The sequence below is a fragment of the Leptonychotes weddellii genome, chromosome 2 (genome assembly GCF_054177405.1).
Source record: "Leptonychotes weddellii isolate Sample4059 chromosome 2, ASM5417740v2, whole genome shotgun sequence".
In the NCBI taxonomy this organism is placed as follows: Eukaryota; Metazoa; Chordata; class Mammalia; order Carnivora; family Phocidae; genus Leptonychotes; species Leptonychotes weddellii.
In genome coordinates this window covers 42,437,028-42,508,861 of record NC_138370.1, presented here as the reverse complement: position 1 = coordinate 42,508,861, position 71,834 = coordinate 42,437,028, and the positions used below count along the sequence as shown (strand labels likewise).

Here is a 71,834-nt window from a genome sequence, read left to right as displayed (position 1 = left end):
CTCTCTTTATGATATATGCAGCCTTTGATAGATTATTGGCTAGATCTTTATTTAATTAGGGGTCATTCTTAGTGTAGAATTAATTAATTGTATATAGAACTCTAGATTGTCTTTTTTTTTTTTTCCCAACATTTTGATGATTATGTTCTTCTGGCTCTTTATTCATCTCAAACTTATTTCTGTTTGTTTGTTTTGTTTTTCTCTTTCCTACTTTTGCCTTGTAAATTAATTGACTTTTTTGAACTCAGTTTTAACATATCTCTTGGCATTTAGAGTTATCTCTTTGCTTTATGTTTTTAATGATTGCTCTCATGATTATAAAAATCCTTACCTTTTCACAGTCTACTTAGAGTTACTATTGTACTACTTTATGTAAAATATACAAGCCTTGGAACTGTATGGGTCCATGTACCAACTGTATTACCAATGAACTTGGAGTCATTTCAGGGGTCAGTGTGGGGTAGAGGCATGTGGGTGGTTGTGTGTTTCTGTTCATACAGTATCACACACAAATTCTCAGGTTGACTTGCTTGTTCTTTTTAAAGTGTTATGTGGATACAGTGTTTTATCATTTATGAGTTTTAGATTACATTTCCCTAGAAATTTAGTTTTATTCACTAATAGGAAAGAAATCTTCTATCATAGGCATTGTCTGCATGTCTGATCCCAGCCTTTGGTAATTTAGAGCAGGTTGGTTCAGGGCATCAATCCCTTTCTTGTGAAAACAACCCAAACATCACCCTTTTTCTAAAAGGTCCATTTCATCATCTTTATTCAATAAGTAGATATGAAAAACTAAAGTTGTAGAAGACATAGTCCCTGACTTCAAAGAGGTTAAAGTCTAGATAGAGAGCTATACATGTGTGTCATCAGCTATGTGATTTAAAAATGAAAAACCCCATCTTATTCTAGGGCAGAAGTTAGTATGTGAACCAATTAGTGACGAGGACTGGGGTTGGATTACCCTTCTGATACTAATAGGAACATTGGATATTAGAATGTTTTAGAAATACCCTAATTGCTGTTATTTAATTAGAAAAAGGAAACAACATTGTGTTTGAGGGTAGCTATGATAATACTATGTTTTTCTAACATTTTTTAAGGGTACTTTTTAAGAATTTATATTATTAGGGGTGCCTGGGTGGCTCAGTCGGTTGGGCGGCTGCCTTCAGCTCAGGTCATGATCCCAGGGTCCTGGGATCGAGCCCCACATTGGGCTCCCTGCTCGGCGGAGAGCCTGCTTCTCCCTTTCCCTCTGCCTGCCGCTCTGCCTACTTGTGCTATCTCTCTGTCAAATAAATAAATTTTTAAAAATCTTTAAAAAAAAAGAATTTATATTATTAGATTCACTACAAATGAAATTTGGCAAATTTATGGGAGAGAAAATGTCTACATTGTCATTTCCATTTGATCTCTTTTCCTTTCAATATTGTTGACAGGACTTAGTAGCCTCGCGGCCTCCTACTTGAATCCAGTAAAATCCTTTGTGCCACAAATGCCAAAGCTCTTGAAGTCTCTTTTCCCTGTCCGCGATGAGAAAAGGGGCAAACAGCCTTCTCCCCTCGCGCATCAGGTAAGAGCATCAGGAAAGCAACAGTGAACAGTTTCTGATTCCTGGCGGAATGATGCTCTGTGTTGCAATGACACTGGAGGGAGAGGGGTACCAGGGGTGGGGGGCCTTGGATCTGGGCTTTTAGGTCCACTGAAAGCTTGTGATCATTTCTCCTCCACCCTCTTCAGAGGTAACAGAGCTGTTGAAACTTATTGACGGTCTCAATCCTTTTTGCTTTTAAAAAATGCCGAGTACACTGCTAATGTGATTTATGGTAATATTACTTAGAGCAACAATAGTAAAATTTATGAAGTGCACTTAGCGTTGTTTGTGTATTGCCAAACAGAAAATGTAATTCTATTTTTAATTCTTGATTTCGTTTCTTATTTCAAACAATTTTATATCATCACTGTCCTTCCCTCTCCACCTCTTTTTCCTCTCCTGTGGTTTACCTGTTCCTTCATTTAAAATATTAAACGTGATCACTTGTCTTATTTCCCCCTTTTCATGAAACTCTCTGCCCAGCCTTCAAATAAGTTTTTAGAGAAAATCTTAAAGGGTTTTCCACATAATCAGGAAACTGCTCTTGTGCAATGGTGAATGGGAAGCCTCTTGGAAATGTAATTTCCAGCCTTATGTAGGTGTGAATTCAGCAGAAAATGATAAATGAGGATTTATTTATACTCCTTAAAAAACACATACAGTGCAAGTTCAGTTGTTGAAATAGGTCTTTTGACATCAGCTTATCCACATTCATTGAAAACATTCAAGTTGCAGAAATGCAGGTGAGTCCTTGTCCGAGACCTTAACTATTTAAAAGAATTTTCTGAGTTTATGAATGCATATTCAAGGGTGGTGGTATTAGTTTTGTAAGGCTGCTCTACAGATATATAATATTTTAAATCTAGCATTGTATAAACATGTACTTAAGCAGACATGGACACATACTGTATGAGAAAAATAAAGATCACGATTTTGGATGTTTGAACTAAATTTGACTAAGCACATAAAGGGTACTTGGCAGTTACCAAAGAATCTAGGACCACGAGAGCTACAAGAAATAGCAAGTCTAATACTTGGTTGGGGCTTAGGCAAAAATGATTTTTCCCAAGGATTTGCTGTTGCATATGTTATTCTGTCCTAAACTTACACGTCATTATTTTGTAATGTACGACGCATGGACTCTCTGTCAGAATTTCCATGGTGGCTTTTTAAGAAGGTAACTTTAAAAACAATAACAGCCTGACCTCCTAACCCAGACCCCATCTGGGGGTGCCTTTACAACCTGTGTTTATAAGCACCCAAGGTGATTTTATCAAAATGTATAGTTGGATAACCACCCTTTTTCAGTCGCTATTTGGTGAAGACAGAGTTCTAGAAGTTAAAGGAAATTGGCATGGCATTAGAAGTTACTGAATTGGGCGCCTGGGTGGCTCAGTTGGTTAAACGACTGCCTTCGGCTCAGGTCATGATCCTGGAGTCCCGGGATCGAGTCCCACATCGGGCTCCCTGCTTGGCGGGGGGGTCTGCTTCCCCCTCTGCCCTCTTCCCTCTCGTGCTCTCTGTCTCTCATTCTCTCTCTCTCAAATAAATAAATAAAATCTTAAAAAAAAAAAAAAAAGAAGTTACTGAATCAGACTGCTATAGTTAGAGTTAGTTTTTAAAAACTACTTTGAGTTTTTGATATGGCAAGTCAGATCACCTGCTACAATAAATTGTTTTTACTGTTTTGCTGGTAAATGACTGGTTCTTCTGGATATGAGAGGAATAATCATGTGTTAGAAAGAAATGTAGTGATGGCAGATAACTGCATTTTGTAATGTCCAGTTTAAGAAAGGCGATCTTGCGATATTTTGAAGATCTTTTGTGCAATATTTGTCCATTTGGTTTACTTCTTTTGAGCATATATAAGCAAAGATATTGGAGAAAGTGGCCCCAGATAGTTCATATTTCATGAATAAATGAAAATATAAATACAAAGCTGGTCTTAATGAAGATGCCCAGTGGTGGAGCTAAATGGTCCAATTGGTTTGTAACCCCTACTCCACCGAAGGGCCTTCCCTGAAGGTCACCAGGGAGCTGCATCTTGCCTGCACCCATTCCAGGGTCCTCTTCTGACTTGACATCATACTTGAAACACTTCCATCTCTAGGCTTCAGTGTGGTGACATTTGCATGGTTTCTCTCCTGCTGACCGCTCAGTCTTTCTCAGTTGCCTTTTCTGGGACTGTTTATTCCATCAGGCTGCTAACATTCAGGTGCCCCAGAGCTCCATCCTGGGCCTTCTCTCCATGGGTCATCTCATTCAGTTCCATGGCTTTAACTATTTCTGCATTGACAATGTTCATATTTCAATCTCTAGCCCAGACTTTGCCCCTGAGCTCTGGCCTCATGGAGCTAAATGCCCATTAAGCTTTTCTACTTGTAAATCAATTAAGCATTCACATTTTACCAGTCCAGAACATTACTGTTGGTTTCAGCTCATAAGTCTGTTTACCCCCAACACACAAAATACTTAAAAATACATGCCCATCAGGCGCCTGGGTGGCTCAGTCTGTTAGGCCTCTGCCTTTAGCTCAGATCATGATCTCAGAGTCCTGGGATCCAGTCCCACATCCGGCTCCCTGCTCAGTGGGGAGTCTGCTTCTCCCTTTCCCTTTGCCCCTCCCCCTGCTTGTGCTCTCTCTGTTTCTCTCTTTCTCTCTCAAATAAATAAATAAAATATTTTAAAATAATACATGCCCATCTCAGTATGTAGCACAAATATCCACCCAGTTGCTCATACCTCACAAAGACTCCACCAGTAAGATTTCATAGGTACCACTTCTAATCCAGTGACTCCCGGTCATCTACATTTCTCATCATTCATTCTTGCCACCCTGGTCTCTTGCCCAGATGATTACAGCAGCCTACATACAGGTCTGTCTGACACTTTTTGCCACATAAAAGTCTTTTATTCACGAAGTAGCCAGAGTGACCGTCCAGAGTCTTACTTTAGTTCATGGCTTGAAATCTTCACTGCTTCTCACTGAATAAAATCTAAATTCCTTACTGTGCCTTACAGTGTCCTATATGACCTGGACCCCTGACCTTTAATCTTTATGCCTTTTATTTCCTCTTCGTTCACCAAACTAAGCCATGTTGGCCTTTTCCTTCTTTCCTTCCTTCCTTCCTTCCTTCCTTCCTTCCTTCCTTCCTTCCTTCCTTCCTTCCTCCCTTCCTTCCTTATTTGAGAGAGATCAAGAGAGAGCACACTAGGAGGGGGCAGGGAGGGGCAGAGGGAGAAGGAGAGGCAGGCTCCCCACTGAGCGGGGAGCCTGATGCGGGACTCTTGAGGGGCTCTTGATCCCAGGACTCTGGGATCATGACCTGAGCCGAAAGCAAACGCTCAACTGACTGAGCCACCCAGGCACCCTTTTTCATTCTTATCTCACGAACACATGAAGTTCATTTTGGTCTCAAGAATTTTTTGCCTTTGCCTTTCCTTCTACTTGGAATACTCTTTCATGAAGTCTTTGCATGGCTACCAGGTCTCTAGTAGAGTGGTCTGCTATTTCGAATGGTCAAGACAGGCCAGTCTAAGGAAGTACGTTTGCGTATAGAATGGCCTCAACCAATTAAACTAAAACAACAGCTTCCACCACATCAGTACTATTCCCATATTTAATCTTTTCATTGGATGTTATTGTTATGTTTATATGTTTATTGATTAGCTCCTCTTTAGAATGTAATCCTTGAGGGCAGGGGCATAGTTGATATGAAATGTGTATTGGTTGACCATTGACATATATTCAGATCATAATATTAGGTAGTTTGTATCAGTGTCACCCAGTGGTATAAAGCACTATGTTTACAGTTTACAGGTGAGAGTATCAGATCTGAGTGGGTACTTGTGATATCAAGACATAATTATGAACTTCCTTTCCTAGATTGATGCAAGTTCCACTAAAGAACTATTCCTAAATGGGGGGACAACTTAAGCTTACCATTAGGATTTAGTTGGTCAAAGACACTTGTGTTCATCTCATTTTTATTGACTATTTCTGAGAAAACTCTAAGAGCAGTAAATTATAATTTTAAATGACATTGTCAAATAGAGGTTCCCTTACTAGGGCCACTTTAAATATGCTTTAAGTTGTTGCCATCTGAGTGGTGTTTCATAGGAGCATGGTAATGCCAATGGGATTTCAAAATAACAGCAATAAGAACAATCCTGTATTCGTTAGATTTTTTTTTAGTACCCCCAATTTTTAAATTTTTATTTATTTATTTATTCATTTATTTTTTAAGATTTTATTTATTTATTTGACAGAGACACAGCGAGAGAGGGAACACAGCAGGGGGAGTGGGAGAGGGAGAAGCAGGCTTCCCGCCGAGCAGGGAGCCCGATGCGGGCTCGATCCCAGGACCCTGGGATCATGACCTGAGCCGAAGGCAGACGCTTAACAATTGAGCTACCCAGGTGTCCCGCCCCCAATTTTTTAAAATAGTAGTCTTTACGTAATATAATGCCATCTGATTCACTTGGAAATCAGATTTGATACCTAAAGTTGAGGGTCTTACTTTTTTTTGATGATCTGCCCTGCCCCTCCTTGTGGCACCTCCAAGTCCTCCAGGAAAAAGATCAGTTTATTTCCAACCAGTCTTTGCCTCAGAGTTTCCTCTGCTATTACCCAGGAGTTAGAGGGAGGGGAAGAGGAGGTTTTCTCCAGACTTAACAGCTATAGATTAGCCCACTGTATCTCAGATAATAAGTGCTTCATCATTCTTCAGTTGTCTTGTCCAGGTCTTGCTTCGAGTGGGGAGCCCAGAAGTATTTTCAAGCCCATGCTTGAAAATGGTACAATTATCATCTCCCTCTTCTAAACAACGTACTTCTACCAAAGTAGCATATGATTGGACTTTTTTTTTAAAGGCCAGTATTAGCTTGTTGTGCCTCTGGTCAGTTAGCATTCCCTTTTGTGTTTGCTTGTTTATTTGTTTACACTCTTGGCAATGCAGTTCTTCTCTTTTATTATTATGTTGTCTAATCGATGTGTAAAAATACTTAAATAAGGAACTTTAGCTTGATTTCTAAAATTTTTCATCTTAGTTTTGTTTTAATGCTCCTAGAATGTCAAGATATTTCTTGAGTAATTATGTAAAAAAATACATGTGTTTTAGCTATCACCTGCAAACTTTTTAAGGGCATAGTCTCTCTGTACTTGAGTCATAAACAAAATATTGAACATTGGAGGGCCTGAGAGAGGACCCTTTCGTAGGCAGCTCAAGATTACTCCTCAAGTCACAGGGTGACAGATCAGCGTTTCAGCTCTGCATATTCAGTAACTGCCACCTCCGGTCCACATTTCTTGCTCTTTCTACCAAAGAGCTCATGGGAGACTTTGTTAGATACATTATGGAAATAAAGGGACACCCTGTCTGTGGCCTTTCTTTGTGTACCCAATCTTGTAAGCCTAAAACAGATTCATGCTGACCAGCGTTCCTAGACCACTCTGTTCACTGCCTGGCTTTGCCATAGCTCTGTGTGAGGTATCTAATGGTATGACTTAACCAGTAGCGTAAAGAAATGCACAAGTACTGTGAAGCTTGCTCTCTATTTTGATTCTATGTTTTGTTTGCTGCTGGTGCTTTGTTAGTGCACTCATTTCAATGGCCTGTATAAATAGTCATTAAATAATCAATACCAGACTAAAAAACTGTGTTATAGAATAACATCAAAAAGAGAACCCAGAAAAAACAGAAATCAGTGCCTATGCCTAAAAGGAATCTGGACCAATTCTACAGTATAGGAAAGAATAAATATGATATTAATATTGCATAAGACTTAGAGATAATAGATAGTAACCTTGCTGAAGACATATAATGTGTAACAGCACAAAAAGACCCAAAAACCCCCAAATGGTTTGAGGATCAACAGAAACAGTACATGGTAACCAAATAGACCATGTATGATAGCACATTTTCTTTCTACCCTGCCCCAACTTAATCTTTTTATCATTTGTAAAGCTATTTCTCTCTCCATTTCCCACCGAACTGTGATGAAAGATATTAAAACTTCTTCCTTTTTTATATTTCTGTCCCTCTTTAGTTTGGAGGCTTAAAGTCCTTCTCTGAAGTAGTCACAGTATCGAAGACACCCCCACGGACTCACCTGAATGCCACCCTTGGTGTTATTAGACCACACTTAGATTACTGCACTTGGTTCTGGGTATGTTACTATGGGAAATCCATTGACCAATTGGATTTATTTCAGGGGATAACGTCAGAAATGATTTATGAGGAAGGATTAGAGGAGTGATTTATAGCTTGACCAAACAATGACTAAGAGAGCTGACTCTGAGCATTCAAGGGATGGCAGCACCAACGTGGGGAGAACGGCATGAGGGCGGCTTGCTAAGGCAGGGGGTGGAAGGCACCGAGAATGACAGAGATGAAATTAACAAAGAGAATGGTAGCAGCTGTGAATAAGTAGGATGATTTAGAGATAGCGGGGTGCTCTCTTAAGAAAAAGAACACCGTGGAATTTTTGCCACTTCTGTTTTCAGAAAATAAGATTTGAGAATATAAAAATAGTCCAGGTTAAGAACTGAGGAATGGGATAGGTCCTGTTCCTCCCAGTCCTTGCTGTGTTTTCACTGTTAGGTGGAAGAGAGGCAGAAGTTGTGTAATGAAGGAAGGATTATTAAAAGTACTTTTAATCAGTGTGTCCTTGACCTTTTCAAACAAGAGTGTTCAATACCCTCCCTCATGGAGAGATGCAAACGTATAACCGTGGTGAGACTCTAACGAAAAAATTAATGTCTATTAACTTGTTCTTTGGAGTCAGCAGGTTTTCAGATAAGCTGCTGTTACTTTTTGGCATTCTATTTCAATATTTGGAAAGATCTCTGTGGATCTTTCCTTGTAGGGTAGAAGTTAGCAGTTTATTCTGAAGATTTAAAAACGAAGATTTTTATATCTTACAGAATGTTTTGGTTTGAAGATATTCATAAAGATTTATGTTTCTCATTTTTATGGAGATTTGTTTTTGTTTGTAACCAATTTCTGAGTTCCAGAAATGCAAAGATACTGCACCGGGAAGAGGTGGCAGCTGACAGAATTGCTGTCTTTGACCTTCTGATGCGAGTTTAGTAACTAATCTGGAAAATAATGAACTGCAATTAATGAAATCTGTACTCATATTCAAGTGTGTTTCTCAGACAGCACATAAAATAATTGAAAGAACTTCCTGCTCTCTTATTAGTTAGATTGAATTAATTTGGCATAATAGCGTTTTTCATGTATCTAGAAGTTTGTGTTCAGATGAAGCTGTTTATGTCCTTCAAACTTTGGGACTCCAAATGGCGTTGTTGGTTCATCTGGAGAATTAAAGAGTTAATACTCAGCTTTAATTTCTGCCATCAAAAGCACAGTCACATTTCTGGCCTGTCCTTGTTGTACGGCCTGTCCTTTTTCAGTGTCCCGCACTTTGCTTGGGACTGTCTTGTCAACCACAGGGATATTTTTCTCCATTTTCAACACTGCTTCCACTGTGGAGGAAGGACAAAGCCTTGAGGAGAGAGCGCAGCACCCTGCACATCTCGGATGCTGATTGAAAAGATGCCTGTGTGGCCAGCGATTCCATCTTTCATGTCAGTGATCCTTCCATATATAAAATGGGAAAAAACAAACCAACTACTAGTTCTTCCTTTGTGTGCAAAGATGCTGTTGTAGGGCTTCTCAGGCTTGGATTCCCTTGGTAAAGTGAACATATAAATGCTTATCCTTGTGTCATCATCACCAAGGGTTCGTCACCATAACTAACCAAAATAAGAAAAAAGGGTTTATGTCTTGTCTTCCAGCCTTCAGTGTTCCTTAATTGTTCAGGTTCTTTTTTTTTTTTTTTTTTAAAGATTTTATTTATTTATTTGAGAGAGAGAGAACACATGAGAGGGGATAGGGTCAGAGGACGAAGCAGACTCCCCGCCGAGCAGGGAGCCCGATGCGGGACTCGATCTAGGGACTCCAGGATCATGACCTGAGCTGAAGGCAGTCGCTTAACCAACTGAGTCACCCAGGCGCCCAGTTGTTCAGGTTCTTTAAAGGATAATGATATGAGCATTTCCACCTTGTAATTTAGTAAGTAGCACACATAATAAATATACTTGGATATGTTATGCTACATTCACTTGTTCCTGAGTTAACAAAGGCAAGTTTGCACAGGGTTTCTGGAGTACAGACTTCAAAAAAAAATTTTTTTTTAATTCAAGGCAAATGATTTCCATTCAGTTGCTTTAGGAATGAATTCTTAGGCACTTTTACTACTGTTAGTTTTCCAAAATCATAATGTTTTGCCATCTCTCTTTGCCCCAGAAATGTGTGGGTACTGTATTGACAGATACTGAGTTGACAAGGTTGTCTTCACAATCAGGCATGGTAGTTGATCTGAAAAATAGTGAAAATGAGAGTTTCTGAGGCAGTACAGAAGTTGATTGAAGAGACATTTTTCAGTCATTTTTCAGAAATTGTCATTGTACACTTTTGTATGAGTCTCTAGACCAGAGATGGGCCAACTTTTTTTGTTAAGAGCCATATAGTATTATTTTAGGATTTGCAGGCCTGTCAAAACTAGCTGTAGACAATACTTACAGTAAGTGAGTCTGGATGTGTTTTAAGAAAATTTTACTTATAACCCTCCAAATTTGAATTTTTTATCATTTTTTCATGTAACAAAGTATTCTTTTATTTTAGTAATTTGAAAATGTAAAAACCATTCTTAGCTTACCTGATATACCAAACAGGTGACAGTCTAGATTTAGACCCTATTTTATTTTATTCTATCTATCTATCTATCTATCTATTTATTTATTTATTTATTTTTAAGATTTTATTTATTTATTTACTCGAGAGAGATAGCGAGAGAGATCACAAGCAGGAGGAGAGGGAGAAGCAGGCTTCCCGTGGAGCAGGGAGCCCGATGCGAGTCTCAATCCCAGGACCCTGGCATCATGACCTGAGCCGAAGGCAGATGCTTAACCGACTGAGCCACCCAGGCGCCCTTACTCTATTTGTTTTTAAAGATTTTATCCATCTATTTGACAGAGAGAGAGCACAAGCAGGGGGAGCAGCAGGGAGAGGCGGAAGCAGGCTTCCCGCAGAGCAGGGAGCTTGATGCAGGGCTTGATCCTAGGACCCCAGGATCATGATCCAAGCTGAAGGCAGACACGCAACTGACTGAGCCACCCAGGCGCCCCAGACCCTATTAAAAAAAATTTTTTTTAAGAGAGAGTGTGCAAGTGGGGGGAGGGTGGGGAGAGGGAGAGAGAGAATCCCAAGCAGGCTTCATGCTCAGCATGGAGCCCGACTTGGGGCTCGATCTCAGGACCCTGAGATCATGACCTCAGCCAAAACCAAGGGTTGGATTGAGTCACTCAGGTGCTCCTAAAATTTTTAAGATTAACAAATATTTTGTCTTTTAATAACCTTGAAAAACTAATAACCATTATTTCGAATGAAGTGAAATTACATCCTTTTAAAAAAAAAACACCATAAGTTTTTTGGGCCACCTGCGTGGCTCACTCAGTTAAGCATCTGCCTTTGGCTTAGATCATGATCTCGAGGTCCTGAGATCGAGCCCCGAGTTGGGCTCCCTGCTCCATGGGGAGTCTGCTTCTCCCTGTCCACTCTCTCAAATAAATAAATAAAATATTAAAAATAAAATAAAAATTAAAAAACATGTTTTTTAAAAGATTTTATTAATTTACTTGAGAAAGAGCAAGCAAGGGAGAGAGCATGAGCATGGGGGGGGTGCAGAGGGAGAAGGAGAAGCAGACTCCCCACTGAGCAGGGATCCCAATGAGGGGCTCCATCCCAGGACCCCAGGATCATGACCTGAGCCAAAGGCATACGCTTAACCAACTGAGCCACCCAGGCGCCCCATAAGTTGTTTTTTCCATGTAAATATTTAAGTAAGTGTTAACAATTATCATGTGGAAGTTTAAAAAGTAAACTAGATTCTATAAAAATAAGAAACTATTTTTTCTGACAACTCCAGAAGTACTAGTATTTGAAATTTTCTATATGTACTACCTCAAATAAGTTGAATTAACACATATATAAATAATATGATGAAATAAGTCTGTTTTGATGGTCTTACTCACTTTTACCCACTGATAAAACAGTTTACTTATTGATTGAAGGAGTGGACCTTTTAGTTGTTTTTTATAATTAGTTAAATAGGAATATCAGATATTAGACCCCGAGTGCCTATTTCTGAGGAGCATAGGAACCCTATGTGTGGTTTTGCTCACACTGTATTCCCAGATCCTGGTACAGTCTTCGAAATATAGCAGGCGCCTGATACATGTTTGTAAATGAGTAAATTAATAATACCTAGGGTTGTTTATTTGAAAGAAAATGGAATTAATATCATATCCTTGAATGGCTTTGGGGCTGATAAACACAAGGAGAATCTTTCGATTTATATTTTACATCAGATATAATTGTTGATTGTTTAAAAGTGGGTTTATATAGTACACCAAGCTAAAAGTATCTTGGAAGACACCAAACATTCCAGTGATCAGGAAGAGCATGGGATTTTACAAATGTGCTGAGTGCTTACTGTGTGTCAGGCACTTTACATGCATTAGCTCAGCAGTGGTGCTGAGTTAGATCAGCGCTGTCCAGTAGAAATATGTGAGCCACACACGACATTTTAAATTTTCTGGTAGGCACATTTAAAAAAGTAAAAAGATCGCTTCTCGGCCTTTTGGCTAATATCAAGTGTAGTATCTGTTCTTATCAGTTTAAAAAAGTAAAAAGAAATAGGTCAAATTAATTTTAGTAATACAATTTACTTAGTATAGTCATAATATTGTCATTTCAATCTGTAATCAATATAAAAAAATTACTGAGGTATTCCCTTCCTTTTTTTCCTGTAAAGTTCTTGAAATCAGGTGTGTCGTTTACACTTCTAGCACATCTCAATTTGGATGCTAAATTTTTGTCAGAAATCCTTGATCTGCATTTGGAGTCATAAAGTTGAAACAATAGATCCCTGTGCCCAAGGTATTCCAAACATACTTAAAGGCACTTTAATTCTTAAATTTACACATTATTCATTAAAATTAAGTAAAATTAAAAGTTAACTTCCTCAGCCACGCTAGCTGCACTTCAAGTGCTCAGTAGTTACACGGGGCTGGTGGCCACCATGTTGGACAGCACGGAGAGGGTGGTACTAGATACTCTGATACTGAGGAAAATGAGGCTCAGGTAGATAAAGCACCTCGTCTAAGGATACAGAGCCTAGTGAATGGCATACTGAGATTTGTATTCAAGAAGCAAAGTTGGATGCACAATTGTGATATTAAGAGATTTCACTGGATCTGATTAAAATATTGCAAGTGATTATATTTGTAGAATGAATGAATCTAAAGTATTTGAAGGAGGGACTGGACTGGTCAAGACATGGAAATACACTGAGTAGGACCTATTTGTATTTTCTTTTCTTTCCCATTCCTTTCTTAAAAAAATGATCTATGGGGCCACCTGGGTGGCCCAGTCGGTTGAGCATCTGACTTCCACTTGGGTCACAATCTTGGGGTCCTGGGACCTGGCCCATGTTGGGCTCCGTGCTTGGCCGGGGGAGGTCTGCTTCCCCTCGTGCTGCACTCTCCTTCTGCCCCTCCCCCTGCTTGACCTCTCTCTCTCTCTCTCAAATAAATAAATAAAATCTTTTAAGAAAAATTATCTATGGGCAATGGGGAATCATTGCTTTATAGCAGGAGAATGACATGGTCAAATTTGCATTTCAGAAAGCTCTTGTGACTGCAATTTCAAGGGTAGATTTGAAGAGGATAAAACCAAAAGAATCTATTCGAGTGTATATACAAACCTCATGAGGCATTGTAATATTGGGCAGAAAAATTAAGTCCCCTTTCCATGCCTGCATTGATACTTTGAGGTCACTGATCGAAAGGGGCAGGTGACAGGTAGGATAAAAGTGTGTCTGGTAGGGACCAGCTGGTGGCCACCTGTCATCCTCTCTGGGTGACACTGCTTAGCGAATGCACATGTGCTGGATTACCACCTTCCTGATGTGCAGCCCCCAAGGTGATAAGGTCTACACGGACAAACGACTGATGGGTCAGGTAGAATGCTGTGTTACTCATTTAAAATAAGAAATATAATTGCCAGATGGACAAAAGTGCTGGCGTCATCATGGCTAACACACTCTTCGCCAGATCACCCTGGAAAACCAGAGTGTAAATCCTGAGCCTCCTCCGTGAGTGGGGACCGCCTGCGGAGACCAGATCCTGCAGGCAGCTGCTGTGTGTGTCTGGACCAGTGCTTGGGTGCTTCCTCCAGCTTTCGTCCTGTGACTTCGCAGTGCCCCTTGCAGCCTAACCGCCCTGCCTCTGATTAACATAACCTTTAAAAAGTATGTTTATATTGATTAGGGTATTGCTGAGTCTTGATCTTTAGGTAATTGTACGTGTCTGTTTTTGTCCATTGTTTATTACTTTTATCAGAATATATTTGAAAATTGGGAAGTATTTTGAGTGTATATACTCCCCCTGCTTGGTTTTGTTTATTTATTTTTCTCACTTTAGCATCATGAAAACCAAAGGTTGTCTACTGGTTATTTATAACAAAGGTAAATCGTACATCTCATGTTCTTATGCTTGGTTAGAATTTTTAAAAAAGGGGGCGCCTGGCTGGCTCAGTTGGTAGAATGTGACTCTTGATCTCGAGGTTGTAAGTTCGTGCCCCACATTGGGTATAGAGATGACTTAAAAAAAATAAAATCTTAAAAAAAAAGATCTAGAGGATCATACTTGCTTAGGAACCATTGGAAGATGACATTTGAGAGTTTATCAAATTCAGGGTGAGGGGTGATTATTAGGAAAGGTTCATTTTCCAAACAAAAAAATGCATCAGAAAATTCAGTGTTTTGAAATGAAGTGAATATTTTTTGCTTTAAAATATTTATTCTCCCCTCTACCTACGCCAATGCCCAAATTTCAAAATGTCTATTCTTTTCCAAATTCTCTGTAACTGTACAATGTGGCCTTGTGGCCTTTGTCATGTCACTTAAGTAATTAATTTGTTCATTTACGTATTTTTATTCATTCAACAAACATGAAGTTATTCTTTTATGTACGGGAATACAGAGATGAATGAGCCATAATCCCTGCCCTTCGGAGAGCTAAACAGGGTGACGTTACGGATGCTGTAATATGTATGTCTGGGGCTGGCGCGGTGAAGGCAGTTTCGGGAAGAGTAGATCATGCTCAAGCTGAGACAGATGTGAGTCGGCACTCACCAGGTAGAACATGATTCCCTAGGGAAAAGGAAGAGCTCGAGGAAGGCTCCGGCAGAGGAGTGTGGTCAGTTCAGAGTGGGGTTAGCTTCACAACGAGGAAAGGGTGCAGCCTCACGGAGAGGTGAGGGCCTTTACATGTTGCCAAAGTGTTAAAACTTTATGCTTTGAGGCAGAGGGGTCTCCCAGTGACTCCGATGCCTGGTTGAAATTCTGAGCTGATCTGCCCTGTTTTCTTCATTCATGTGGCATTAAAAAATGACGGGCTGTGATACGAGATGTGACCCTCATCTTTTCTCTGAAATACTTCTGAGCAGCTCTCTTGCTTGGAACCCACTCATCTGCTAAGCTTCAGTGATGCTCAGCAGACGGCATGATTGCACATTCAGCGGGTGCTTGGAAGTCGGTCCTTTGCCGTCTCTGTCACCGGCTCACTGGGCAGCCTGGATGCATGTAACCATTAGGTGAATGTCTCCGAGCCTTGGTGTCTGTAGTGTGAGATGTAGATAATTATACTTATATTCGCCTGCCTTGTGGGACTTCTCCTTAATATTTATAGCTGCAAAAGACTTCGCAGTCATTTTTATTAATAGTTGCCAGATGTGTCGTAAGGATTAATGAACTTATGATCTGAAATGTTTTGAGCTCCTGAAATAGGAGGCAACTGCCTGCACTGGGGATGTGTAAAACAGCATTAAAATGCAAACAATACACATTTGGAAATCTGAGCTCTTAGGTGTGAAGGACAAATGGCACACTTAAGATTTCAGTACACTTTGTAGGTATTTTTGGTATCCTTAATGAAGCTCCTGAATTCATCACAGGCCATTGCCCAACACACAAGCCTGGGTCCCCTTGCACAAGGGCCCATGCACAGGGGCACACACACGCATGGACACGGGTTCTGCTAACACCACCGTGACCCCCCTCCTGGTCATCCATCCTTCCTGGGCATCATCTTTGACTCTATTTCCCCAGCCTCCCCAGCCAGTTCTTTCCACGTGGTCAGGACTCTCCCTCCTATCTCTAGCTTTTCAGTTCCTTTTCCTCTTTCCATCCAAGTTCAGGCTCTCAATAGCTCTCCACCAAACCGTTGAAGCAACTTCTTCATTGATCTCTCCAAGTTTCATATCTCCCCTGTTTAAGGGTTAATCGTCTCCAAGTGTAGCTCTTATCACCGCTCATTCATTTACCTTTGATAGCTCATCACTGTGGGTGAAAATCAACCATAAGCTCACGGCCCTAACCTGCTTTCCTCTGCCCGGTGCGGGTCACTCTAGATCATTCTGTCTTCCCCAAGCCCTCCTGGCAGATTGAGTAGCTTTTCTGGGGACAGAGGTGGCAGTAGAGGGAACACATCAGGCGCAAAGAGCACCGTGCCTTTGCCATGTCGTTCTTCATGTTGGAAATGTCCCTCTGCCCTGGGAAAAGCCGCTCAGTCTTCAAGTCCTGTCTCAAAGTGCGATCGCCTCCGGCAGGGTATTCTAAGCCTATTTCATTTATCATCCCTTCCTCTGAATCTTCTCTGCGTTTGAAGCTTTCATTCTAGTATCTATCATTTTCCTTGCTGTTTCAGTTATTTGCATACATGTCCTTGCTGGTCTGCCGAGAGCAAAGCCTGTGACTTTGTGAACTTTGTGTTCTTCCCAGCACCTGTTGCGATGCCTTGTACACTGTGAGACCCAAGTCTTTGTTGAACTGAATTTGTACATTGAATGAGTCCCGGTTATCTTCTTCACGTAGGACGGTATTATGGAAAAATTTGAAATACATAAAAGTAGAGAGAATACGACCGTGAATCCTGTGTGCTTGTCACCTCGCTTCAGTGACAATCAATACAGAGCCGGTGTTGTATGCCTACACCCCATCCTCTTTAGCCTGCACCTTTCAGAGTCCTCGGAGACATATCTACCTGATGCTCACTTGGCCAGGGTTGGTTTCTGGCAGCCGCCACCACCTGGCTTCCCAAGGAGGGAGCCCCACAAAGTTACGAGCACATGAGCAGTAGGTGTGCTCCAAGTACTTGACAGTACACTCAGGACCCACTCAGACCCGATCCCATCTTATTTTCGACACTGTGTTTAGCCGTTTCAGATGTGTGTCATCATCCAGTGTCCTGCTTCCCCCTTCCTCTGAATGGTGGCCTTGGGGTGGGCCTGTTCACGAGGCAGGTATGTTGCTGGTGAAGAAGTGGTCATGGGAGTGACTGACGGTGGCGGGAAGCCTGTGAGGAGAGACGTGAGGTCTCAGTGTGACGGCCCGGAGCCGTGACGTGGGGCCCTGGGTACCAGGAAGCCCGTGGGTTCGCTGATGCCACCGTGTCACAGGCTCGTCCCTTCACTCATGGCAGCAGGTATTTTTTTAAGCATTTACTGGAGTTTTCTCATTCCCCTGAGTCCGAGAGGAGAGTGTAAGTTGTGTTTCCATGTTCTGTTAAGGAGGGCAAGAGTCCTCTCATCTTAGAGAGGCTTCATCCTGGCTGGTTATGTTCCACCCTTGGTGGGATTTTACCTGTTTATGCTTTACGGGGGAATGTTTCACCCCCATCTTGTCTGCTTTAAAGAAGATCTAACTGAAGAATAGAAGTATTTTGGGGTTTGAGCTTAAGAGACCTTTTTTCTGCCTTTACGAAGGAAATATGCTGCAAACACCTTTCCGTTTGTGGGGGACTTCAGATACTATGGAAGAAAGTAAATACCAAAAGGAAGATGGCAGCCCCTGTATTCAAGGACTGTAAGGTGGAGTGGAGGATACTTGCTTGAGTAACTCCCCTGTCACTGTCTACCGGGTCGCCAGCAGAGCGGAGTTATTTGGTGCTGTGAACTCAGGTTAACCTCCTGAGTGCACCATCTTGTTCCAGGTGGGCTCTTGTCCCTTCAGTAAGAGTTGGGGCTGCTCAGTAGGAAGCCAGTCTTCGGCCATCCAGCCTTAGTGCCTGCCAATTGTCCGGAGCATCCTGATGGCGTAGAAGCCATTGTGGGAACGGGGAGGACCTGGAGCATGTAGGGTCAGAGGAAGGGAAGTGGAAAGATAGGAAATCTGCCTCTCTATGCAATTTAGATTAGGTAAGAGATGAGTGGTCAGCGACTTTTCCTTTTGGATCCAACAAGACAAAGAACACTGCTACTGCATCGAAACCAACTGCGACACCCAATTTTGACCCTCCTGTGAGGTTGTGCTGTCAGGATCCTCTGGGAGCTGGGCATCCTGAGGCGAGGTCCAGACTCTGGTGCTGGAACGGGAGGACCTGAGAAGGAGCCAGAGGTTGGTTGATGGAAGAAAGGCAGAAGTGGTGGATTCGTGGTTTCTTGGAGAGAATCCCGTCTGTCTCTGTATCTCACTGCCATTGTAAACCCAGCAGCTGCTAAAAGGATGCCTGATTTCTTCTCCTTCGCAGTTACCAGCTACTTCTTCTGACCTCCCTTTTCCTTATCCTGGTGCTAATGATTTTTTCACTCTTTTTTTTTTAATATTCCTTGAGCCACATGTCCATAAGTAATGATGTCCTTCTCGTGCTGTTGCTTACACAGCCATTGATTCAGGCTCTCACCCCCTCTCATCTGCTCTGTTGCTGGAGTCTCCTCAGCGTCTGCCTACCTTAGCCTTTAAATATTTCTCCAGTCGCTTTGCCTTCTACTGCCAGATCCGTCAGCTCAAGCTCCTGCTTTTCACTCAGGCATCTCTGGCGGTCCTCGTCCTTACTTGGTTGGGATACCAAAGGGTCTCTCCATGTATCTATCCCGCTCTGTGCTCTGCCCCAGAAGTGGGCTGTAGCCGGACTGGCCTCCTTACTCCTCACTTCCTGTGAAGACACGCGCCGGTCCTGCTCGGGCACCAGTTCTCCTTGGCCATCAAGGCTTCGTTTGTGTCCCACCTCCTGCCTGAAGCCCTTCCCGATCTTTCCTGTTCCAACCCTTTCTCTCTGGCATCCTAGAACGCTTGTAGTGCAGAACAGCCTTGACGAACACGCGCCGTACGTGAGCGCAGAGCCTGTGTGCGTGTAAGCACGTCGTGTGTGTTACTGTTTTCAGCACGTTTCTGGGGTTACCAGCCGCCTGCTGTGCTCCTTACTGCTTACACTTCCCTGTGTAGTGTGGCGCCGCTAGCCCTTGGCAGGCCTACTAGGCAGTGACTTGTTAGAATTCACGAAAGTTGTAGAAGTTCACTTCGACTGGGTCCTCCTGATGGGCTCTCCAGTCTGTTCAGTGGAAACCTCTGGTTATCTCTGTTCTGCTTCTCTTGATCCCTCACGCCTGCCTGTTTGCTTGTTTCCTCAGCCCGTGCCCCGAATCATGGTGCAGGCTGCCCTCGCGGATGCTGGGACGACCAGAGCGGCGGAGGTGCGTCAGACGGGCGGGGGCGGGGGGGTGCCTTCACTGGCAGCCGCCCCACATGTGGGGGGTGGCCCCGATGCCGTAACTGTTGAGTCCACACCCGTGGGTTTTTCATTTTAGCGTTCCCGTTTTGATAATTAGCTATAATATAGGTCACTGTCTTCTCCCTCTATATTTTCCTTGTTCCACTTTTCTATTTTCAACTTGTTAATCATATGATTGCTAAACTTTTAGGTGCTTGACTGCTAATGTAGTCTGTTGCTTTAATAGCCCACTGCTAGGCAAAGGCGATTTCTATAAACAGAACAATCTCCTTATTCCAAGTGTTTGCTTAATTCTCAGTTTTACATTTCATTCTGATTCATGATATCAGCGTGAAAAGACTAATGCTAAGCTGGGGAGAAAATAGTCTCTTATGATCTCCCACAGATGAACAGCACTTCTCATCTTATGAATAGCAAATCTATTTTCTCCCACTGTGCGTTCATTCTCTTAGGAAATGCTGTATCTTCATCAGAAAATTTTATTTATTAAAACAACAGCAAAAATGGGCAAATAATCTGAAAGGAGATTCAGTCCTTTCTGAAAGGCCCTTTCCAATCCAGGACATATTTGGTGTTAACGTGGCCCCCCTCACTCCCCCATGAGTCGTGTGAGGCAGGCCTGGGGCCCCAAGGCCAATGGGACAGAGTCTCTTACTGGCGAGGGCACCAGATCTCCTGCAGCCTCTGCAGCTCCAGCCACACCGCTGTTCATCCTGGTGGTTTTTGCAAAGCTAGACTTTCACAGCAGTCTCTAGGAGTGGCAGTGGTAAGGGAATAACCCAAGGCTGGGGAATAGGTTTCCACTCACATAGAAACTCCAGTCAAGTGGGAGCGGCTTCCCGCAGTGCTCTCACGGAAGGAATCTGAGGCTGCGCTCGGGCTCAGCAGGAAAGAACGGTGCAATCAGGGCTCGCCTTCTGCCACCTTTGGTCTCTGTTGTTGCTGTGGATCTGACCTCTGGTCCCTGGTTGTCACTTACTGGAGCTTTGGATAAACCCTTTAACCTCGCTGGGCCAAGTTGTAAAATGCATATGGTAATACTTCCTGGACTACATCAAGGGATTCATGTGGGAGCAAATGGGATAATGACCAGGGAAATCTAAGGCACACTCCCTGGACTGTCACCTCCTCAGGACGGGACATAGCTGGCCCTTAGCAGACAGCTGTCCATGTGGCAGTGATGGGGTATTACCCACCAAGGGAATAGGGAGCACGCATGATTCCAGAACCAAAGTTCCCATTCAGATCCTAGGCTTTTGTAATTTTGTTTGTATATTCTTCCCTGCCTGGTCAGTGATATTAAAAATAAAATAGAAAAGAATAAATAAAACATGTACAAGTTGCAAAAGAAAAATGATTGAAGGATTGCCTAATCTTTTAGAGTATTTATGCTGGTGACAGTTATTGATCTATTGGATTTAGTAAATTTTGCAGCCTAGAGATCCATCACAAAAATGGGCTGTTAATCTCAAGAGGTGCCGTTAATTTCGTACCCTGAAAGTGTGCCTTGTGGGGAAAGGAGGGCTTCTGGAGACAGGAATATAAATGACAATTCACGTGAAAATGCATGATTTATCAAACTTCTGAGTTAAGCCAAGTAACTGTAAGAGACTTATAGATCTCAGCTGTTTCCCAGTTCAAATAAATCCTGTATTTCAAATGGAAAATGGCCATTCCTGTAATATAAATAATCTTTCCGTAAATATTGGAAGACATATTTCTTTTTCTGAACAGCACCCTTCTCCAGTGCACCAACCCCATTCCCCATTCCTGCCTTCTCTCTTGCCCCTGTCATTGTGAATCGGGGATAGAAAGATAATCTGCCCCCTTCTTCAAATGGCTTCAGCTGTCAATGAAAGAACACCTTAGCAGCACCTCAGAAACAGTAGAATGTGAACGGGCAGTGGCTGTTGTCATTCCCCAGGAGATTGGGGCCGCGTGTGTGTCTCTACCAGTGTGACTCAGACGAGTGATCCCAGAGGGGAAGGCCAGCCTCTGTGGCTCCTTCCGCGCTCAGCCCCTCTTCACTGCAGGGCGGGCGGCTGCTCAGCCTGAGTCTCCCTGGATCAGGGGGCCCCGACCCGTGACATGAGACCGGCCTGCAGCCCGCCTGTCTCCTCTTCCTCCATCTGACTCCCCGCCAGGAGCCGCAAGTCAGCTACCAGGCCCAAGCGTCGTTCGTGGCTGGGGTGGTGAAGCTATGCTAAGTCCCTTGTGCATCCGCCAAGGACATCCTCCTTCCAACTTTGCAGGAGAAAGTGCTCTTCTGGCCTCTAGTGATTCTCTCCGTTCCCCATGAAGTCCCTGGTGGGCAGGGGATCTGTTTCCATGGGAACAGGGTTCTGAGCCTGAGTGCAGCAAGGCCAGGGGTGCAGGCGGGTAAGGAGGGACTGGAGATTTAGTGTGCACCTACTGGGTGCCGCGCCCTGGGGTGAGGGCCTTTTCCTGCCTTGTCAGGCCTCATGGACCCTGTGTGGCCATCGAGTATGCATTCTGGCCCACCACCAAGCAGGTGCTGTTCCACACCAGCTGAATGTTCTGCGAGTCAACTCAGTTCTGACACTGTCTACCCGCAGACCGCGTCAGCACCCACTCAGGCCCACAAGACTGCCCCCGCTTTGGATGCCAGTCGCAAGCCCAGGTTGTCTGTCACCTGTGCTCTGACCAACCAGCTGTAGATAAGAGGTTCCAATGATCCCCACTTGGGTTTGATTAATTTGTTAGAATGCTTCACAGAACCTTTTTACTCGCTGGATCACCAGTTTATTCCAAGGGATATGACTCAGAAACAGCCAATGGAAGCGAGGCATGGGGCAAGGTGTGGGGAAAAGGTGTGGACGTTCAGTGCCTTCCTGGGTACCCTGCTGTCCCCACACCTCTGCGTGTTCACCAGCCCGGCAGCTTCCAGAAGCCTGTCCTTCCAGGTTGTTATGGAGGCCTTGTTACACAGGTGCTATTGATTAAATCCTTGGCAATTACTGATTAAGTCACCTGCAGCCCCGCTCTCTGCCCCGGAGGCCATGGGGCTGACGCACTAATCACAAGGTGGGTTCTCCTGGCACCCAGCCCCCATCCTGAGGTGCTGCCCCAGAGTCACCGCCTTAACGTGACCTCAGGTGTGGTTGCAGGGGGCTTGTTACCAATATCAAGACACCTTTATTGTTCTTAACACGTAGGAAACTCCAAGGGTTTCAGGAGCTCTGGGGCAGAAACAGGATGAAGGCCGAATATATATTTCTTAGGGTAAGTCAGGCTATCCCAGGCAGCGGTTAGACTCCGAGTGTATACAGAAGGCCAGGAGGTGGAAGGGGCAGGCCGGCGGCCGCCCGCTGTGCTCTCAGTGCCCGCCTGGCCCATAGTGGGCTCCTCGGCATTTGGTGCGCGGAAAGCCGGGGTCACATGGACGAAGTGGTGGCACAGATAGGGACACGGGGTCCGCCCTAGTGCACAGCAGCGGCTTCCCACCCTGCGAGCCGTCATGTTTCAGCCGATGAAATCTGTCGCCGTTCTTTTGGGAATGAGCAGCAAACTTGGAGTTTTAACCAGTTCTCCTTGCGCCCTTCCCTGCTCCAGGCTCACCGAGAGAGCGTGGGGATCAGTGCGGCCCCCGATGTGACTGCGCACGCGGCCCCCGTGAAGCTCTACGACAGACCGACCAAGGCGCCTGCCCCGCAGGCGGCCGCTGCCGGCGCCCAGGCCCCCGAGGTGCAGGAGGGGCCGCCCAGCCCCCTGAGCGAGGCCTCTAGCGGCTACTTTTCCCACAGCGTGTCCTCCGCCACGCTGTCCGATGCGTTCGTCCCTGGCCTGGACAGCGCGGCGACAGCGGGCGGGCAGACCCCCGGCTCGCCCCCGCCGGCCCTCTGCCAGGCCACCCTGGAGACTGAGTTCCCGCTTCCCCCGACCGCTCCCGCGGCAGACGGTGAGCTTCCCGCCCGCCGGCAAGGCCAGGGCAGCCTTCTGTCGCTGCCGGTCCCAGCAAAGCAGGATGCGTGGGGCGACAGCGATGGCGCATGCGAGGCCAAGGAGCCGGTTTCCTCGGAGAAGGAAGACGCGAGCGCACCCGCGACTCCTCTCCCCGCTTGCGCCCCCCCGAAGGAATCGCGCAGCCGGCAGGGCGGGGGCGAGGTTTCCCCGGCCAGCACGCGGCTCCGAAGGCCCGAGGAGCGCGCGAAGCCGGCCGCGGGCTCAGAGCTGGTCGCCTCCACACCACAGGTGCCTCCCGACCTCCTGTCTCCGTCCCCTGCTCCTGCGTCTCCGTTCAGAATCCAGAAGGTGCGGACCTCCGAGCTGAAGTCGTTCACGCGCATGCTGGGCGGAGACCCCAGCTCCCAGGCGGCGGCCGAGGAGGATTTCCTGGCCTCGGGGGCGCTGGGTGTCGGCGGGGCGGGGGCACCGGCCCTGGGAAAAATGGAAGTGTCCTCCGATTCTGAAGAAGCCAGCGAAGTCCCAGAGTGGCTCAGAGAGGGAGAATATGTCACCGTGGGCACCAACAAAATGGGCATCGTGAGATACATCGGGCCCACCGACTTTCAGGAGGGGACGTGGATCGGAGTGGAGCTGGACTTACCTTCAGGTGAGTGGCGCTGCTTGGGGCCTGGTTCCCAGCGTGCAGGTGACTTAGACAAGGGCGGGCTGGCAGAGGAATCTGCTGTGTGCCCCTGGGCATATCATTGGACCTCCCCGAGCCTCTACTTCACAGGACCAGGAATAAGAGTTTCCTAAGCCTTCTCTTTGTTTAACCTACATTTTTTGGAAACCTAAGACATTAATTGAAAGCCACTATCAATTTGGTAATGAATTTAAGGACCTTTTTTTTTTTTTTAAAGGCACAGAGGCCTCTGCTCTTGAACTGTAACAGTCTGACAGTAGCTCTGTGCCGTCTGCTCGGGTTGCAGACACATGCCTGTGGGGGTGCTTGGACGCCTGGGCGGGAGAACAGAAGGCGGGGTGATCTAATAGGGACACGGGGTCCGCCCTAGTGCACAGCAGCGGCTTCCCACCCTGCGAGCCGTCATGTTTCAGCCGATGAAATCTGTCGCCATTCTTTTAGGAATGAGCAGCAAACTTGGAGTTTTAACCAGTTCTCCTTGCGCCCTTCCCTGCTCCAGGCTCACCGAGAGAGCGTGGGGATCAGTGCGGCCCCCGAGGCATTCCAGGCTCACCAGTCTCTTAAGTGTCATTGTAGAATGGCACATCTTACAAGCGACTGGATCACCATTTTCCGAAAAACCAGGGGCACAACTTAAGGAATTACTTGGTCCTTCAGATGTTTGTATTTATTTATTTATTTATTTAAGAGGGAGAGCACGAGCAGGGGGAGCGGCAGGCAGAGGGAGAAGCAGACTCCCCACTGAGCAAGGAGCCCCACATGCAGCTCGATCCTGGGATCCTGAGATCATGACTTGAGCAGAAGTCAGACGCTCAGTCAGCTGAGGCACCAGGCATCCCCAGATGTTTTTTTTTAACACAGCTTTATTGTGATACCAATTCACATACTGTAAAGTCTACCTGTTAGAAGTGTACAGTTTAATGGTTCTGAGTATATTTACCGAATTGTGCAACCATTACCACAGTCTACTTTTAGAATGGGTTTATCAGTCCTCCCCCACAAAAAAGCCACATGTCCATTTGTAAGGCAGTCTCCTCCCTAAGCCCTAGGTAACCAATAATCTGTTTTTTGTCTCTCTAAATGTATATGAAATGTCTCAGTCTGGACTTTCACATAAAGGGGATCAGGCAGAATGTGGGCTTTTGTGACTGGCTTCTTTCACTTAGCATGATTTTCCAAGGTAGATCCGGTTACAAGCTGGGTCAGCACTTCATTCCTTTTTATGGCCAAATACTGTTCCGTTGTTGGGGGGGCACCTTTTGTTCATCCATTTGTCAGTGGGTGGACATGTGGGTGGTTTCCACTTTTTGGCGACTGTGAATAATGCTGTAAGTTGGAAGTGGTTCCAGAAGAGTCCTGTAGCTAGAATATTTTTTGAAGGAGTATCTGCTACTATGTGCAGAGGAATTGGGAGAGAAGTTTATATCTGCAGTTGAATTCAAGAATTGAAGAGGGATTAACAAATGGATCAGTTCATCCAACAATATGTATTAAGCATCTACCATGTAGCAGTCACCATGTTGGATCCCAAGGATACTTTGGGGAGCGAAATAAAGTCCCTGGTTTCACTGGACTTTCATTTTAAGAGGGAGAAAATTGCCAAGTAGACAAATAAATAATTAAAATTTGATAGTAGCAAGGATCATGAAGAAAATGAAATGGGGTGAGTGGGCCGGATGGTGGGGAACCTAGAAGCGGGGAGCTGGTGCTGGGGGTGGGGGTGCATGCCCTGGGAGCCGAGTGATAGCGGTGGCCCGAGAGAGATGGTCTGTTAGGTGCTTTGAGAGGTGCACTGAGGGGACCCTTCTTGATAGAGAGCAGAGGTGTGGTGGGGAGAGAAGGGCAGGACAGTGGATGTAGAAAATTCATGATTGTTTTTGCTGCAGAGATCATGCTCCCCACCAACCTGTCCCCATGGCACGTTGACATTTAGGGGTCATGGAGGCCCGTTTCTTCAGGCACCCTCTCCCTGTACTGACTTGAGTGCCGGGTTCTCCTTCTTCACCTCAGTGCATTTTCTGTTGCTTTTACAAAGGAAACTTCCTCACGCCATCTTGATACATCAAGTGTGATATCTGACTAGCTACAATTTGGTAATTTGCCAGTTTCCATCTGTTAGAGTCAGGAAAAATAATCGTTCTACAATGACATCCATCCTAGGTTTACATGTTGACCAGCCAGGTTGAAGGTCCATGCCCGAGGCTGGGGTGGGGTCGGTCCAGCTCTGCTTTGGTGACTTGGCCTGCACCCGGACACCGGAAATGGCAGGACCTGGGGCTGCCCGGGGGTGCCCGTCCTTGGGGACCACCGTGTGCCTCCGGGGTCACCCCGGCCTCCTTTGCTCAACAGTGAGCACCTGTGCCCCCGGGGACCCACCAGGCACACAGGGGCCCGGAGCGAGGGGCTGTGAGAAGCCACCCCCATGTGTTCTTCTCTCCTCCCCTCAGGTAAGAATGACGGCTCCATCGGAGGGAAGCAGTACTTCAAGTGCAACCCCGGCTACGGGCTGCTGGTGAGGCCAGGCCGGGTGCACAGAGCAGTGGGCGCAGGCCGGCGGCGCAGCGCGGGTCTCCGGCTGCAGGGCGCCCCCGAGCCCCGCAGGAGCAGCACCCTCTCCGGCTCCGCCACCAACCTGGCCTCCCTGACGGCGGCTCTGGCCAAGGTGGAGGGCACCACAGCGCTGAGGGCCGACAGGAGCCATAAGAACCCTGAGAACCGAAAATCCTGGGCCAGCTAAACCGGTGCTGGATGCTGCAGCCCCCCCTCCCCCCTCCGGGTCGCATCCTCCCGGGCTGCCTGCCTGCTTCCCTCTGCTTCCCAGGCAGAGGCTGACAGAGAGGGGGTGGCCAGTGCCCCCTTCTGAGCCTTGCCAGCGACAGCGCCAGGGTGGGGATGGGAACTGAGTGGGCAGGGACACCTTAAACCCCCTTCCGTGGGGAACATGGTGAGGCATCCTTTCTGCACAACACAGGGCTGCTGACCTCTCCCTGCTCCTCCTGGGACTCTGGAAGCTTCATTTCTTCCTCTGCGCAGAGAATGGGGAGGCATCTCAGCAAGGTAGAGGGTGGAAGGTTCTGGGAGCTGAGAGCAGTCCTGGATTGTGGGAGTGAGGCTCCTGCCCATCCCCGTGCCTGGGGTTCCCCCCCCGGGGGGGGCTGTTGTTCCTTTTTTTGGTTCTGATGACCCCATTAACCTCTTAACCATCTCAGTGCCTTTCTTTCCCGCAGAGGGGGGGCATCCTCCCTGTGCCTCCAGAGCCGGCGCCCCGGCCGACCTGTGCTGGTCCTGGCTTGCTCCCTAGGCTCACTGCATCCCTCCGGCCCCCAGAGTCCCTGCACCAAGTAACAAGCTCCCGTAAGTGCCTCTGGCTAGCCTCCTGGGGTTTCTGGCACTGGGTCCAGGGCGCCCTAGCAAGGGGCACTGGGCCTGGCCCCTCCTGCCTTTCCCTCTTCCTTTCCACAGGGTTTCTTAGGGCTTTCTTTGTGGGTGTGTTAGTGTCTTTAATACCTGCAAAGTGTTTTCTCTTTGTCATTTATTCCCTTAACAGAGTGCTTAGAATATATTTATTTATATTTATTTTTTCAAAATCTGAAGTCATTCGCGAGCTACAATCATCTGCCCAGGCATGAGTGCCCGGGGCTTGCCTCGCACATCGCCAGCCTCTGAGGTCACTCAGGGGCTGCCAGCCTCCGGCCTCGGGTGGAGGTTCCCAGAGGGGCCAGAGGATGATGCCCCTCCTTATGTCGTTATTGACACAGATACACAAGTGGCCTTACTCTAAGGTGACAGTGACAACTTGGAGAATTATGTTATTGTGCTTCTGCAGTGACGAAGTCAGAGGCATCACGACCTTACCTGGTGCAATTTTGGTTTCTTGGAAGGACCTTAGACTAGTTTAACTTCTTGGCTATTCTCTACCCTGACTCCCTGACCGAGCCTGGGGGACTGTGGCCTAGCAGAGCTCCCCACTGTCCCTGTGGCTGGCCCTTTGCCAAGCCACAGACGCGGCCCGGACAGCATGAGACCTCCAAGAGCATTGCCCACCTCCTGTCAGGATACCTCTGGGCCTGGAGCCCTTTCCTGCTGGGCTCACTGGGACGGGGTCTGTGGAAGCAGGCAGAGGGCTGGTGCCTTGCAGGCTGTGGTGGTGCGTGGCCCGGCAGGAGGAAGTGCTGGGTGGGCAGCAGGGCGGGCAGGGCGGATGGGGCCCCTCCATGGCAGCAGTAGCCCAGTGACCACCTGCCGTGCGCATCCTCACGAGCTGGCCGCAGGAGCCTAGGGGACACGGTGGCCCCTCCGGGACAGAGCTCTGGGTCAGGATTTGTGCGCAGCCGTCTTGGAGGCCCGTTTTTAGCTCTCACGTTTAGACCCTAAAAACAATGCCCAGAAAGCCCTTTTTTGCAAAATCTCATTCTCTAGGGATTTGAAGCCCCTCCTGAGAAGTAACACCAGGTTCCCTGCCCCTGGGTGGGGCTGGGTGGGGCCCGCGGGCAGCTGGGAAAGCAGAGCCCCGTGGGCACCCCCAGGTGTGCGGCTGCTGCACGCCGCGTCCCCCCCGGGGAGGAGCCCGAGATTAATTAGCTTCCATTAATTACACGTGGCGGTGCCCGCCAGCCGCTCGGGCCCAGCTCCCTAACAGCCCGCTGTGCGCCAGCGCGGTTTAACCTCCGCCTGGGAGGGGGTGGGCCACACTCGGCGGACAACGCGGGCCTCCCGAGGACAGAGGACAGGGCCCGGAGCGGACGAGCACACCCCTGGCGTAGCCTTAGCCCCGCAGATGTTCATAGTTTCAGGGCTGGACGGGATCTTCTCACAGGGAACAGGCTGAAGCCAAGGAGAGGTCGGTGCTTCTTTCCCGCTTGTAGAAGTTCGGGCGTCCGACTGCCCGCCAGGCGCTCTCTGCTGTCCCCGGAAGCACCGGGCACCCTCTGCTCATCGCCGAAGCTGCCCTCCCACCCCCGAGGGCCCCTGCGTCCCGTCCTCGGCCGCACAGCTCCGTTGGCCCCGGGAGGGCGGTGTCTCTGTTCCTCCGGCCGTGGCGGCCACGGGGGCACCGCGGGGGCTCCTGCCCGGCGCCCCACGTGTGAGGGGACCCGGCCCAGGGGCGGGGCAGCCGCAGCCGCGTGCCGCCCGTCTTCGTGCTGTGCGTTCTGCGCTCTGCTCTTCGGCGGAAGGTCCTTCCCGGCACAGAAGCCCTCTAACAACCCGCGTCCAGTTAGGGTTCGTCCCTGGGGACGCCGGCGTCCGTGGGGCCCGTGGACGCGGGTCCGGCGCCACCCCTTTCTCTGGGGCGAGCAGCTCCTGCCCCCACAGCCTCCGGTGACCGGCCTGCGGGCCCACGTCGGGCACCGCGCTCACTGGGGAGAACCAAGGGAAGGTGGAAGGCCGGTTGGCTCTGTCGCTCGGGCTGGGTAAGACGGAGTAGACCGCAGTGGGATTGAGGACCCGAGCAGGGGGGCCGGGGAAGAGCCCTGACCGAGTTCAGACCGGCCCGGCATGGGAAGAGGTTTCGGGACCACCTTCTCTTCCTCCCAGGCTCGCTGCCTCCCCGGCCCGGGCCTGCTTTTTAAACACGGCCACGTCCCCCGCCCGAGATTCCGCACCACCGTCCTGGTCCCCGCATCTCCCCCGGGCACAGCAGCTTGTGCTTGGAGCCCGGCCTTCTCTGGGCCTGGAGCACCTGAGCGGAGCGCCGGGCGGGACAGCTCTGTTGCCCCCCGGGTGGGCAGGTCGTCGTTCTTCGTGGGAGGAAGGTGCTGCGGGGGCTGCTTGCCGGGGTTTCCTGCCAGTGGAGCGTGCTTTGGGCCCCGCCCCGTAGCGTGCGAGAGAGGACAGGGCCGCCCCGTCCGTGTTCGGGGGGAGGGGGGCGGCTATCACTGCGGCTGGCCGGTCACCAGTGCCCGGAGAGGCGGGTGTGGCTCTCCTGCCCCAGCTGCGGCCCCGCGAGCACCCTGGCAGCCACGAGGGCTGTGCCGGGTCCTCGCAGGGACAGGGTTTGCCGTCCTGAGCCTCCCGTCTTCGTGCTCCGCCACCTGCACGTCCCTTCCAGGCCCGTGTGTCGCCGGATCACTCGGGGTGCAGGCATCACTCCGTTGTAGTCCGCTGTCTTCCCGGGCAGCACCCCTCCTTGGTGGCGCGGGGTGAGCAGTGCCAGTCGGAAGGAGGCCCGCCCTGCACTGGTCTCCGGCCTTCCCTATGGCTTCTCGGTGCAGACTCCTGGTAACTCGTTGCTGGGAAAGCAGTGGCACGAAGTAGACGTGGTCACTAAAGCCGTAGCCCAGGCAGTCCCCACACCCAGTATGTATTGGGCCAGACGTGGCGTCTTGCGGGTCGTGTGACCGTGGGAGACGGAGGGAAGCGCCCCATCTCCCCTGTCTTCTGTTCTCACCTTACTGATAGGCCTGATGGTAAATGGCGTGTCAGCGCTAGGGTGCGGGATGTGGTGCCGGCAGCTCCCGGCTCTGGGATCCGGGGTGACAGCAAGAGGGCTGCCTGCACGCAGGTGCCGCACGAGGACGTGGCAGAGGCCAGGCGGGGGCCGCAGGGGGGGCAGCTGTCCGGAATTCCAGCCTGGCCGGAGGGCGCGGGAGCAGGAGAAGGCACGGCCCGCGCATGGGGCCGGGCTCAGCCGTGAAGGGCCTCGTGTGTTTGCGGAGAGCTTGGCGCTTCCGTTGAGCTGTGAATGGGACCCTTGAAGAGTTTGAACGGCTTTAGGCGTTTCCATCCCCCATTACTTCCCTTTTCTCCCCTTGGCTTACTGTTCCCTGTATGTGAGACCCCCAAGAAGTTCCAGGGTATTTATTTTCCTGGCGAAGACCAGCCCCACTTGCCTGAGGTCTGCCTGGAGGCCTGCGTCTTGGACGGGGAGTGCCCGAGGAGGCGGCCACCAGTTTGTCGTGCCTTACCCTGGGGACGGCGAGTGCAGCCTGTCTTTTATGCCCAAGATGCTGGCTCGATGATCTCCACACGCCTCTCTCTCTCCGAGAAGTCCGACGTGCCTTCAACTGGGCCGCTGACACTAATTTTGTTGGGGGGGTCTTGGAACATCTCCATGTGCAGAGTTGTGTGAATACGATGGGTTCACGTATAAAGAAGGGATTTTGATTGAGGGACTATATTGATTTGCTGCACATGAAATGGGAGTTTAAAAAAAATCCAAAGACTCTGTAATGAATTGTAAAGACTGAATGATTTGTATTATATAATGAACTAAACCTCTGTAATTTTGTACCATATATGCCTTTCCGTCGTATGACCAGCAGCCTCTAAATAAAACCAGATGATTTCTTGCCTATGTCTGAGGTTGGTCTTGTTGCTTTTCCCTCCCTGACCCAGGCGTGAGGCTGTTTGGGGTCATTCCAGACGGTCCCACAGGGCAAGGGGTGGCCTGGGTCCAAGGCTTTTCAAGATTGAGACTAGAAGAGGGAGGCTTGGGGAAGCAGCAGGTCCCCGAGCGCACCTCTCCGGGCCCTGTGCTCTTTGTGGTGTGGACTGAAGAACCGGGGAGGCCCCACGGGTTCTGTGGCCAGTCTTACTCCCCTTAGTTGAGACCTCTCACAGGAGCCAAGAACCAGTTTCGGGTAACGGGAGCATCTGGGCTAACTGGGAGGCAGCTGGCCTGGAGGGGGTTGGAGGTGGCAGGGACAGGCCGCTTCTCTGGAGCAGTGTGTCCCAATTCTCAGGGCACGGCCCCACTGGTGTGATCTACAAGCCCCACCCCCCAGCAGAACCGCCAACTAGGGAGCCGAGGACGTGTTCCACTGCTGCGCAGGTGGTTCTGGGGAGGGGATGGTGGTTGCGGACACTGGCAGGGCTGGTCACACCCCCACAGGCTGTGGAACCCAGTGTTCTCTCTGGGTTCCTGCTTGTCCCCATCCTCAGGACGTGCGCCCAGCGTGGCCCAGCACGGTTCGCAACGGCCCGGCCAACCTGGGCAGATGAGCAGGTCTCCTGTCAGATGGAGCACAGGACGGGGACGAGGCCGGCCCGGGGTGCTGCTTTCACAGGGAACCGACTCCCTGGGCAGCCCTGCATCCGCGGCTCACTTGGCCCTCATCTGATGTGAATGTCCTTGCAGATGGAGAGGGCTGATGGGAGGTGGCCACCAGTCAGGGCACATCTTTGCGGGACTTGTTTATACTCCTAAGTGCCAAAGAGTTGTTCTCAGAGAGAAGTACTGCCAAATTATGACAGAAATTTGGCAGCCGGGAGCGGCCCTGCTCTGAGGCAGGAGTCTGAACGCAGAATTGATCTAGCTCCTGGGATAAATCCTCATTTTTCGAGTTGCTACTTGTTCTCTCGCAACTCATACTATCTTCTCTGTCTGCCTGAGGCTGGGGGGTTGTTACAGTTGCTCAGACCCGAAAATGGGCTCCAGTGGACGCGTCCCATTTAGTTGGTTTGGTCACTCGCTGAGTCACTCAGTGTTCTTGTCCTGCGCCGGGCCTCCTGCAGCGAGCAGGGCAGACAAGCGATCCTGACGAGCCCCACAGCCGGGTCTAGAGGGCACGGGACCGCCAGGAGGGGCCCCAGGGGCTCTAGGGGTTGAGGAGGTTCCCTCCAGGCTGGTGTTTGCAGGACTCGGAGGACAGGAGGTGGAGGGGGTACTGCTGGGCAGGCGGCAGGCCTGAAGGAAGCAGAAAGCAGTTTGGGCCCAAATAGAGGAGCGTGAGGTCACGATGTTCTCTGTATTCCCTCCCCCATCCTCCGCTCACCTCCACTTGCGACTTTGGGTTTGGGGGCAACTTAAAATTTAGCAGAGCCTTTTCTAATGATGTATGTATGGTAAGAAGAGAAAACCGTTTACTTCTCAGGCTTTCTCCGAGGAGGAGTAAAGCAAATCAAGCCGAGTCTGTTGGGTGAGAGGGGGCTCGGGCACTCTGTCCTTGAGTCCTGCGTAAGGATCTGACCCCAACCACTGGATGTCTTTAAAGAAACACAACGAAACACAAAGCTTTCTTTGATTTCATTTTTCCACTGCTAAAGGTGAAGAAGCCCCGGGAAAGATGGCTCTTTTAAGAAAACGAGGTGCTTGGCATGTGGCCTGGAGTGGGAGAGGGAAGGTGTGTGGAATGTCACGGCTCGGCACGAGGAAGGACAAGGCCGCGGTCCCCGCGGTGGAGAAGCCGCTAGGACCGCAGTGGTTCTGGGATGGGGGGGCAACTGGGGTGGAGGGAGGCTGGGGCCTGCTTGAGGGCGCCACGGGGCAGGACAGCCCGCGGAAGGCCCGGCCGCTTCCGGGTGGGACACGCCCAGAGAAGGCAGTTCGGTCGGAGGCGGACAGACTCAGGGGCTTTCGTGAGCAGGTGGCATTCCCTCTCAACCAGGTGGTGTTTGATGTCACCTCAGCCCTGTCCAGGCGCCCCCGGATGGCCACCAATCGCTTTTTTTTTTTAAAGCAAAGGCACTGACGTCCGAAAGGGAACACCGCCGCACCCCCGCCCCTCCCGCCTCGTTAGTGTCGGGGCCCTTCCCAAATGACCGTCCTTACCCAAAGAAATCCCGGCCAGGCTTTGTTCAGTTATACGTTTTATTCTCTAATAGGTACAATACTAAAATAAACACAAATTAAAAAAAAGTTTTATTAAAACAAAACTGTACAAAAAAGCAGTATACTACATTTTAATTACAGAACAGTCTACTGTCCAAAAGGCACTAATCCAGAATAGGAGATACAATGATACAGGACTCATTTGAACTATTTTAATCAATACAATAGAGCACTTGTTTCTTTGACCATTTACATCTAGAAACAAGGGCTTTTTGCTACAGTCATTACACATTGTTATAAATATGAGTCCCACAGGTGAAGGTGCAGTATCGCTCTCCCTAGACAAGGTTCACGCCAAGAGGGACTGCCGTGGGGCTGAGAGGTGGGCGGGCGGCGGGGGTGGGGCCCGGGCAGGGCGCCCGACGCCTTCCCCGGGGAAAGGCGACCGCCCTGGGCGCACAGAGCTTGTCTTCCGGCCTGGCCTCTCAGATGGTTGGTTTCTGGCCTTTACTGGCAGCCACTTTACCCCCCTCTTGTGTGTTAGCACCGGGAAAGTGGGTTCTGAGATGCTCCAGGGAACTGGGGCTGCAGGTCTGGGTGATGAAGCGCCAGCAGCTCAGCAGAGGGGAGGCATTTTGGTAACCTGGTCTGAAAAAGGCAGAGGGACACAGAGCCCGGGGACGGCCAGTGAGCGGGGCACTAGAGCCAGGCAGAGCCCCCTGCTACTTTCTGGGCAGACTTCTGGCCCAGAACTGAGAGGTCCTGCATCTCCTCCTGAGGGACCCGGTGGAGTCTTCTGTCAGGGAGATCTGACAATCTTTTGTTTTGGAAGTTGCTTTCTGGAAGTGGGACTCTGCTTCCCAGAGGCCAGTGCCCTGCCTCACTGCTGCCTCAGGACCGCGAGCAGCTCCTGGGCAGGAGAGGGCCAAGCTCTGTCCACTTCTGCATGTTTGGTGGCCTGGATAACTCTCTCTAAACCCCAAATTTCATTCTCTAATGGACTCTGGACCTAAGGAAGAGAGATACTGCAGCTTTCCAAACAGTGTCATACACATATAAGACAAAGACAGGCATCTGATGTTAACAAAAATAAGTAACAAAGAAATAGGATTAAACCAAATCTCTTCTCACAGCATCCTATACTACATCCTCCTTCTGCTTAGCAGAAAATTGTACGTACACAAAAATACAAATACACAATTTTGTAGAACAGTCTGATTTTAATATATTTATATATATTTATATTTATACGAGTGGCAGGTTAGTTCATTATATAGAGCTTTTTGCACTTTTGGCTCATATGCAACAAGGCTTATAAATTCAGCTTTAGCTTTCATTCAGGTTTTATAGCTTTTGAACAATTGTTTTCACATTTAAAGCAGCATCCAATTTGCACTAGGAGTTTGTGGTGATTACAGGAAAGATGGGGTCAGGAGGTTACTGACAGGGAAGGCAGGGCCAGGGGCAGATATACATTCCAGTGTGTGTGGCGATGTCAGAGGATTGCTATGGGACAGAGTTGACCATGATGACCCCTTGAGGTAGACTGAACACCTTACAGCAGACTCAGACACAGGTGCGACTCCCCTCAGGGACACATGGTGCACAAGATGGGGGACAGAGACCAGGAGACGCCAAAGGGAAACACAAAGACTAAGACACACGACGGCCAAGGCAGGGAAAGGGCGCTCTGCCCCCACACCCATCTGGCAGGGACCCCACACAGCCCGTCGCAGATACTCGAGTATTTGGTGGACGCTAAAGACTCTGAGGCAGTCCCAAGGCATCTGGTCCAGGGTATCTAATCAGATTATGACTGTCAAACTCACTTTCTATTTTATAACCAGCTGCGCCAGCTCGTTCCCACCCCTGCCATGGACAGGCAGACAGAGCTGCACGTGGTTCCGCAACGGGAACGCGTCCCAGCACTGCGCGGGCGCCGCAGTGTTCGGGTCCGGTTAATGGAGAAGCAGGCGGGCCTCCTCCGCCTGGTGCCGCACTGCACCGCTGTCCCCTGCGCTGCTGCAGTCCCGCGCACGCGCCTCTGGGGCAACTGACAAGCCCCCGGGGGAAGCCGTCAACACCAGCGTCCGCAGGACCGAGCAGCAGCACACCGCCGACTCCGGGTTGGTGTGACGTGCTCCAGGGCAGCCTCCCTCTCGTCAGCACCGTCATCACCACGGCAGTGGTCTCCCACTGGATCACTTTCATCAACCCGCCTCCCTTGTCTATCCAAATCCAAAGAATTCCTCTGGCAAATCTGCCCATACCTGTTAAATGTGAATGCCCACCATTTGGGTTATTACATTGTCTGAACAAAAAACGCTGGATTATTAATGAAAATAAAGTGCCTGGGTAAGGATTTGTCCATCTTGCAAAAACTTTCTAATGCACCAACAAATCATCTGAGCGCTGCTTAGTGCCGTGATGTGAACAGAGTGCAGTCACAAAATAATCCGTCGTACACCCACCACATTTAATAAAGGCCCCAAATTTAGGTCAGACTTCAATTACTTTAAAAAAGAAGCAAACAAATAACCTCACACTCATTTTCAAAGACACACTTTTGATCTTGCTTCACCCCCAGCGATGATGGCCCTTCTGAGCCCTTGTGAGCAGACACCCTGACCCCTCAAATCTAGGAAGAGAGGACAGGGGGAGGCAGCCAGGGTTCCAATGATTAATGATGGCAAATGAATCATTGTGTTTTTAACTATGATTATCTGACTCTTTGCCCTCTTGGATCTGGATGCACTTTCCAGCTGCGGACAAAAGACTGACTTCTGCTCTGCGGCTGTCTTGCTCTCCCCTATCTCCCCCACTCAGTAGCTGTAGACCTCGCGAAGCAGGCTCCTTAACATTCTCGATGAACCGAGACTGGAACTGCATCAACAGAGACATCCCTAAAAAGCAGCACAGGAAAGAGGGACAAAGCCAGCCTGATGGGGCAATGACGATGTCGCCCTGCCCATGAGCTTGCCCTTGTAGTTGTTCTGCCTGCAGAACGCCAGGGACCCTGGAGAGGGGCAGCTATCTGCGCCCGCCCCTGGGGGCTAAGTGCAGGGTGGGGAAGGGATGGGGGCAGGGCACAGGCCGACTCTCTGGCAGGTCCCAGAGGTCTGTAACTTGCTTAGGCACTTAAAAAACGTAACTAGAAATGTATCCTTGGAAGGTACTGCATACCCAACGGTGACTATGGCGGTGGAAGGGAGGGAGTGGAGCCCAGGGGGAATCAGAGAAGGCTGTGGGCTCTTCCAGGGGAGGCAACTAGGATGTTCTTGGTATCTTCTGGCAGGGGAATGTCCCACCTTGCAGCCTGGGTGAATGTGAAGAAAACAGGGCTGGGCCCAGCAAGGGCTTTTCTCTTTCCTGTTTCTGCAGACCAGGGCGAACGGACGGGGGAGAGCAGGTGTGTGGGAAGTCGGGACAGCCTGCTCTAGACTCACAGGACTGCACGGGCCTGCTTTCTGTTGTCCGCGTGAGAAAAACTGCTAGGAAAAGAAGAGGCCCTTTCTAAAGGAGTGTTCTGGCAAAACCAGTGAACAGTAAAGAAAAGCCTTGCCGATGCCGATGCTTGAAGGGAGAAGCTCCCTACCCCCCACCCCTGCCCACAAGAACTTTGGTTTTGGTTTCGTGGTGCCCATTTTCAGAGATGCAGGATTAAGGGGCTCACTGACTCTAACATATTGAAGTGTGGTTTTCAAGGCAAATCACTAACAATAATGCTCTTGAAAGGAGCCCACGGCTGAGCTCTCACCTTCGTTCAGTGCGCTCTACTGATGTATGCACTGCCTACCGGGCCTAGGACTCTGGCATACAAACAAGAGTTGAGTGTAGGATCGCTAGAGCGGCTGCTGTTTACATTAATACAGAACTAATGTCATTTTGTTTCCAGTTTAATAGCTTCAACGAATGATGAAGTGGAAAAATGACCCTCATAAGTTTATGCTGGGCTCTTAGTTTCAGTAAAGCAACAAAAGGGGAGTGGTTTCTGGGCTTAAAGGAAGCCAGAAAACAAGACTGGAATTTCAGCGTGACCTGGAAGGGATGGGAAGCTGGAAAAGTTATAAAGGCAACACAAATCTTGTGACTCATCTCTGCTATGCGTACTGGTTGGTTAAGAGTCACGTGCGCTTTCCAAGGACAGAGTTAATGTTTCCATTCCAAAATTTCAGGGGCACCCAACTGCCACCAGTCATGCCAGATCTGGATCAATAGCTAAACGGAAGGCACACATACCTTGTTCCCTTCACATTAGGGTGGGTTTTCTTTTTTTTTGGTGGGAGGAATAGATAATCAAAAAACCCCATTAGCCAGATAATGAAACAAGGTACCTATTACAGGGACCACCAGTCCCAAGTAGTCAACCTGGTGAATCCGCTCACGGGGCCACTCCAACTGGGGCCTTCCTCCGGGGCGGATTCCACTCTCTTGGGCTTCAAGGATGCCTAGGACATGACAGAGTGGATGAGAAGAGAGAGGGACAGCCAGCCCCTGAGAACCACTTATTTGCAAGAGGAAAAGAGCTGGAGAAGCGAGGGGGAGAGAAACATGGAATTTCAGTCCTGTCCTCAGGTCAGCTTGGAGTTGGTGCCCCTGACAGTAGTCACTGAGCTGCCACCTGAACCCCGAGGCAGCTCGCCCCTGTGCCGGACTGTGATTAGAAAGTTCTTATGCTGAGCCCAAATCTGCACCTGTCTCCATGCAGGGCAGACACGAATACCAGAGTCCCAGAACCTCCTACTGGCTCAAGCCCACTGCCTCTCATGACTGTGACGGACGTGACAGCAGAATGAGCTGGAATGGCTTAGCTAAACACTTCTGTGCAGAAGCAGGATGCCTAACAGTAACAGGCACTATGAAGATGCTCGAAGAGCTAAATAGAGAGAAAAGAGGAAGTGTGTGAGATTTTTAACATTCTCTGCCTCAACTAACTGGAAGTGCTAGTAAATTCCACTTCTCCTCAAAACAGATGAGACAGCCCTACTGTTTCTTCCCCCAAAGAAGCAGGAACTCACATTTGCCTTCTGGAGACAGGATGCTTCAAACAAGAGGTTTCACATCACAGCTGCGGAGCCTCCCTGAGGTCACACTACGTTTCTATCACCGTCACTAAGCAAGGAGAAAGACCAAGGGGAAGGGATGCTCTCGTGTCTAGAGCATCACGGTAACACTAGTTCAGTGTCAGAGGGAATGAAGGGCACGGAGAGAGGATAGCATTGGGAATTCTCCAGCATGGTCGTGTGGGAAAACGAAACAGGTTAAATGCAGTGGTTTCATTCAGAGCAATGCCAGGCAGACTCTGTGGTCCATTCTCCAATGAACATCCTACTAAGATGAAAGAAGCAACCGGAGGTTTCACTCTTCTCCATTAAGGTGCGCAGTCCATGAATCTCCAAGAATAAATGAGGCAGAACACTCAGCACAGTGCCTGGCACACAGTACATGCTCAGTAAATGTCAGCGGCTATTATCATGAGCTTTGAATGCTTCAGGAGGTCTGAATGTCTCTTGCCGCATCATGATTTAGAATGACGTCTTTACTCCATTTTCTTGTAAGAGCAACTTCTGGCGTTTTCTTCCAAAAAATATGTATTTCATTGGTAAGTACTATCTATGTTTTTATGGATTTTGGTGACTTGGCTTTCTTTTTTGGTTTTTTCTTTTTAGTGGGGGCTGCTGGTGGTACCGGCATTTATGGTGTAGGGTGTTTTGAATCACTGAAGTGGCCTCTGGAAACACCTGGGGAGGGAGATGTCTTGCCAACTCCAGTTCTTTTTTAGTAGCACCATTCCTTAAGCAGCACATCTAATACTTTGATCCCTAAAATAGTAGATTGTGTTAGAAGGTTTTAACTGCAGTGATAATTCTATTTTCTTTGAATGTAAGCAGATAATCAGAATGTTCTGCTGGCCGTTTTAATGCACGTCTCACAAATCACAGAATTATACTCACCTAGTCAGTTCTCAGAACTGCAAATCTTAAGACAGATTCTCAACTGTAATGAAGATAGTTATCTTCCAGCAGCTGGGAAAATAAGGGATGGGATATTCTGCTCTTTGCGGTCATAAATCCACGATCATTCCAACTGTCAGAAGACTGACAGGATCCCACAGAAAAGTCTCAAGGACAGCACATGTGTCGTGAAAGCAGGCTTGCTGGGGGTGGGGATGAAAGTCCCTTTTAGATCATATAGAAAGAGAAGCACTGAGTAAGAACTTTTACTGGCATTTTTCCTGATTTAGCCCAACTGCTATATATTTGGAGGTATTTTTGAGGGGAACCAGAATAAAGGAGCCAAGGCAGAACCCTTTCCCAAATTCTGTGTGTGTGTGTGTGTGTGTAGGTAGGTAGGTAGGTGTGTGTGTGTGTGTGTGTGTGTGTAGGTAGGTAGGGGTGTGTGTGTGTGTGTGTGTGTGTACAGGGGGAGAGAACAGTTATAGAGATGCAGCCTATGTCAGCATTTTCATCAGACTGAAGTTTAGCATTTGGTTAGGGCCCCCTCTGATGCATGGACAGGGGTAAAGGTCTGTAGGAGGGTGAGCAGCAAAATATGAACAAAAGCAAGAGCTGCATTCTCTCAGTGGTTACTAACCAATCCTGGGGCGTCAGCACTGAAGGAAGAAAGGGCTCATGGGCCAGGCTCATGAGCACAGCTGGGAGCCACACGGGAATGAAGCAGCTGGAGGGGCCACTTGGCACTATGCTGGGTGCTGCTATTTGCGTAGACTGACTCTTGATATAACTGAATGAAGACTCCTGCAAGTGATGGGAAAAAACCAAAAGCATGTTCTAGAGAAAGGCTAGATCAAGACGCAGCAGGTCCGGTCCAGTGGGAGGCCTCGGCGGGGAGAAGAGCAGACATCCTGGGCAGGAGACTGCGTAAGGCGTCCAGACCACCCGATGCTCAGTGGGTGGGACAAGGTGGATGAAGAAAAAGGAGGAATAGTGGAAGGGAGAGAAAGAGAACATGGACTTGGAAGGGCTAGGGCGACAACCCCACCGACTCAGCAGAACAACGGAGAAAACCCTGGCTAAGAAAAGGCTGCCGATACAAGGAAGTTGGTGGTTGCCGTGTAAGAGCGGTGTGGGGGCACGCACGTGCATCCAGTAACCTCAGGACACTGCGAGTATCAGTACTCCAGTTATGCCCCAGAACTGTTCACAGCCCATGTGTTTGTGTCATGTCAGCCGAACATCATATGATCCAATGAGGAAAATGTGTAAATTCCCACTTGATACTTTCTGATGGTGAGGACAATGGAAATAGCAAGTAAGCCGGTAAGAATTAAAACCCCGGGGAGCTTGTTAAGCAGTCAATGTCCTCAAGTTAGGTGCACAGTATGGTAGCTGGCTAGCAAGTCAGGTAGAGTGGTGGAGGCCTTTCAGGGGTTGACTCATGTTGGGATTCTGACTGTACTTTCTGCCAAAGGTGGAGCAGGTTGAAACTGGATGTGAGAGAGGGGTTTCAAATAACACAGAAGTCAAATGTGGAGCAGTAGCAAAGGCTTCCATTTTGAAACTGAAATAACTCCAAATCCTTCTCTTTCACTGAGGAGAGGACATGAACACCATGTCATTATTTTAGTTTACTGAGTTGCTGTTCCAAATGTTCTTGGGAGCATTAGTGCTAAAAGGGAACAGGGAATGGGAGCTCTGCCATTTCCAATCACATAAAGGACAGAAATCCTTTTAATTATGACCATGCCAATCTACATCTTGCTAAAACAGCTAATTACATGTCAGGAGGACACTCAGTCATTCAGAACAATTGTCATTATATTTTTATATATTCATTCTGTGCCACCCCCCTCAATTACCATGGTTACAATTTGAAAGGATTCAGGCAAACCTTCATTTGATCACAGCACACCAATGTGAATTTGAGAGTTAATTATGGATGTACAGAGCCACTTTCATTAAAAGAGAAAATGCAAATGGAGTTAAGGGAACGGCACCCTGAGATGTCTGAACTGGGAGCCGAGCTACGAGCACACGCCCTACTCAGGTCAGCGTCGGGCAGCCCTCGTGGACCACACACTCTCAACAGCTGCCCCACGCCACTGCACCATGGGGCTCAGACACCCATGGGAGAGCACAGTACTGCTGTCCACATCAATCCCCAAACTTGCCAAGTAAAAAGGACATCAGGAGAGCAAGGCAAAGCCTCCTGCAGATGCATCCTTGTTTGCTGTTGGGGCGCTGCGCTGGCTAATGAGCTAATGGGCGTGGAATGTGGGTGGTTAGTAGTCAGTGGTGTAAAATGCTAGTTAGACTTCACTTGAATGGAACTGACTTGATTTAGTTCTGCTCACTGCTCGGCCCCAAGTGTCATGTGAAGCATGCTAAAGAAGAAGTCCAGTGATCTGCATATTTGTTACCCATGTCATCTATTACATCCTCAAGGTCCTTGGGTGATGGTAAGAACATGGTGTAAGATCTTTTGGTGCAGCCAGAGTTTCCCTCTCTTCTCCACCATATCTACTCCCCTCTTAATTACAAAGGAAAACTAATGTTACAGGAAATGGGATTTCTCAGATCGTTAGCTTTCTCTTTGCTGCTGCTTCTCATATCCACAAGAATAATGAAGCTGATGCAGAAACCTCACAGTTTATGAACTTCCAGCTTTTGAACGTCCATGGGTAGGAACAAAGTTGCACTTCAGAGTAAGCGAGTCAACCATCCTTTAAGTTGGCAAAAGCAGTAGCTTATCACTTTTAACTTATAAGTAAAGAGAATTAAGAACAGCTTTTCTGAACATAACCTGTTTGTGATAGGAGTTTCTGTAATCAGAAAAGGGACTTATAGGCTTGATGTATTTAAAAAGCCTTTCCCACCACCTCAGTAGGGTAGTTCTCCTGAGAGTGGTAAAGAAATCTTCCCTCTTAAGTGATAGTCCTCTTTTGAAAAGAAGAGCATATAATGGAGGAGACGGGGGAGCTGGAAAAGAAAGGGCCTCTGCCTTGACAACAGGCTACGGTCAGGGAAATCCTTATAGGATTACCTGGCCAGTCATAGTTGCCTCCCTGGGAAAACCTCGTGTTCTCATTATGGTGCAATACCTTCAAACTGGAAAACTTAGGTGTCATGAAGTAATGTAAATTAGACATTCCGGAAATTAAGAAACAGGAAGAGGGTTTTCAGGGCATGCAGCTCAGTTAGCCAAATGCAATATGGCTGACAACTGATCCCAGAATCCTGAGTAAACATCCTTGCTACTTAGCACACAAAAAGGAATGTTTCAAATGTGTAATTCCCACCCCTGCCCCAGTGCATCCCCCACCCCACCCCTGTGCCCCACACAGACGCCACCAGCAGAGCTGGTCAGTACGCCCAACTTTCACTTGGGAAATCTTGACAAACAAATCTGGCTCAGTAAAGCTATAAATGGATTTGGCTGGTCTCAAAGCCCCAATGAATACAGTAGTAAAACATTACTAATAATCACAACAACAAAATGACAAAATCTATCACCACTCTGACCGAAGAATTAAACACGGACCGAGATTAACACAGAAAACCAACGCACAATGTGAAGGGTCAGGACTATTCAGTGTAGAGTGCTACTGAGCACAAGATCATCAATAACAAGAAAAATTATTGCCTAAGAATCTGTTGAGACTCATTGGGGATAAAATACTCTGGTTGTTCTCTGTACAAGAAAAGACAAAAAGCAATTTTAAAAGGCAGAGCCACAAGTTAAATGGGAAGACTGCTTCTACCCAAACCCTTCTTAAGACCAAGAGAGTAAGGACTTGGAAGTTCACATTTTTAGGACAGGGGTGGGAGGACGTGTATGAAGAAGGGATTATTTCCACTGTTATGGGCAGAAATAATGCAGCTGGTCAGTGGAATTATGTAGCTGGTCAAAAAGATGGCCTGCAAGACAGGAAGGAGTGCTTGTGTGAAGAGATGGCCCACACCCACCTACTCTGCCTACCGTGGAAGATAAATCCCAGCAAAGATGTCAGCTCAAGATGAGGCCTTAGTACTGGAGACCAGAGGCAAATGGAAGAGGAGCTGTTCACAGAGGGAGACGAAATGACTGGAGATTCCTGATGAAATGAGTCTATTTACACCTGGTGCCTGATGGTTGGAATCCAGGAGGGAAGTTTGTAAAGACAAAGGCCAAACAGGGAGAACTGAAACAAGTGTATGAATGAGCTCTTCATGAGTTGTCCCCTTTGAGGTAAAAAATCTCTGTGGATGTCTGGCCCCAGCAGTAGTACTGCTGGTCACCAGACTGCCTGCCATCCTAAATCTACCAGGGACTGGGGTATTGGATTTGCACACTTCAGTAGTGATGAGCTGCTTCCTCACTCACATCTTTTTAGGTGGTCACCTCTACTGAGCTAGAGTGAAAGGTATCTTAAAGGGGTCTTCCTGTTCCAGGAACTTTCTTCCTGTTCCAGGAACTTTCTTCCTGTGAAGGAATAATAGGAGAATGTGGGGGGCGGGGCTGTCCCCCCCCAAAGACAGTGTGCGGGAACTGGACAGATTCCCTAGGTAGGTGGAAGGTGACCACACTTATCAACCCCACTTTAAAGGATTGAGACTGTGAAGAAAATCGCCCTAAGGGGTACTCAAAATTACACACTTTGCTGAAATAAACCTGAAATGAACCAAAATGTCTGGTTGGTACTGACTGGCACCAGAAGGTCTCAGCTAAGAGTATACTGTACTGCCTTCCCTGCCCTTCATCCTACATTAGGGTTATCAACAGCAAGGAAGAAATCCCACTAGGATGGTCCATCTTTCGAAGGTCCCTTTGTAAGGCTGTGTTGTAAGAGGAGCAGGAAGTTTACCCAATTTGACTACAGTAATTCAATCAAAGTGTCTTTAAAAAAGAAAAAGAAATAACAGAAAAGTTATAAGAACTGCTGACAAGGTTCCACATCCCCACCCTCAGTCTTCCTCACTAGGGACAAGCAGTCCTGAAACAGACTTCTGGGGCCTGAGGGAAGTACAGTATGGAGTAAGAAAGGAGGGACATAACAACCAAAAAGCACAGAACGTGGTTTTTTTTAGAGCCTGGCTCTTTTCCCTTCAGTAGGAGAGCAGTTTAGGGTTTCTGTTTAAATACTACCAAACCTGAAAAAGCTTAAGAAAACAAATTCACTATCCAAAGATATTACAAATTAGACAGTGGCAACTCCATATGCCATTATAAGAACTAAGGTAGCCTGGACAAGACAGAATTCAACCTGGTGACAAAAAAACAAAAACCAAACAAACTCCAAAACAAAAAACAAACCAACAATGGTAGATTTAAATCTAAGCCCCAAAGAACTACATTTTTGCTCTTAGTGAAAAAGCAAAAGTTGTATGTAAGGCAGCAGGTCGTCTTAGGAGCAGGCCAGCAGTCTTCTTCAATTAAAAGAAGAATTCTGGATGAAAGATTCCTTCCTCCTGTTCCCACTGAACCCAATCCAGGCTATCCTGCACTGGTAGACATGTTCTCTCACTTTTTCCAGGTTGCCAGACAGGGCCCAGGGCTGCTTTCATAGATATGACTCTCCTTTATTCTCTGAAGCTTTTTCCTTTCTTAAGGCCTTAAAACAATGAAACCTTTTAGCTCTTCTCTGGCAATCAGTGTATTTCTTTAGAAACTGCAGCTGTCTTAACAGTTTGAGTCTGTTTCTTTAAAAAGACCAGCAAGAACAAATGATACTAGCAATCCCATCATAAAGAAGCTATCAATTATAATAATCTCCTTACAATAAATCATGGATGTGGCTTGTCAGACACTATAGTTTTCTCTCTTCTTTTCTTTCTGAGTCAACTGAGATTAAGCAGACAAAATTCCACCGAAATGGAAAGATACAATATATTTCTTCTATGTAATATAAAAGGAAAGAGAGATAACATAATCTCCTAACTGAAATAAAAAGTCAAACACACCAAGAAAGAAAATGAGCAGGGGGATCATTCCTGAGAATAACAAATGCTACTCTTGAATTTGTTGGTTCAAGTAATACAGTAAAACAGAAAAGACTACCCCATTTTACTTCAGTTCTTGGAAGCTGGAAGTATATACATTATCTGCCTGAAATCCACAAACAAGAGCAGGCCCAGTCCCTGCCCACGGCTCTTTAAAATCACAGACCCATATAAGGTGGCATCTTCGTGCCCTCTCGAAGGCTTCCGCACACTGGCCTAAGCAGGATGAACGGATACGGAGAAGACCTCGTCAGCATGTGCCTTAAGTGGAGTCAGACCAGCTAAAAACTGGTGGATATTTAATATCTCCCTAACAAGGAAGGGAAAAACAAAGAAGGTCAGTCTTTCTCTCAATGGTTTTAGGCTGAATACATTTGGTGGGGGAGGAGGGGTGAAGAGGTAAGGAAACGGCACCTTCCTTCCACCTTAGAAATCGTTCTCAGGTAATGGACGACAAGACAGAAGCCCTGTTTAATAGCCAGCCCCACATCCCCCTTTAAACAAGGCTCCACCATGCGTAGAAAGGAGATGGAATGAGGCAGAAAATATACAGCAGTCATGCCTCCTTCAGACGCACCCTACGCTGCTACATCGAAGGCGGTTTCCTCTTCCCCACAGTGACAGTGTGTCATTTAATCGGGATGCCAAGAGATCATTTTCATACAAGGCCAGCAGATGTAATTTTCTTTGATGCATGAATAGTTCATCATTTTGCTACTAGATGACAAGGTGATCACAGGGTGACTTTATAACGCAAGTTCACTGTTTGGTATTTTGAGTTCTCAAAATGAAAAAAAGATTTATCAAATATAAATATCTTTAAAAAGTAACAAAAGTGCTACATATGTGATCAAGGAAAAAAATTCCATTAGTTACTGCCGCTTAAAGTAGATTAAACTTTACAAATATTACCACATCCATTATCAATATGGCTTCCAATTATTAAATAAATTGCCTGTAGCAATATAGCTTTTCACACCTCTACAAGGACAGAGTAAAGAGAACACCAAAGCAGTCACATCACGTTGTATCTCGAAGACCCACCACATAAGTGGCAATTGTCCCCTGCTTTTTTCTGCTCCTATTTAGGAAAGTATTTGCATTTCTGATAGTCAGCCAGCATAATCCCACTCTAAAGTCCTCTATCAACCTCTCATATTGAGGGGGCTTCAGTTAATGGATACAAAGACTGGAAGTTCATTCACTCATTTGTGACCTTAGCTCCATCCTTGAAAGACTTTTTGGCAGCAGGGAAGGGGACACCAACAGGAGGCAGAGCAGCTTCCACGATGCCTCCAGCACTTTTCCGGGCAGGCACATACCTGTGCCACGCAATGTACAGCGGTTCTGAGAACTGGACTTAACATCCGTTAGACATTCAGCTCATGTTTTTTTCCAATGCTCTCAAGCTGGGTTGTTTTTTGTTTTTTTTTTACTGACTTTTGTTTTTTGTCTTTTTGTTTGTTTGAATCATGGTCCCAAAGGCAGAAGGCAGTATTTTATCTACTAAGTCACACAGCTTGTGAGAGGAAAGGATGTCTGTGTCAGGCATGTTAACATCAACCAAAATCTGAGATCAAGTTTTTCCATGCACATTCTTAGCACAGCACCCAAAGAAGTATAATCTAGCCACAGTGTGACTATTACGAGGCACGGCTTATTGCAGCTGGAAATCAATGATTCCCACGCTGAGTGGGAATTCTAGTGTTCCTTTTACTCTGCGGATACTCCCCAAATGGTGTCTGTCAATCCTGGGCCACACTACCTCAGCTTGCATCCTATCAGTCTTGGGGAAGGAAAAGGGTACAGACTAGTGTTACAGGAATCTAAAGGTACCCAAGGTTTTACATGTAGCCTAATATTGGAGAACTGAGGGCTATCTAAATACCTGGAAGCACTTTCGTGGAATGCTAAGACAGAGCAGCAAGATTTTCTAGCCTCGGGGGCTGGGAGAGGGAGTTTGGTTGGTTGGTTGGTTATTATTTACTGGGAATTAATACTGAGAGAGTATATGCAAAGGCTGAGGGCACCATGCCATCTTCACAGAACAAGACCCTAACGGCTAACTGACATACAAGAAACTGCAAGTTATACTGTAAGAACACATGTTAAGGACCGAGGAAAGTCTGCTAAGGTGCTACGTCTAAACTAAGTTAACTTCTCCTGTTCAACCCTCCCTGATCAGTCGTCATCCAGGGCCTCTGTCTTGATTTCGTTGGCTCCTTGTCGGGCCAATGCCAAGATAGTGTGGTTGACTGCTGCCATTTCCACAGCTAATGAGATGGGGTCTTGGTGGTCACTATGGCTAGTGCTGTCATCCTAGATGTGCAGAAATAAGAAACAAATGTTATTAGTGGATTGGCAAAATTCTCCAACTCACAGAAAGGCATGCTGAGGGCAAGGCGAGGCAGAACATTCGTGGGAGGAAACAGTGGGGGAGGGGCTCATGACACAGTAGAGGTGAAATGTATTTAAGTAGACACTGAATGGAAATAGGTCAGGACTTCCAATTGACATTTTTATGATTCAACAAATAAAAAGCACCAAAATGTTTTTTTCTTGCTGAGAATTTTATTCCTTCTATCGGAAAGACTGCTGGTGATGCTAGTCAAATCTGATCATTCTAGTTTGCAACAAACGTAGCACTAATCACTGAAGGCCAAACTAGTGAGCTATTAAATTCTGGACTGGTACTCTTACAAACAGATTATCAGACCTCATCGTATCTCTCTGCTGAACTGAGAAAACTCAACTACAGACACCAACATCTAATGGGTAAAAATGCGCTTTTATAAAAGAACAAAAACCCAAAACCTCTCAATTACAACAGGACAAAAGTATACCAGCTGGAAATGGCTACGGGAGACCATGGGTGGTGCTCTCCTGCTGTCAGGCTGCTGTGCCAGGGAAGCGGCAGGTGTCGTACTTAGGGCGAGTGTGAAGCTCTCCTTCCGTGCACAGCTCAATGTGTTAAACAATAAAGCTGTGAAGGAAACTGGCATTGCAGCGTGTTTGTCAGGCACTGAAGATGGTGTTACAAATAAGGGGTAAGTTTCTCACCTGTCACACCTTCAGGGGAACTCTGCATCAGAAAGCTTTGGAAAGGATAAGCCCCTTTGGAAAAAAAATCATGGGATGTGCTGCCCTTAGGGCATGTGGAAAAAATGGTGGAAATGATTCACCTACATTGGTAGACTGAAAAATAACAGGAATATTTTTGATTAGAAAGACAGAATATTTGCTTGAATAAAATGTGGAGCTATGATTTGGAGTCCTAAAAAGAGAAAAGGTAATCCCTGGGAACTATGGGCATCACTGTTTCAGTCCCATTTTCACAGACTGGTCTTTAGAGTTGAAAAGGGGGTTGTGTGCACTCCTGCACACAACCTGTCTGCACTCAAGCTGGTAACCAGAGGCTGTAAAGTGGTTGGCAGAGGGAAGAACAGAGCGGACTACATTTAAGAGCTGGCTGAGGGGCCACGAAGAGGTGTATATACACCATAGGAAAGAACAAAAGTTTCCCTGCTAGGGTCCAGAAGAGAGCATACGTTCTTTTCATATTCCAAACAGAAATGAATTTTAAATCCTATGACAATTTTAATGAAATCTGTCAAGAGATATGTGGGGGGAAAACTCCCACGTTCTTAGTGACTGAATTATTCCATCCAGTGGCTACAATTAAATATATTTCCCCCCCCAAGCAATGAATACTAGGTCAGGGTGACGTGAGAAGACATGCATTTATGACAAGATGTGTGTGTCAATGTGCCAGAGACTCTGGAAGAACCACTCATCTGGGCATGAGGGTTCTCACTGCAATGGGGCCGTGGTGGGTGGGACCTTCTACTGTGTGCTGCGTTGGTACATGTTTAGGCATGGATTACAGCTACCCAGTAGCCCCTAGTATTTCTCAAACATTGAGTGTGTGTGTGGTGGATGGTGTAACTTGCTTGTTTGGATCAGATCCTCCTCTCTTCTTCTACCTTCTCTGCTTCTCTGCCTCCCTCTGAACTTCTTCCCTCCTCCTCCTCCCCATTGCGTACTTGCCAAGTATCCTGTTGTATGACAATAAATCCATGTGGGTGAATAACAGTTTCTCACAAATTTAACAGGACAACTGAATCTTACCACATTCCTTTCAAATTACATGAAAATCTAACTACACGCATGAGCAGAGTGGAGGGACACTGGATTGTCTCCTCTCTCCCACCCCGTACAAAACGCACCCACAGAATTGACTTGTCATACTGTCCCACCCGCTCTGTAACCAAGAACCTCTGCTCTCAGCTGCTCACCTGCTCTGAGTAGTCATTTCCGTCAACATCATCACTGTTGGAATGGCCTCCTGGACTCTGTACATCTATCCCATGACTCTCCAGGATTGCTGCTTCTTCGAAAAAAGCAAATAGATCCCTAAATTATCTGTTACATTATTGTAATCGCTTGAACACGGAATTAATTTTTGTGCTAAGGAAACTAGGGTGTAATTAAACCAGAACCTAGATTCCTGTATGTTTTCTTTTAAATTGTAGACGGACAAAATTAAACTGCACACAGGCCAGGGGAGGAACACATCTGTCATTCTGGAGCCCCTGCTGCTATGCGAGCCACGTGTGAGTGGTTGACTGTTGGGTGCTTCATAAATACTTACCAACTAATTAAACAGCCCTCCTGTCTCAGGGTTCTATAAAGTGTTTGAGAATTGTATTGATGGAGAGGTAGGGAGTTAAGTTTAGAAATGAAATACAATTTTAGAAGCTCAAAACCAATCTCCCACTCCAATTTCATCAGTTCATATTTCTTAAATGCTCTTTTTAAAAATCTGTGTTTTGCTGTGTTCCCTATTAAGACTCTTTCATTCCAATTCTATTAAGCACATGTTTCTTAATATCTAAGTCACGGTCCAGTAATAACAAAGAAGCTCAGGGTCTCATTCCCTCGCTCAAGACCTTAGCAAGTAGCTTTAATATGCAGCACAGGAATCATGCAGTCAGGGGCCATATCTAATTCTAGACTCTAGAATATTAAGAACAATGCCATTATTAATATAATACAAATAATGCTAATAATACTAACTCTTAAAAACACAAAGAAAAACATAAGGACAATTCTTGTTAGGCTTAAAAGTTAGCATCATTAAAACCTGCACTTCTAAACTGAAGGTGCTCTCAAAGTAAATACAACGTCCATGACTGCTTCAAAAGGGAAAGCAGCCTCTCTGATACATTACCAATATTGGCTCTCCTCTTGATCTCCTTCCGTCTGTTAGCAAACCAATTATATACTTTCAGGGAGGTAACTCGTTCCAGATCAGACAGTTTTTTGCCTGTGAATACATGCAATAAAATTCAGATAGTCTGTAGCTGAGACTAGTTTTAAGGAATAATGCTTTCTTTTTGAAAAGTTCTTTTGATTGCATTTATTGCCAGAATAACAGATACAGGTTTTGTTGTTTTTTAGTATTCTGTATACACTTAAACTATTATTAAATGAATGAAAACTAATACAAAAATAGCAACCAAGAACATAAAATATTTCAGAAAGCCACATAACACTAAAGAATTCCAATACTAAATACAAAATTAATGAATTCCACAAAGTCAGGCTGCCAGGGTTCAAAAGTCATAGGATAGTCCATGGAGGCTTCATTTAATTAGCATCATTGTAGATGAGTATGTCAGTCTTCATCAAGTTTTCAGGTAGCTCGAGTTTACTTACATCTTTAAGGTCGTATATAAATTGTTTCCTGCTATCTTCAGACAGCAGGGAACAATTATTACCCATGTTTTCTTGAAGACTAGAGGTCACTCTGACCATCCATTATTGGAACTATGCTAGAACGCATAGCCCAATTCAGGTTGCATTTTAGATTTATTAGCTTCTTTGCTGTCAAATGTGACTTCTTACAGATTAGCACCATGCTGGCCAACAAGGGCCCATATGCACCTTTCCCTCCTCCACTGGTCTTTTCTGTTTTAGCTTTTAATCCACAGTGGGTGGAGAAGGCAGAAAACAGGTTAAAGCACTGATGATACAGGGTGAAGTGTTTTCCAGGAAGCTTCTGAGCTCCTGCTCTCCTCATGGGTGGGACTTTGGCTGGTGTGAAGTAAGGGTATAGGTGGGGTCACTGGAGGTGTGTCTGTAGGGTCTAGACTGCTAGAAGTCTGGCTTCTGGGTAAGGGAGAATAAATAACATTTTAATTATGATAAAACATTGATACTTTTGTACAGATAGCCTTTAAGCCAATCAAATTAACCAGCCAAATGAAGATCAACTGATCATCTTAACTGAGAATGATTTCTGGTAACAAAAACTGTGAAATGTGGAATAATATTTTAACACATGGAAGAAAAGTCATATGTGTGTTTAAGTGGCTCGGCTGACTTGCATGAGAACAATACAACTTCAGAATGGAAGCACCCTTAATTTTTCCTAGCTATATGCAGAAGTCACAACGTGGGAAGGAGAAAGAAGCCAACTCCAATAAGAATTCTTTCTTCAAAAAGGAATACAGAGTTATAAAACACTTGTTAAAAAAAATCTAAATCTTTTCATTTACAAGCCTTACTTAAATATTCCAAACTTTAAAATTATTTTGGAATTGACACAGTTATGCTATATTTATGGAGAAAGAAATCTATACAGTCTATATAATTTCGAGGTCTCTCATATCTTAAGCAGGGACACTCCCTGGAAACTTTCCATGTGCACATCTGATCTGGAGTACTGGAACTGCAATCCCTAAGAAGTACTGCTTGAACAGGACAGGGCAGTGACTAGACAGGAAGGTGGTGAGGACAGAGCGAATGGCACCCAGGTGGAATGAGTAAAAGAAGATTCCTTGTCCCAAATGATGATCTGAAGCCGAGAGCTCCACCATGGAGGAAAGTGGCAGCTTGCTGCCTTACCTGGCTTCTGTATAACTGCATTGCAAGCATTGGCAATTTCTTCTCTCTTAGCTTCATCTGGGTATTGATTCTCATTGAAGTAACTGCAGGGGCAACCAATTAAGACACAAAGTTTGTACTTTAAAAAATGTGCTCTCATTAAAAGACTAACCCACTGAAAAATACGTTCTTTATGATGTAACATTATGTGTCTAGTCCAGGGTGTCCAATGGAATTCTCTGTGAGGATGGAAATGGTCTGGCCTTTACTATCCGAAAGGGGAGCCACTACTCACATGTGGCTGCTGAGCAGCTGAAAGGAGGCTGATGTGACTGAGGAAGTGAATTTTTGATTTAATTTTAGCAAATTTAAATTTAAATCGCTAAATGTGACTAGTGGCTACTATATTAGTGCAGGCCTAGTTACTGCTTTGCTTCACCAAAAGCTGTCCTTGATATAAAAGTTGTTTGTGATACACATGCGGGTGGTTGAAATCATGGAGTTCTGTTACTGAGGCACTGGTAACAGCAGGACTTTTGTGTGTGTGTCATATTTTGTAGTGGCAAAAATTTTAAATGACCAAATTGTGCATCAATGGGAGAATGGCAGAACAAATTATGGGACATCTACATTTATACACAGCTATTTAAAAATGACTAGGAGGGGCACCTGGGTGGCTCAGTCGTTAAGCATCTGCCTTCGGCTCAGGTCATGATTTTAGGGTCCTGGGATCGAGCCCCTCATCGGGCTCCCTGCTCGGCGGGAAGCCTGCTTCTCCCTCTCCCACTCCCCCTGCTTGTGTTCCCTCTCTCATTGTGTCTCTCTCTAATAAATAAATAAAATCTTTAAAAATAAATAAAGAAAAAATAAAATAAAAATGACCAGGAAAAAAGAAGCTAGAGCTCTCTCCATTGACCTGGAGGGATGTTTACAACATTCCTAAGTAAGAAAAACAATCTGCAGAATGATGTGCATGGAAAATACCATTATGAAATCTGAAAAATTCCTATGTGTACATAAATTTGCATGGATAAAAGCTGGAAGAGTACACATCAGGCTGTAAAAATCAATTACTTTGATGTGGGGAAAGGGGATTAGTGGGAGGAGATGTAAATGTTTTTGCTTTTTTCCATATGTTAAAAAAAAAAAGCACATATTCTATACAATAGACTTACAAGAAATTAGGTTTACAGAACTCCTCCTTAGCATTACCAGACCTGTGAGACTCTATGTGGGAAGAGAATGTTTATTAGGGCTACTTTTTCTGTCAACTATGATTTTAAGACAAGAAAAAGGATCTTCATGTTATGATCAGGAAATGATCCCTTGTCAGGTTCTATACCCTCTCAGCTTCCGTTCCCTTAAAATGCAGCTTTTCCTTTCCCTCACCCTCTGGTCTGCGATGGTAGAAATGCCATTCTATCAGGAATAAACAACTAGAGGCTGCAAACCCTTCTTGTGAAACCCCAAACCCCCACTCCTGATGCCACCACCCCCGCCCCCACTGACCCACCGCCACCATCTCCATGGAGCACATCCTTTGACACCGCAGCTGCCATCCCTGGAAAGCCTTTCCTTTGCTAAAACATTAAGTCCTAGAACTACATCATACCAGGCTTGTCAACTACCATCCTCCACAGTGGTCTCCTGCTTGATTCCACGATTTAAGCAGCTCTTCCTATATGATTTTCTGTCATCATTTTTAGGGCTCTGGTGTCACATTGAGGATCTTTCCAACGGACTGTCCCCATAACTGCTCCACTTCCACATTCCTACTGACCTTTACTCCACCTGTGCTATTTACTTGGGCAATTAGTTTCACGAGCCTGAAGCACTGGCATCAAGTGGAGGCTTGTTAGAAAGGTAGAATCCCAGACCCCACCTCAGACTGAATCAGATTCTGAACTTTACAAGATTTCCAGGTGATCTGAATGCACATTAATGTTGGAGAAGCACTGGATTAGCTCATTTAAAGTTCAACAAAGACAACAAAAGTAGATATTAAGTACCTAACACTGTAGGCTTGCACTGTGGGTAAAGAGAATTAGATAGCTTCTGACATCAAGGAGTTTACAATCTACTGGAGACAGACATATAAATCAATATGCTTGTGGTAAAATTCCGTAAGATGTCTGAAGAGAGTACTGCTGGAGCACAGATGAAAGTGTGCTCAGCGTTGTTTGCAGGGACCCAGAAGGAAGTGGCAGAGGAAGTGCCATCTTGAGTTAGGTCTTGAAGATGGGCAGGAGTTTGCAAGGCGAAGAAGAGGAGGAAGAGCATTTCACGCAAGCGGAACAGCATGTGCAAAAGCCAAAGGTAGATAAAAGCCCTGAGGATTCTGGCCACAGAGAAGAATCCAGAGTGGTTAGAATATGGGGTTCACAGGAAGAAATGAGGAGATATTAGCCTGGAAAAGCAGGATGAGGCCAGCTTGTGAAGAGCCTTGTCTGTTCTTGTCAGTAGTAAAGACGTCATCTTGAAACAGAGGTTTTCAAGCCACATAGAGATAGATACACACCCATCTGTGTTTTAGAAAGATCACACATCTTCAGGACTCAACCTTCTGAATTCTACCTCCATGATTTTAATTCTGACATCCCCCCAATCAACTTTCTCCTTACTCCTCCTCTTCAGAATAATTTTTCCTTCACCTTCTTTATAATCTCGAATCCCTTTAAAACGCTCCCCCCAACAACTTAAACATCTGTTTATCTATTCTTCCCGGCCTCACCTTTCATTTCTTAGCCTGAACTTCATGGCGAGCCAGATCAACAATATCCCTTAGGAGAAACTTATTTTGCTTCTCTGTCCTTCCACCATACCTGTCCAGCCAATCTCCTACCCTGCAGAAAGCACCTTCCACATGTTCTCTTCCATCCTTCTCTCCAAGTGTTCCTGGACAAAGTCATAAAATAGGGCCAATTGGTTTCTTTATAAATCTGTGGGTTTCAACCTTAATTGGGCCCCTCATTTTGGATGGGAACTCTTTCTGTCCTTTCTAACTTTTTAATACTCCATCTTTAATGCCCCACTTACCTGAAGCCTTTTCACTTTTAGGTCCCAAGCCTTCAAACGCACCAGTCATTCTTTTTACAAATGACCTTGCCTCCTCTTTTACCAAGAGGGAGGTTATTTAACGTAAGTTTGTGTGATGTTTTTAGCTTCTCAGCCTCTCAACTTGAGTCACTGCTCATTCATTTCTTCATTTCCTGGTGGAGGAAGATGCACTCTCCTCTTTAAGGTCTACTTCTCCACTTGTATCTCTGATCTCATCCTCCCTCCTTTCTCAGCTCTCTCCTATCTTTCTTGCATACCCCATCTTTTCCCTGTACCTATATAATTACGCTATTTCACCGATTTTGTGATGTACATTTCTTTATTATTATAATCCCTAAAATCAAGATGTATCTTATAATTGGTGGTCTCTGAAAATTAACTGGCAGTGGTTTTTTTTGTCCCCCGTCACTAGTACATAAAATCAAGGTGTGCTTATAATCAAGGCCTTTTCAGATCTGATGGAACATGGGTGTTGTTAAGACCTACAGGTCCTATTTCAGCAGCAGCTCTAGGACCACTATACCTCATTATAGCAATTGTTCTTCCAACTTACTGCAAAGCCAGTGACTGACCCCCCATCCACCCCCTCTAATGTCTGCTTAATATTCCTAGTGCACATCTCTAGTCATGGGCACTATTCTGTTAAAATTTTTTAAAAGTATATTATAGAGGTGTTCAGAGTTCTCCCCTAAAGTACCTTTGCTTCTTTATCTGCTGTTACTATCATATATGCATGCTACAGTCTAGGAAAATGGAATAACCTTGTAAACTCCTGGTATCTCTGTGCCTTTCTCTTGCCAGTATATCTGCTTTTTGCCTCCCCCCAACCTAAATCTTGTCTTTCAGGATATATGTTGAGTTATCAGCTCTTGGCCAGTCAAAGGTAAATATCACCCCATGAATCCCATAGCACTCCATCTGTTCCTCCCTCACATTTTTTTCATCTTGAATTATAGTTATCACTGTATACATCTCTCCTCCACTATGCCAAAAGCCACTTGAGGTACAAGTCTGATTCATTCTTATATGCACTCCCTGCTGATGGCAGTGCTGACAAGTCAATAATGATGAACAAAATCCCCACCAACCCAGTGTAGGGGTCCCCACCAACCCAGTGTAGGGGTATTTGCAATACCACTGCAAATGAACTGCTGCAAGTCGGGGATATATAGAAGGTCTCAAAAGATACATACTAAAGAAATGATTATCTCTTGAGAGCAAGAATACTGGGGCTGGATGGAAGACAGGAAAGTATTGGTGGTAATTAAGATTGGTTTTCACATTCTGTTTTATATACTTCTCTGTTCAGTTTTTGAAATGAACATATGCTATTTTTTATAAATTTTTAACAAAAGAACTTTGGGAAAACACTGAAAAAATTAAACACCAGTTTAATGATTAATACTCCATAAACAATTTATGTTGGTAAAGTGTATTTGGATCTGCTAGAAAATATTAGGATTGTGACTGTTATTCTAATGATTAGTAGGATAAAGCCACAGTATTTTTGGAAGCTAAGTTAGAATTTGCAGTTATTCATGGTATATATGACTTAATGAGTTAAAAAGTCTTAAAAGATCAATTTTACTGTGTATTTTTAGGATCTAATTATATAAAATAAAGATGATCAGAGTAAAAATAAATCAGTATCTTCTTCCAAATCAAAGAATCTAAGAATTCACTATAGTTTTATATTTCTAAGCCTTACAATTAGTCCTTTCTTCTCTGTTAAGGTCCTATTATTTTTATAATTAAGAAATGTAGGCCTATTCAAAATGTAAATTTTCAGCAAAATGTACTACTACAGCTGGAGCTGTGTACGCCCAGCTGAGTACCACTTTCATCTTTTTGTCTTTCCGTAGTGATTCAATGTTTGAAAAATATGAATTCAAGAGAGACAGTATAATCTAAACTGATAAAATAATATAAAGATGCCCCATGGTAAATATATAAGCTTAAGATGTAATAAAAATATTCACTGCAAAGCTCTTAAAGCCTCCCCCTGCCCCAAGTGGGAACAGACACACAATACCAACATAAAGTGGAAGAGTTTTTAGGAAAGACAAAGGTAGGCCAGGAAATATAATATTCAACAAAAATGTATTACATGAGTGTGAATAAGGCACTGTACTTGAGGAGTGGATATAAGTTCAAATATAAGCCCTGATCTTAAGAACATGGGGTTCAGCTGATGAGGAATATATAAAATAAACAGTAGAAGAAGTCAAAACAATAGTCAAAACAGTTAACATAACAGACAAACCAGAATATACCTAGCTGCTAATTAAGGATATAAATGATGAGCTAAATAAATTCAGAGAGATATTTCCACAGATGGGGCTGATCTGGGAAAGCTCACTGAACTGGGCAGTCTTCTGAGGGATGCACAGACTTCAGGTATCGGACAGGAAAGGGCAAAGTTAACAGTAAAGACAAAGATACAAAGGCATAAAAACCTAAGATGTGCTTGAAAAACAAGGCAACTAGTAATGCAATCTGATTAGACTTTAGGGGTTATATATAGGGTGATCTTGGTTTGCCTGAGAGAGTGCTGTTATCTTGGGTTATTAACAAATTCACTTCCCCAAAGTATCCCACTTTAGATAATAAACTATATGGTCCCCCTGCAACCACATCACATTACTGACTTATCTGAATTTAGTGTCAAAATCCCATAAGTCCTTTTCATATGTGCTCTGTGAAAGAGAGCATGTTAATTGCTCAGAAAAAAAGGGAAGCATCAAAGAAGATGGTTGACTACAGTTTCTATCTAGTTACTCACAAGAGGAGCTATCTAAGCCCAAAGAATCTGATTGGCATATAACAGACATTCAAAAAGCAACTGTTTGATCAATAAATGGTTGAATAAATACATACATACATACATGAGGGAATAAACGAATGGAAGAAGGAAACAGGTGAAAACATAGAAAACAGTGTTTGCAGTTAAGGCTTTTAGTGAAACCATGAATATCTTTCAGGAGAAAGCCAGTTGAGATCTCACCATATTGTACACTATCTTCTCTAGGTATACTCGGAGGTTTTAGACTAAGAGGTGAATAAAATTACATTAGTGTAGTTGTTTCTTTCTGAGCTATATATAACCAATAGACTATCAATGAAGTTGGGAAACAAGGTCTACTGACTTTGATTTTGGAAATAATCATTTAGCCAATGAAAAAATGTTAAGTCCTAATTTATACCAGGCAATTGGCTAAATGGTGGCAAAGATGAATCAGACAAAGCTTCCCAGTGTAGTCACTGGGGGATGTACGTATGTAATGAAACATATTATAAAATATCACAGAATGGACTATATTAGTGGTATGAATATAGTATATGGGAGCAGAGAGGAACCAACATTTGTGCAGGGTCTTGAAGAGAGAGCAGAGAGGGTGGGTAGAGTGAATTAATACAAGGCAGAGGAAGCAACATATACAAAGAAAGGGAGTTATGAAAGAGCTTAGAATGTTCTTGAGAATGGGAAGGAGTTCAGTGTGTCAGTGTGGCTGGAATATGTTGTACATAAGATGGGGCAGATGGGGACCAAACTGAAAAAACAAACAAAAAACAAAAACAGAACACAGGGTCCAGATTTTAAAGGGTATGACAGCATTTGCAGTTAACTTTTTTAGGCAACTGGGAATGAAGGTCTTTAAGTAGGGGTATTATAGGATCAGACTTATCTTTGTAGGGCAATATCTCTGGTGATACTAGAGGCAGAAGCCAGTTAGGCAGTGTGGCAAGAGCTGAGGAGAGGGTCTGCAGTAGGCTGAGGTGCAGAAACAGAGAGGAAAGGTGAGATTCAAGAGACATTTCAGAATGGTAACAATTCAAGACAGCCTCACCTCCTAGGTTTAGGCACCTCTCTATCCCCATACCAAAAAAAAAAAAAAAAAAAAGTCTTAGGAATAGTACACACTATTTATTATTCACCTTCAAGCATTTTAACCTTTAGATTATGTCAAAGAAATAGATTTTTCTATTGTTACCAGGTGGACAAATTGTAGGAGAACTTGGCTCTAAGACTCTAAAAGAGATTTGTTTCTAAACTGGAACTCGAGTTCAAAACATACTTTTGTTCCATATAAGAATATTTTATAGCCCTAGACATTTTCCAAGACAAAAAAGGGAAAGAAATGTAAACAGAAATCTACAGGTAGTAATAAAAAAGTAATAAAATCAATCCTAAGGGCACTACACTATTATAGACAAAGGACATTGTCAGCTGAGTAATCAGTGAATATCTTCACAGAGAGAAATCAAATGATCGTTTTGCCAGACAATGACAGCAAAGAATTAAAATGAAAAGTGGCAAAATAATTTACATGAGATGAGAAACCATAAGCTAGTAACAAATGGAAATGTCCTTGAAGCACTTTCATTTCAATAACACTGAAGTCTATAAAAATTGCAGCCAGAAAATTCCTCCTTTTGTGTCTTGGTGAGCATATAGAAAAGATGGGGACTAACTCTTGAAGCAAGGGATAATGGCATGTAAATGAACTTTTTTTTTTTCTTCTGTGCCTTTATGTGCACATCTCCTGAAGAGATATTTAAGCCTCACCATTTTAGTAATTCAAAATAAGTTTTCAGGACTGTCAGACATTGCCCACTATCTATAATCTAGTGTGCATTTCTTCATCACTAAGTAAAATTACTGGGCAGTAGGCAGGAAAGAGAATAATATGAAACTGGAGCACTTTGGAACCTAACTGTCCTGTCTCCTACTTGAGATCATCTATGTGTTAAATGATCTTCAGCAACAAAAAAATTTTAAATTTTCTTATTTTTGTTTTTAACCAACAGAGTGAAAGCTGAGATGAAAGAAATGGGAAAACCTCCAAGTGTGGCAACTGTCTTTTGTTAACCCACAAAGGCCTAAGAAATAAGGAACCCCCTTAGTTCACATTCACATACAAACCAGGATAGTGATATTCTGTATTTTATCCAAAGACGTCAAAGTCCTTCTGACACTAATCAGACCTTAAAGTACCCCAGAGAAACAATCAGGGACCAGAGAAAAAAAGAGGAGTAGAGCCAGAAATTAGCTATGCATATGATTCTTCACTATTTAATGTAGACTTTAGGACAATGAGGGACCCTGAAAGATTATTCACTGATCAACATTCTCATATGAGAAATGGAGACAGTGACAAGCTTATAGATAACAAGGTTCCCCAAAGTTACAGAACTGGCCAGGATCAGAGCCAAGCTTTTGGACTTCTGAGCTGATGCTCTTTCTACTACTGCTTGCTAAGGAAATTGCTGGGTGTAGTGAGTTGAATAGTGTCACCCAAAAATTCATGTTGGCCCAGAACCTCAGAAAGTGATCTTATTTGGAAATAGGGTCTTTGCAGATGTAATTATAATAAGGATCGAGATGAGGTCATACTGGGCCCTAAAACCAATGCGAGTGTCCTTGTAAGAGAAAGAGAACACAGACACAGAGAAGACGAGTGTGGAAATGGAAGCAGATGTTGGGATGATGCATCTGCAAGTCAAGGAATACCAAGGATTGCCAGCAACTGCCAGGAGGTAGGAGAAAGGCATGGAAGTGTTTCCCTATGAGCCTCTAGGAGAAACCAACTCTGCTGGCACCTTGATTTCAGATTCTGGCCTCCAGAACTGTGAGAGAGTATATACTTCTGTTGGTTTAAGCCACCCAGTTTGTAGAAATTTTTTATGTAAGCCCTAGGAGACTAATACCGTGGGAAAATATAGTCAGTACAAAAAGAATAGGATGGTCTTAAGGGCTAATGTGACTCAACTATCATAGTTTGATGGACTGTATTTCACTACAGAAATAAATACACCTGGCAAGTAGACTGGAACAGCAGCTGTTTTTTTTTTTGGTAAGTCGTCTGTTAGCTGAACAAAGGTTCTCTTCTCTAGAAAGTCTGGTCAAATACTGAAAAATTCGAACTTCAATTCTTTTTCCTCTGTAATCCAAGTTAGACTGCTACCCTTCTGATGCTTAACACTGACAGTTTTCATTTTTTTTTTTAGTGTAATGAATTTTAATTGGTACAATCCCCTATTATAGAGGCATACAGCGTGTCACAAGCTTGCAGCCAGAAGAAGAAAGGATGGAATGAAAAAAGCCAAAAAGCAACATATTCCTCGACTCTGGGCTGGAGGCGGGATAGTGTGACCTCTTTGGTCGAAAGACTTCTCATCCCTGTTTCACCAGGTCATTCCTTCCTTTGGTATGAATCATCGCTGAGAATCTTGAACATGACACTCAAAACTCTCTAGGGACGCTTGGCTGGCTCAGTCGGTAGAGCACGTGACTCTTGATCTTGGGGTCCTGAGTTCAAGCCCCACACTGGGCAGAGAGCTTCCTTGATCCCCGTGTTGGACCCTATTGGGCCCCTTGCCCCGGGCAGACTCTGCAGGCCACACTCCAAGTTTCCACTTAGTTGACTTCCCAACGTAGCGCCAGGCAGGACTGCTCTCCTTCCTCGTTTCATCCACACCAAGCTTCACACACACTCTCCCAGCGTTCATCCTGCAATCCAGTGGGCTTCAGCTGGAGGCATATATTGTAATCACCTGGGGCGTGGGCCACGGTCTCATCTGCACAGGGGCTGATTTCATTGATCTCGGGTGTAACCTGGGCACCAGGGTATCTGTAAGCTCCTCAGGAGCTCTAATGCTCAGCAAAGGCTGGGAACTCCTGGTTTCCTACCTGCCGGAGAGAACTCCGACGGTTTTCATAATAAGTGGAACAGTTTTCATTATAAGCTCCCATTTCAAAGCTTTATTGAAAGTTTTTAGACTGGCCACTTCTTGATAACAAACAAGGCTAAGAGACTGCCATATTCACCTATATCTTCAACAATTAGTGCAGTGTTGATTTTTTAAAATCTTGGGACACTAAGTACAGATAATTACTTCTGTACTACAACCAAGATTATTGATAATTTAAAAGTCTGCTAAGAGATGTGTAATAAAACAAGTATTTTTAGTAAAATGTTAATGATAGAATCTAGGTGGTAACTATAAAATTCTTTCAACTCTGCTGTATGTTTGAAATTTTTCACAATAAAATATTAGGAAAACTGTAAGTGATAACATTAATAATAAAATGATAAAATGCTAGCAGCAACTCATTAAATCAGAAACAAGACAAGAGAGCCCATAGCCTCAATACAATTTTTTCTCTGGCTACAATTTAATGTTTTCCTGAAAGTACTAGTCAGTACAATAAGACATGAAACAAAATTAAGAAACATATTGGGAAGAAGGGCCACAAAATTATCGTTGGCATATTATACTATATCAAGAAAGCCAAGGGAAAAATTGAAAATGCCTCAGAAATAATTAGATGGTTGGGTACTAAGTAGAAAAAATATCAAAACTTTCCCATGTATCAGAAATAACCAGTTTGATGTGATCTAACAGAAAAAAGGCATCTATTTAAGAAAGCAAGAAAAATGATAAAAATAAAAATAGCTGATGAGAAAAATATAAAAACTGCATAAAAAACTAAAAAATTGTACTCACTTTGCTGAGGTATTAAAAAGACATAAGAAATGGAGAGGCATATAACACATTGCTAGATAAGAATGAATAATATGACACTGTCATTTCTTCTGAAATGAATCTTTAAGTTTAATGCACTTAAAACACACACACATTTTTTTCCTCTCTCCTTTTTCTCAGTGGGAGTGGTATGAGTCAACAATATGATTTTAATGGTCACCGGGAAAAAAAGATGTAAATGGCTAAGAACATTTTGATAACAAATAGTAATGATGGGCCCTATCTTGTCAAATATTGTGAAATTATAAAGTTCTAATAATCAAAACTGGTTCAAGAATTGATGATGAGATCAATAGAACCAACAAATATAATAACTTTATATGCAAGAAAGAAAGAATCTTAAAGGAGAAAGGGAAAATTGACTATTTGGAAAATAAGGCCAAATTAGATCCTCAACTTATATAGACCCCAATATATTAGGGTGAAATGTAAAAGTGAAATCATTAAAAAAAAAAAAAAAACTGGAAGAAAACACCCAAACGAGGAAGCATAAATGATGGAAGGTAGTTGCACAAGAATAAAGCAATGGATTTAACTGTATTTAAATGAAAAATAAAATAAATTACAAATAAATGTAAATATATAGCATAAAGCATGAATGATCTCATTCTATAAAGAGTTAATATACAAGTCAATAAGAAAACATGAATACACAACAGAAAAATGGTGAAAAGAAAAAATAAACACCAAATATGAATGATTAATAAACATGTAAAAATGTTTAGCCTCACTAATAATCAGAGAAGTTTAAATGTAGACAAAAATAAAACATTGCTTTTCACCTATTAATAGGCAAAACAAAGTTGATTTTCACTCCCCAAAAAGATTACAATATGCATGGAAGACAGGTGCTGGTGACAGGAGCAGTATGTGCTCAAGGCCACTGTTAGTGATGTGGATAAATTCAGCTTTTGGAGGGAGGTCGTGGTAATATGGTATCTTAAGAAAAAAGGTAAGTATAAAGGTGGTCATGTCAATACTATTTAAGAGGGCAGAACTGAGAAGATTTAAATGTCTAACCAAGTAATAATAGTTAAATAAGCTATTTGAAGAAGAAAGGAGCAATTTAAAAAAATCACATTTTCATCTTCAAAGATTTTATCTATTTGCCAGAGAGAGAGAGAGCGAAAGAGTGTGAGAGTACAAGCAGGGGGAGTGGCAGGCAGAGGGAGAAGCAGGTTCCCCGTCAAGCAGGTAGCCCGACATGGGGACCCTGAGATCATGACCTGAGCCGAAGGCAGCCGCCCAACCGACCGAGCGACCCAGGTGTCCCCAAAAAATCACATTTTCAAAGAGTACTTAATACCATAGGAAATGTTGGGGAAAAAAGCAGGTTACAAAACCATATATGCCTTATTGTAATTATGTTAAAAAATATATATCTAGATACACAAAAACACTAAAAGTAAATGTATCTATATATTTTCAGTGTTATTTATGAATAGAAATATTTTCTTTTTGGGGCGCCTGGGTGGCTCAGTCGTTAAGCGTCTGCCTTCAGCTCAGGTCATGATCCCAGGGTCCTGGGATCGAGCCCCACATCGGGCTCCCTGCTCGGCAGGAGGCCTGCTTCTCCCTCTCCCACTCCCCCTGCTTGTGTTCCTGCTCTCGCTATCTATCTCTCTCTCTGTCAAATAAATAAATAAAATCTTAAAAAAAAAAATTGTTTTTTATAAACTGTGTTTTCTAAACAGTTTACAATGTGTAACTATTAATTTTCTAATTAAAAATGTTACCTAAAATAGAGTTATGTGATATTACAAAAAATCTACCTGTCATTAATTTTATAACTGCTTTTCAAAATACTCTTCTCTCTTTCACCATCCCTGTATCTATCTACAAACTGGCAACATAGCTAGTTATGAAGTCAGAACCTGAATTAGATACAGTTACCAGCCTAAATGTTCAGCTGCAGGGGACTGGATAATAAATTATATACACATGTATTTTAAATGGATTTAGTCATTAAAATCATGTTTTCAAAGAGCATATGAATGATATTAAACATAAAACTACATATCTGGTATAACCTTCTTTGAAAAGATATATACATAACAGAAAAATGACTGAAAAGAAATACAACAAAACATTAATGATTATCTCTAAATGGTGGTGGCATCTTAGTTTTCTTCTTTATATTTCCTTACATTTCTCCATATTTTATATAATAAGCATGTGCTAATTTTGTAATTTAAAAAAAACATTATTTGAAAATAAAGTTTGCTGTCTCAAAGCACGAGCAAAATAAAGTTGCATAAAATTATTTTTAAATAATTTTCTTGGTTTATCTTTTTTTTTTTCTTCTTGGTTTATCTTAATGCTTTCCGGCAACAACAAATTTACACTTTGAATGTTTGTTTTGCAAACACACTATAGTACAACAAGCAAAAGATGTTCCATACTAATGTATTTTTTATAAATAAGAGTTCATTTGGAATTCTACAGATTTAAATAATAGCCCTCTCCAAATCAGGCTTTTGGAAGGTTCCCGTGACTATAAGGAAAAGCTAAAATATAAATGAGTTCTATTATAGAAGAACCTGTAAGTTTTCATGGCTTTGCAGCTTGTTAACGTTTCAGAATAGAAAAGCCTGTGAAAAGAGAAGGCTTTAAAGTGGAAAAATTAGTATTAACCTATGAACAAATTAAAGAATTCAGATACGAAAGTTGAATTTTGGAATCCTAATTCATAAATGCAATGGAGTCCCCTAACATAAACTCCCTACACATGGATTTAGATATATGACAGAGTAGATCCTGACAAAGAATCAAAGTACTTTAAGCTATAAGGAAGTATTACCAAGTCACCCTCTTTATTTTGCAGATGAGGACATGAACTTTATGCATGAGGAGCGAGAGAGAGAAGACTTGACTTGTTCAAGGTCACACGACCTAGATCTCAGGTTTCCTGACTCAGTTCATTGGCTCGAAGTCCTCACAGGAATGGTCATCATTCCATTAACACTTGGTATTGTTTCATACTTCCTTTAAGGTGCAAATTTCTGTAGCAATGAATCATCTAAATCAAACTCTTATAAATTTCACAAGTGCTCCTAGAAGCAAAGATGTGACAGCATCAGTAAGAAACCCAGGATAGCCCCAGGACCATAGCTCTCTCTCTCACCTACCGGCTCTTTCCTCCTGGCAAAGGAAATCTAATTGCTCTGGAGACAACTGCAAGGCTGACCTTTTTTGCCTGGGCAGAGGAGAATTAAATCAACTGTGGGACTTGTCCCTCAAAACACAACATCAATACACATTTAAATTCTATGTATGTAGTTAATCTAACATAGAAGAGTTAGTAGTACCTCCTCAGACACTAGCACACACAGACAAAAGCTTTCCAAGTCCTTATCAAGATGGTAAGATTCCTTTCTTTACTTGCTTAAGAAAGAAAAATCCATATATGAGAGAATTATGGATAGCATGTATGAAATGTGCCAAAACATAAAATTTTCATCTCCCAAATGTTTTATTTACTTGTAGCATGCTAACTGTAACTTACTATTTAATGATAAAACAAGGTACAAGGGTAATACTGAATTTAGGAGCTGAGTTTTTTAGCACACTCTATCCTATTACTAGCCTTAGAAACAACATAGGCTTGTCCAGTAATAGACAGCCCTACATGAAGTCCTACCATGGTAGAGATTTAGTGTTGAGTTTTATTACTACATGACAATTGTAGAGTTAGTTTTCCTTCTACTATGGATTACCTTTTAGTCATAAGTCTTTCTATGAAGACCATGAAAAGAATGGAGACAATTTTCTGGAGTTGGCAGGCAAAAACAGTAAAACTGACAAATTCTAACTACCTTTAAAAACAACTGAGAAACGGCATTTCTCTTGAAACCTGTCTCTTCACTGCATACCACTGAATTCATTAAATGTTTGTTCAACCCTCCGTTTTATTTTAATAAGGAAGAAAAAAGGACATGCACTTGAGGGCAGTGTTTGGTTTTGCTGGTTCATGTATTTCCTAGTTTCCTAATCAAACTACCAAATATGAGTGATAACTACATGAAGTTCATACCAGTGGAAACTGTGGTATCTGCTTCTGCCAGATCACACACTCAAAGGCACTGAAGGCAGGGAAGTCAAGGCATTGAAGCTGGTGTGCCCCTTGCTGCATCTGCTTCACTTCTGGCCAGGTAGCAGCTCTAGCCTCCTTTCCCTGTTTTGTCAGCCTCTGCTGGTAGGAAGTACGTTTACAAGAGACTTGTAAGGTGATCTGATGAAGTTTCTTACACCTGGTGTACAAGTTGTCCTAAGGCAGGGAGCCTATTTTTAAATATAAAGCACTGATTATAAACTGATTACTTAAGAATCTGACACTACCGACCAACAATGTATTTTTTTTTTAAGTTTATTTTTTTAAAGTAATCTCTACACCCAACATGGGGCTCAAACTCACGACCCCGAGATCAAGAGTTGCATGCTCTTCTGACTGAGCCAGCCAGGCACCTCCGACCAACAATTTACTATAAAGTGAAGATGAACAGAACAGGATTGATAAAATCAATCCATTTATTATCTCCTGCACTGTTTTTCTTATGATCAATACTATCCTGTAAAACAATTACTTCTTGCTAAAAGGTATAGTCTGTATCTAAAATGAGAAACTTGTTCTCTCCCAGGGGGAGGTCTGAACAAATAGCAAACCAACCACAGACAACAGCATAGATTCTTTATAGAGAATCAGAGGTTCAATGGTTGGGGATTATCCTCCTACCTCCCTGAAGAGGGAGAAACACAATACCTTGTACTTAGGGGTACTTACTACTTTCTCTAAAACTTAATCTTCTACTTCCTGTGTCATAGGTTTGCTGTTTTTATTGGGAGTCAATCAAACTACTCAGGATAAATGACTCTAATTGCCTCTAAAAAAGCCAAATTAATTTTGGTAACACTTGACAAAGAACTTGTACTTTAATGTCAGAGCTGAAAGGTTATCATACCAATTGTGTACAAGTTAAATTCCTTCATAGTAATACCACAGAGCAAATCTGGGTGGGGTATAGTCATATTCCAAGGAAGATGTTTTGGTGACAAATTATAGTTTCTATTCCTATAAAGATGATAATTATAGGATAGTCTCAAAATGGTTACGACTATACATTAGTCTGACCTTTTGACCTTTTAGTGAATGACATGTCAGAGTAGGAACCAATAATATATAATATTTGGATGAGGCACTATTATGATTGGGATTTCTATGATATACAGGTTTTCAAACTATAAAGACCATTTTTAGATACTTTCTATTCCTGAAATTACACAATCCATTCAGACTTCCTTAACCAAAAGGCACCTAAAACAGAAATAGAATATTCACCCACCAAGTTCATATTCTACTATTCTAAGATCTTCAAACATCAAACACATATGCAAACCTTGGTACATGCTATGAATGTTTAGTCTATCAATAATGATTTCCTAATGTACTATTATAAGGGCCAGGACCACATCTGTCTTGTTAATTACTGTATCCATCAGTGTCTATTACAATGAGTGGTACTAAGTAGAACCTCAGTAACTTTGTTGAGTTTAAAAAAGAAAATGCTCACTAGTTTTCTGTGAAGATTTTTCAGTTAGTCTATAAATTGGTCTCCGACAATATTAATGTTTATAATATGTTTATAATTCTGCTTCTGGGGTGAATCGTACCTTCATTGGTGATTCATTACATATAACACCAATATTTCCCAAACTATACTTCATTTCTTTGTAAGCTGTGGCCACAGAACAGAATGAAGAACATGGGGTCTTTATCCTGTTTAATTGGTTAAGGGATTAGAGAAATGAGGGGTTTGCTATTTGTACAAAATGAAACTACTGGCAAATCTATATGAGGATGGGGAGAATTTTTAATCTGCCTCAAAAACATTGTGATAATTTCTTTTGGCTATTTCTGTTTGACCAAAAAGGAACCAGGAAGCATAATTTGCCAATTTTAAAATGCATTTAAGGACAGTTCATCTTCTTACTGGCTATGAGAAATGGATTGGGATAACTTTACCTGTCAATAAGTGGGAAAGTTTTGTTGTTTTTTTCCTCAAATAGTCTAATGGATTGAAATGAGGTCATGTCCAGGCTCCTGCTGTCTTATATAAATGTTAAGAACTTCCTTCTATTTGCAGAGATACAGGAGGTGTAGTTCATTATGTTCTACCCGAATCATTCCATAAGAAGTATGAAAGAGTTGAACTCTTTTTAAAATTCAACTTCCAGCATCCATTAATTCCAAAATTTATAGTGTATTCTTGCAGCATTTTCCATCCTAGAACAGCAATGACATCAGAAGTGAGGAAAAGGAAAGCCAGCTTGCCAGGGGTTGCAGTGATGGCAAGACAACCTAAGGGAGGGCAGAGTACATATATTTTAGGTCCTCATTCATTACAGACCAGAACAAACATTCAATTTTACAGGACTCATCTCTATTCCCACAAAGTGGTTTTTGTGTGTGTGTGTTGGGGAGGGGGGGGCAGTGGCACAATGATCAGGCTAAGGAAAAATGACATCGAGGCACTGGAAAGTCATTTTTCTGCTGTTTTTGAGTCATTTTGATTGGATCACTTTAAATCATCAAATTATTATTCATTATAGAATTGAACTGAAGGCCTTACAACTTTAACAAAATTAGGAAATACTGTATCATTCTATTCCCTATTTTGAGCCTAATATGTCTCACATGGAATACAGGGGGATAGCATTTTCTAATTAGGTTAAAGTTGTACAGTCTCCTTAAATATTCAATTCAATCAAGTTCAAGCAACACTGATGTTAGATTTCATGCATAGCACTGTGCTAGCCTAGGAGCCAGCTAAATATAACCAAACTCTAGCCTGCAGGAGCACATAAACTTCATCACTTTAGTACCGGGTAAAATTTACTTATTGGACAGTGAAATAATTCATTCTGGTAAAGATATGGCCCAAATTTTCTTCTTTAACAGAAGTCAGTAGAAAAATTGGATTTTATAATTTTATGACAATCTACTTTTATAATGCAAGTCAGCAGGGGAAAAATGGGCCAAAAGATTTCTTTTAAAAAAACTGAACAGCTGGAATTTCAACATATTTCCTTGAACACATAGAAAAGGGAGTATGATTTAGGCTCTTATTTTTAAAAAGGAAGGCTGAGAAGATACTTCAAAACAGTTTCAATTTTTTAATTCCTAGGATGTTTCACAAACATTAGACATAAGATCTGCTGCCACCCTGAAAATAATTCGAGTTCCTGTCAGAAAAGTTCTACTACTGATGCTTTGTATGTGGGAGGAAAATGGCACCACCAACCTACAAAATGGATTAAGAGATTTTTCCCGCAATTATTAGAACCATCATACTTTGGCATGGATGCAAATATGACTGCTTTGAGAGAGACAAATGTTGCAACTTGCAATTGAAGGGTTTTCCGCAATCTGGATGCAACCCACTTCCAGCCTCACTTCCTGCCTGACTGACCGACCGACCATACATTCCAGTTACCTAATTTTTCATGCCTTTGTGCCTTTGCCGAGAATGCTTTTCTTCCTCTTCCCAACCCACCCAAATCATACTCCTTTTACAGGACCCTGCTTGACTGTCACCTCAGTGTTGCCATTCTATGTCCTACTGCACTTGGTACCTATCTCTTCCATGAGTTGTTGTTTTTTTTTTTTTTTTTGGCCTGACTCCCCCCAGTAGACTGAGGCCTCCTGGAGTAATACCCCATCTTTAAAGATGTTTAAATATGTTTCAACACTCACTGGTTATAGTGCTTGGCACACAGATGATGAATAACTTTCTTTCGAGTAAAGAAATGCTAAATAGACTTTTATTGACTGAAGCTTAGGAATACAAAAAAATAACTTCAGAAAATTCCATTTGAAGACAGTCAAAATTCTTTTTGAATGTTCTTGTTTAATATTTCTGTACTGAGTATTTAGGAGTAGGAGGCATATATTAAACATGTGTCTCCTATGCCATTCTTTGTACTTTACATATGCTGTCATTTAGTATTAAATCACAACACTCCTATAAGATAGGTATGATTATTATAGTCATTTTATAGCAAGGAACTGCCTGAGGATATATATAGCTAGTGAGTAAGACAGCCAGGACTGAAACCCTGGAACGCAAATCTGTGTTCTTAACCATTGTATTTATCAGAAACAAAGGACAAAAACTATCATAAAATGTACAACTATTCAACATTTGGGGGAAATCATTTATTGAGAAGTTTTATTACCTCTCCCAATCTTTATCTTTGTATATTTGACTTTTTTACACTATTGCTATAATGCAATTTTTCTTTTATTGTTTGACATTATTTTACTCACATTTTTGTTTGAATTTACATAGGCCACATCTGTCATTCTATCATGATATTCCACTTAATAGACTGATCATTACTGACTCAGCCACTTCCTAAGAAGCTATCATGGCTATGATCACTATCTTGCTCAGACACATGTCTTCTTTGGTCCTAGATGTGAAGAAGATATTCTCACATGAATTCTCTTAATTCAGCAGCAAGATAACAAAGAAGAAAATGGGATGTAAGTTTCTATGCAAATGTAAAGTACTTGAAGGAAGTTTTCTTAGACATAAAATGAAAAATAGAAGCAAATTTCTTCTAAGCAGTGAGAACATTTTTTGTTTTCTCATTTTTATAAAGAAGAAGGAAGTAATCCTCACTACCTAAACTCATAAAATGTAGGTGAACAGTGATCTCTTTGCATTTCCAGGTTGCAATACCCTTAAGGTATTTCATTACTTTAATATATGAACATAGAAATCAACAGATCAGAATACAAGGTGATTGCCAAACAAGGAACTGAGATAGACATATTTTTAAAAATATTTATTTATTTATTTGAGAGAGAGAGGGAGAGAGAGAGGGAGAGAGAGTGTGTGTGCACGAGCCAGGAGAGGGGGAGAGGGAGAGAGAGAATTTCAAGCAGACTCCCCACTGAGCACTGAGCCCCATGCAGGGCTCAATCCCTGAGATCATGACCTAAGCCAAAATCAGGAGTCTGACGCTCAACCAACTGAGCCACCCAGGTGCCCCAAGATACTGAGATAGAT

The 71,834-nt window shown here is 44.4% G+C and overlaps 1 protein-coding gene, 1 long non-coding RNA gene and 1 pseudogene across 8 annotated transcripts in view; 2 read left to right on the top strand and 1 right to left on the bottom strand.

Annotated features, from left to right (window-relative positions):
* KIF13B (kinesin family member 13B) overlaps positions 1–31,135 on the top strand; it is a 201,145-nt gene extending 170,010 nt beyond the window's left edge. Inside the window, exons 37-40 of one of the 3 annotated variants that reach the window (XM_081810654.1) lie at positions 1,440–1,573; positions 19,132–19,194; positions 22,806–23,805; positions 26,289–31,135. In XM_081810654.1, coding sequence (XP_081666780.1) covers positions 1,440–1,573; positions 19,132–19,194; positions 22,806–23,805; positions 26,289–26,578 — 1,487 coding nt within the window. In that variant the 3' untranslated portion in view covers positions 26,579–31,135. Of the gene's footprint in view, positions 1–1,439; positions 1,574–7,642; positions 8,051–19,131; positions 19,195–22,805; positions 23,806–24,529; positions 26,259–26,288 lie in introns of those variants that run through there. The other 2 variants (XM_081810659.1, XM_081810662.1) reach the window with 2 other exon arrangements.
* Positions 12,286–12,389, top strand: LOC115942437 (U2 spliceosomal RNA; annotated as a pseudogene).
* A 2,217-nt stretch (positions 31,136–33,352) lies between the features above and the next one.
* LOC145719183 (uncharacterized) lies at positions 33,353–63,093 on the bottom strand. 5 transcript variants are annotated; one of them, XR_014142230.1, is made up of 6 exons: positions 54,981–63,093; positions 52,180–52,262; positions 50,501–50,596; positions 49,566–49,660; positions 49,221–49,325; positions 33,353–47,589 (listed from the first exon to the last, which is right to left on the bottom strand). It is a non-coding gene; the product is annotated as an uncharacterized LOC145719183 (long non-coding RNA). The 5 variants fall into 5 exon arrangements; XR_014142233.1 differs by having other exon boundaries at positions 49,254–49,325; XR_014142235.1 differs by having other exon boundaries at positions 49,566–49,657.
* Between the last annotated feature and the right edge of the window lie 8,741 nt (positions 63,094–71,834).